This window comes from Nicotiana tabacum, chromosome 16, assembly GCF_000715075.1.
Source record: "Nicotiana tabacum cultivar K326 chromosome 16, ASM71507v2, whole genome shotgun sequence".
NCBI classification, from domain to species: domain Eukaryota; kingdom Viridiplantae; phylum Streptophyta; class Magnoliopsida; order Solanales; family Solanaceae; genus Nicotiana; species Nicotiana tabacum.
In genome coordinates this window covers 85,962,955-86,035,043 of record NC_134095.1, presented here as the reverse complement: position 1 = coordinate 86,035,043, position 72,089 = coordinate 85,962,955, and the positions used below count along the sequence as shown (strand labels likewise).

The 72,089-nt window shown below is 36.3% G+C and overlaps 2 protein-coding genes, 2 long non-coding RNA genes and 1 pseudogene across 27 annotated transcripts; 2 read left to right on the top strand and 3 right to left on the bottom strand.

The window, feature by feature from the left end:
• The first annotated feature begins 7,946 nt into the window (after positions 1-7,946).
• LOC107786823 (uncharacterized) lies at positions 7,947-15,084 on the top strand. The gene is made up of 3 exons (XR_001648235.2): positions 7,947-8,340; positions 10,285-10,338; positions 14,742-15,084. It is a non-coding gene; the product is annotated as an uncharacterized LOC107786823 (long non-coding RNA).
• Positions 15,085-17,282: 2,198 nt separating this feature from the next.
• On the bottom strand, positions 17,283-19,228 carry LOC107786822 (actin-related protein 6-like). The gene has a single exon (XM_016608325.2). It carries the CDS (start codon positions 18,799-18,801, stop codon positions 17,581-17,583), a length of 1,221 nt encoding a protein of 406 aa, XP_016463811.1. The 5' UTR covers positions 18,802-19,228; the 3' UTR covers positions 17,283-17,580.
• A 2,727-nt stretch (positions 19,229-21,955) lies between these two features.
• On the bottom strand, positions 21,956-23,922 carry LOC107786821 (actin-11-like; annotated as a pseudogene).
• An 8,909-nt stretch (positions 23,923-32,831) lies between these two features.
• On the bottom strand, positions 32,832-64,547 carry LOC107806652 (uncharacterized). 23 transcript variants are annotated; one of them, XM_075233028.1, is made up of 15 exons: positions 63,894-64,517; positions 62,591-62,725; positions 60,438-60,739; positions 60,272-60,352; positions 60,131-60,193; positions 56,352-59,294; positions 55,084-55,192; positions 52,127-54,666; positions 51,886-51,977; positions 49,780-50,896; positions 48,933-49,008; positions 48,434-48,595; positions 48,268-48,340; positions 39,168-39,229; positions 35,036-38,145 (listed from the first exon to the last, which is right to left on the bottom strand). In XM_075233028.1, the coding sequence occupies exon 15, from the start codon at positions 38,116-38,118 to the stop codon at positions 36,712-36,714; it is 1,407 nt and encodes a 468-aa protein (XP_075089129.1). In that variant the 5' UTR covers positions 38,119-38,145; positions 39,168-39,229; positions 48,268-48,340; positions 48,434-48,595; positions 48,933-49,008; positions 49,780-50,896; positions 51,886-51,977; positions 52,127-54,666; positions 55,084-55,192; positions 56,352-59,294; positions 60,131-60,193; positions 60,272-60,352; positions 60,438-60,739; positions 62,591-62,725; positions 63,894-64,517; the 3' UTR covers positions 35,036-36,711. The 23 variants fall into 23 exon arrangements, 16 of the variants coding, with proteins under 16 accessions (XP_075089129.1, XP_075089128.1, XP_075089131.1 ...); XM_075233027.1 differs by lacking the exon at positions 60,272-60,352; XM_075233030.1 differs by lacking the exon at positions 60,272-60,352 and having other exon boundaries at positions 58,968-59,294.
• On the top strand, positions 62,831-66,965 carry LOC107806653 (uncharacterized). Of its 2 annotated transcripts, XR_001652739.2 has the most exons (4): positions 62,831-63,139; positions 64,561-64,671; positions 64,867-64,962; positions 66,731-66,965. It is a non-coding gene; the product is annotated as an uncharacterized LOC107806653 (long non-coding RNA). The 2 variants fall into 2 exon arrangements; XR_001652738.2 differs by lacking the exon at positions 64,561-64,671 and having other exon boundaries at positions 62,898-63,139.
• Positions 66,966-72,089: the final 5,124 nt, after the last annotated feature.

Here is a 72,089-nt window from a genome sequence, read left to right as displayed (position 1 = left end):
TTAGTGGTGAGAAATTTGGGAAAAATGGGTAATTAGGGCTTGAGTTTAAGAGACCTTTAAATGAGGATTTGAGGGGTCATTTGGACTCCGATTTCAGTGTTCTTGTTATGTATAGACTCGTGAGAGTACGAGGTTTCGGAAAATGTAAATCTCACTCGATTCCGAGAGGTGGGCCCAAGGGGTATTTTGTTTATTTTACATAATTTCGCGTATTAGCTTAGACTTTAATTATAGAAATAGTTACTTGAAGTGTTATTTACATTAATTGAATTGAATAGATTTGTGTCATTTGGAGTCGAGTACTCATGGCAAAGATGTGGTTTCGGGCTGATTTTGAGCTAGTTCGAGGTAAGTGGCTTGTCTTACCTTGTGGGGGGGACCTTCCCCTTAGGATTAGTATATTTGGTAATTGAAATTCCTTGTAGGTGAGGTGACGGGTGCGTACTTGTGCAAATTATTGGAAAATCCGGTTTTCATTAAGTATTTATCATCATGTTTCCTTTCCTGCTTTTATTACTTGTACTGTTAAGCCTATTGTTAGCTTAGGAAAGAATGTCTAAGTGATTAAATTGCTTTGATTGTTCAATCTGTTTACCTAAACTTTGTGCAACATGCTAGGCTAGAATTATTTGTTGCCTTAATATGAAATTTCTCTTCTCTGAGTATTTTCTTGTTACTGCTGTGTATTTACATTGGAACTACGGATGTGGGATTTCGGTAGCTCCCCCTTATCTGTTAACTTTGGGACTACGGGTTAGATTCCCAGTAGATCCCCCTGCATAGTTATATGGAACTACGGGAATGCACCTGATAGATTCCCCCAGTACTGGGTATTTATATTTGGGATTACGGATCATGATTCCGGTAGATCCCCCGTGTATTCCTAGTTGGACTACGGGACGGGATCCCGGGAGATCCACTGGACAGTTGTAAAAGGGACTACAGGACGGTATCCTGGGAGATCCCTGATTTGTTACTATTGGTGTTGAGCTGTATTTCCTTCCGTGTTACCTCATTTTCCAAATAGTTGTTGATGTCCTGTATAATCTATTTTATCTTCACTGTTGTGCTTATTTATACTGTTCTATCTTATATTTTTGAAACTTATTATTTTGTTTAACCTTAGTAGGGACCTAACCTTCCTCGTCACTACCCGATCGAGGTTAGGCTTGGCACTTACTAAGCACCGTTGTGGTGTACTCATGCCCTTTCTACGCATGTTTTTCATGTGCAAATCCAGGTACCTCTACTCAGGCTTACCATTCTTGAGGTGAGGCGATTCTACGGGATTTTGAGGTATATCTGTCGCATCCGCAGACCGAGGAGTCTCTCTCTATTCATGCATTGAGTATTTAGCCCTTTCGTACTTTTCTGTTCTTGTTAGACATTCCGGAAATTAGAACTATGTAGTGCTTTCTCAGCTTGTGTTCCCATGAGTTTCTGAGTTTTGGGATGGTATTGTAAAATTCTGAGATGTTGTGTTGTATATGCCAAGCGGCATTCTATATACTATTTTTCATTTGGTTATTCTTGGTTTTTAATTTATATTTCCACAAGTTTCCTTTTATTTCCGTACTTGTTAGGCTTACCTAGTTGTAGAGACTAGGTGCAGTCACGATAGTTCACAGAGGATGAACTGGGGTCGTGACAAGTTGGTATCAGAACTCTAGGTTCATAGGAGTCACGGATCACAAGCCGGTTTATTAGAGTCTCGTTGATCGGTACAGAGACGTCTGTACTTATCTACGAGAGGTTATGTAACTGTTAGGAAAGTTTCCACTTCATTTGATTTCCTTGTCGTGCGATATTTTGACATCACAATTCTAAACTTCTATCTTCTATTCTCTCAAAGATGGTGAGGACACGTGCTACTCGAGATGATCAGGCACCCGCACCCCTACTACAGCCGTCAGAGGCCAGGGCCGGGGTAGAGGCCAAGGATGTGCATGCGGTGCAGCTAGAGCACTTGTGCGAGCTACCGCCGAGGTACCACCAGTGGATCCAGCCGGAGTCTAGGCACCTGACACGCCTACTGATACTACTACTCCAGTCCTTCAGGAGACTTTGGCACAGTTCATGAGCATGTACACCACTTTGGCTCAGGCAGGGTTGTTTCCCCTTACTGCAGCCAGATCCTAGGCCGGGGGAGGAGCACAGACTACCGTCACCCGAAATCCTGAGCAGTGAGTGCATGTTAAGCAGGTTCTTGAGATTATTCCTATGCCACCTGCAGTGCCAGTTCAGCCCGAGGACAGGGCAACGGCTTCCGAGGATGAGCAGCTGAGGCTTGAGAGGTTCAAGAAGTACAAGCCTCCTGTGTTTAGTGGTCTAGCATCGAAGGATGCTCTGGGATTTCTTGATGAGTGTTACCGCATTCTCCGTACCATGGGTATCTTAGGATCGAGCGAGGTTTCTTTCACTACCTTCCTGCTTCGAGGAGCCACCTATGAGTGGTGGCCCACCTATGAGTTAGACAATCCAGATGAGGCTGCTTCACTGACTTGGGCTCAGTTTTTAGATCTGTTCCTGAGGAAGTATGTTCCTTTGAGCCTTAGGGAGATATGGCGTGCAGAGTTTGAGCATTTGCGCCAGGGTGCTATGACTATTTCAGAGTATGCTGTCCGTTATACCAGTTTTGCTAGGCATGCACTAGCCTTGGTTTCTACTGTCCGCGAGAGGTTTCACCGGTTTATTGAGGGGCTTATTCCCAGTATCAGATCTAGTATGGCTCGTGAGTTGGAGATGGACATTTCTTATCAGCAGGTGGTGAGCATTGCTAGGAGGATTGAGGGTATGCATGCTAGGGAGAGAGAGGAGAGGGGGGCCAAGAGGTCTCGAGAGTCGGGCCATTATTCGAGTGCTCGTACCCCAGCTGTAGGTCATCATGGTAGGGGTTATATGAGTCACCTTGTTCATTCAGCTCTTCCAACAGCCAGTAGTGCTCCAGCTCCTCCTAGGCCTCAGGAGCCTTATTATGTACCTCCGGTTACTAGTGCGCCTCCTACGTGGGGTGCTTTCAAAGGTCAGTCCAGCAGACCTGGCCCTAGCCAATCACAGCCACCACATCCTCCCAAAGCTTGTTTTGAGTGTGGTGACACACTCCATATGGTGAGGGATTGCCCCAGACTTGGGAAGGGTGTAGCTCCGCAGACTTCTCAGCCACAGCGTGCCCCGCAGACTTCTCAGGCTATGGTTACAGCTCCAGTTGCTACCCCACCTGCTCAGCCAGCTAGAGGTGGAGTTCGGGGAGGTAGAGGTCGCCCTAGAGGGGGAGGCTAGGCCAGATACTATGCCCTTCCTGCCCGTACCGAGGATGTTGCCTCCGATTCTGTTATCATAGGTATTATACTGGTTTGTCATAGAGATGCATCGGTTCTATTCAATCCAGGCTCCACTTACTCTTATGTGTCTTCTTATTTTGCTCCGCATTTAGGTGTACCTCAGGATTCTTTGAGTTCCCCTATTTAAATTTTTACTCCTGTGGGAGATTCTCTTGTGGTGGACCGCGTTTATCGGTCGTGTTTGGTTGCTCTTAGTGGTTTTGAGACTAGAGCTGATCTATTATTACTCAGCGTGGTTGATTTTGATATTATCTTGGGCATAGACTGGTTGTCGCCCCATTATGCTATTCTTGATTGTCATGCCAAAACCGTGATGATGGCTATGCCAGGTGTACCGCGTGTTAAATAGAGGGGTACTTTAAATCACACTCCTAGTAGAGTTATTTCTTTCCGTAAGGCTTAGTGTATGGTTGAGAAGGGGTGTGACGCGTATTTAGCTTATGTGAGAGATGTCAGTATTGATACCCCTTCAGTTGATTCAGTCCCAGTAGTACAGGATTTTCCCGATATGTTTCCAACTGATCTTCCAAGCATGTCGCCTGATAGAGATATTGATTTTGGCATTGATCTGTTGCCGGGCACTCAGCCTATTTCTATTCCTCCGTATCGTATGGCTTCTCTTAAGTTGAAAGAGCTGAAGAATCAGTTATAGGAATTGCTTAATAAGGGTTTTATTCGACCCAGTATTTCACCTTGGGGTGCTCCTATCTTGTTTGTGAAGAAAAAGGATGGTTCTATGCGCATATGTATTGATTATCGCCAGTTGAACAAGGTTACAATGAAGAACTGTTATCTTTTACCTCGTATTGATGATCTGTTTGACCAACTTCAGGGCGCACGAGTGTTTTCTAAGATTGATTTGCACTCAGGTTACCATCAGTTGAAGATTCGAGAGCCAGATATCCCGAAGACTGCTTTCAGGACTCGGTATGGTCATTACGAGTTCATTGTTATGTCATTTGGGCTAACCAATGCGTCAACAGCCTTTATGCATTTGATGCACAGTCTGTTCCGGCCGTATCTTGACTCGTTCATCATTGTCTTTATTGATGATATTTTGGTGTATTCCCGGAGTTAGCAAGATAATGAGCAGCACTTGAGGACTGTGCTTCGGACTCTGAGAGAGAAGAAGTTATATGCTAAGTTCTCGAAATGTGAGTTTTGGTTGGATTCAATGGCATTCTTAGGTCACGTGGTATCGAGTGAAGGTATCCAGGTGGATCCGAAGAAGATAGTGGTCATGCAGAGTTGGCCCAAATCATCCTCAGCTATAGAGATCCACAGTTTTCTTGGCTTGGCGGGCTATTACCATCGTTTTGTGGAGGGGTTTTCATAGATTGTAGCCCCTATGACTAGATTGACCCAGAAGGGTGCTCTATTTCAGTGGATGGAGGAGTGTGAGGCGATCTTTCAGAAGTTCAAGATAGCTTTGACTGCAGCCCCAGTTTTGGTATTACCTTCAGGTTCTGGATCTTATACGGTCTATTATGATTCCTCGAGGATTGGCCTCGGAGCAGTGTTGATGCAGGACGGTAGGGTGATTGCCTACGCGTCCAGATAGTTGAAGATTCATGAGAAGAACTACCCCGTTCACGACCTTAAGTTAGCTGCCATTGTTCACGCCTTGAAAATTTGGTGCCATTATTTATACGGGGTTCCCTGTGAGATTTATACTAACCATCAAAACTTGCAGCATTTGTTCAAGCAAAAGGATCTAAATTTGCGCCAGATGAGGTGCTTGGAGTTGCTGAAGGATTATGACATCACTATTTTATATCACCCGGGCAAGGCCAATGTAGTGGCTGATGCCTTGAGTCGCCAGGCGGAGAGTTTGGGGAGTTTGGCATATTTACCAGCATCAGAGAGGCCTATAGCGATGGATGTTCAGGTCTTAGCTAGCCAGTTTGTGAGATTGGATCTTTCGGAGCCCAGTCAGGTTCTAGCCTGTATGGTTTCTCGGTCTTCCTTATTTGATCGTATCAGGGAGTGGTAGTATGATGACCCTCATTTGCTTGTCCTCAAGGACAAGGTTCAGCACGATGATGCCAGAGATGTGACTATTAGTGACGATGGGGTATTGAGGATGCAGGGTCGAATTTGTGTACCCAATGTTGATGGGCTGCGAGAGTTAATTCTAGAGAAGACCCATAGTTCGTGGTATTCCATCCATCCAGGTGCCGCGAAGATGTATCAGGACTTGAGGCAGCACTATTGGTGGAGGCGGATGAAGAACGATATAGTTAGATTTGTAGCTCGGTGCCTCAATTGTAAGCAGGTGAAGTATGAGCACCAGAGGCCGGTTGGGTTGCTTTAGCAGATAAAGATTTCGGAGTGGAAGTGGGAGCGGATCACCATGGACTTTGTAGTTTGACTCCTACGGGCTTTGAAGAAGTTTGATGCTATTTGGGTGATTGTGGATCGGCTGACCAAGTCCGCTCATTTTATTCCTATGTGTCCTACTTATTCTTCGGAGCGGTTGGCGGAAATTTATATCCGGGAGATTATTCATCTGCATGGTATTCTAGTTTCCATCATTTCGGATAGAGGTACTCAGTTCACATCACGGTTTTGGAGGGTCGTTCAGCATGAGTTGGGTACTCGGGTAGAGTTGAGTATAGCATTTCACCCTCAGATGGACGGACAGTCCGAGCGCACTATTCAGATTCTTGAGGATATGCTCTGTGCGTGTGTGATGGAGTTTGAAGGGTCTTGGGATCAGTTTTTTCCATTGGCGGAGTTTGCTTACAAAAACAGTTATCAATCCAGCATTTAGATGGCACCGTATGAGGCTTTATATGGTAGGCGATGTAGATCTCCGGTGGGTTGGTTTGAGCCGGGTGAAGCTAGACTATTGGGCACAGATTTGGTTCAGGATGCTTTGGAGAAGGTTAAGGTGATTCAGGATAGACTCTGTACAACCCAGTCCAGACAGAAGAGTTACGTGGACCGGAAGGTTCATAATGTTTCCTATATGGTTGGAGAGCGGGTTTTACTTCGAGTTTCGCCTATGAAAGGCGTTATGAGATTTGGGAAGAAAGGGAAGTTGAGTTCGAGGTTTATTGGCCCTTTTGAGATATTGAGGCGTGTTAGGAAGGTTATTTATGAGATTGCCTTACCTCCCAGCTTGGCAGGAGTTCATCCGATTTTTCATGTTTCGATGCTCCGGAGGTATCACGGTGATCTGTTGCACGTGTTGGATTTCAATTCAGTCCAGTTGGACAAGGATCTATCTTATGTTGAGGAGACAGTGGCAATATTGTACAGGCAGGCCAGAATGTTGAGGTCAAAGAACATTGCATCAGTGAAGGTTCAGTGGCGGGGTCAGTCGGTCGAAGAGGCGACCTGGGAGACCAAGCAGGATATGCGCAGTCGTTACCCTCATCTTTTCACTACTTCAGGTATGTCTCTATGCTCGTTCGAGGACGAACGAATGTTTAAGTGTAGGAGGATATGACGACCCGGCCGGTCGTCTTAAGAATTAACGCCTCGATCCCCTATTAACTTATTTCCCCAAGTTTGTTTCTGCTAATGTGATTTGCGGGATGTTCGGTTTTGAATTTCGGAGAGTTTTGGGACACTTAGTCCCTAAATGAAAGCTTAAGTGTTGGAAAGTTGATTGTAGTCGAAACAGTGTGAAGACGGCCTCGGAATGGAAATCTGATGGTTCCATTAGCTCCTTTGGATGATTTTGGGGTTAGTTGCGTGTTCGGATTGTGTTTTGGAGGTCCGTAGTTAATTTAGGCTTGAAATGCCGAAGGTTGAATTTTTGAAGTTTCCGGTTCGATAGCGAGATTTTGATCCGAGGGTCGGAATGGAATTTCTAGAGTTGCAGTAATTCTGTTGTGTCATTTGGGATGTGTGTACAAAATTTCAGGTCATTCAGACGTGGTTTGGTTGGGTTTTTTATCAAAAGCGGAATTTAGAAGATTTTTGAAACTTAGGCTTGAATTCGATGTGTTTTGGTTTTTTTTGATGTTGTTTGAAGTGTTTTGAAGATTGGTACAAGTTTGAATTAGGTTTTAGGATATGTTGATGCCTTTGGTTGAGGTCCCGGGGGCCTCGGGGTGATTTCAGATGGTTAATGAGAAATTGAGAAGATGTTGCAGCTGCTGTATTTTTTATGCTTCTAGTATTTTCGCATCTGCGATTTGGAGACCGCAGATGCAGCTTTGGGTCAACTCCTTAGGAACCGCAGATGCGGTGAAGGGCTCGCAGAAGTGGAACCGCTCCTACGGTAAATGCTCCGCAAATGCGAAAATTGGGTTTTAAGTGACACTACTAGAAATTTGACCTATTGCAACGGTTTCTATAGTAACGGTTGCAAAACCGTTGCAGTAGCATATTTATGGGAACAGTTTTAACCGTTGCATATATCTCATAGACCTATCGAGACAGTTATGAATGTAAACCGTTGCTCTAGGTTAATAACCGTTGCACCAGAAAACTCTATTGTGACGGTTACATCAACCGTTGCAATAGAGTTATCTATGGCGACGGTTTTTAAGAAAAAAGGCTATTGCTACGGTTTTGTTTTCCCTCTCTAATTTTATTAAGCCTGCCACCTCTTTTTGTATTGTGTTTTAATTCTAAAAAGGTTCCTCTTTCAGTAGCATCGAACATAATGAAAACATATCGTAAAACTCCAACGAGGGAAGGTTTCACATGCGCATAGCTACGGATCCTACCGGCGAACCTCAATCCTTTGTCGAATCCCGCACCTACAGTGAATCTCAAACAGCGAAAACTTCACCAGCACACTTCTCCAGCAAACCCCCAATCCCTCCAGCGATGGCCTAACCTGCACAAAACTCCGGCAAACCTCATACATACTTCGATTTGGCTAACCCTGCAATTATTTGCTCATCACAATCTTTACCATAGGACAGATCTGACTTCTAAAATTGGTGAGCGCCTCAGAAACAAGGAAGACCCAGTAGCAATCGCTTCATAGATCATTGGCGTCTGGCAAAGCCTTCGTCACTAGGGTTCGGGTACCAAGGTATCTTTGTTCTTTCCCCTTATGTTCACTGCTTTGTTTTTGCCTTTATAAATCTTTTGATTAGCGCCTATTGTTTTATTTTTTTCATATGTTTAAAGAGGTTATGTTCAAATACATGTATAATTAATTTTAAACGATATAGTTAAATTTTATTCTAATATTATAATTTTCAGGGGCGTTGTCGGGTTTACTACTAGCCATTTAAGAGGACTGTGTAATCTATCTATTATCTAAGGAGACAATTTTTTTTGTCAACAGTTTTGTTAGTTGGGGTATTCATCAGATGATGTTTGGTACCCACAAAGGTTCTATGTACTTCTAGGTTGTTGATTAACAATATATTCAGGTTGAATTCCATGATAGCAAGCTAAAAGGCTTGTGTCACAACTTATTTCAGTTTAATCCCTAATTTCGAGCAAGATAGGATCACGCAAATGACACTTTTTTAACTATTCGGGTAAAATATCAATGCTCTCTTTTATTCGTATAATTTTTCAGTACTCGTTAATCAATTAATTCAATACCTTTTTTGGTTAAGATTTACAAATTACTTATCCTATTTTGAGAAAGTCCCTTTTTGACAATGACACACTTTCTGTGAATGAAACTTCTTGGTTATGGATAACTTCAATTGATTATTGGTTTCCAATGTAATTACAATCTTCAAAATTTATTGTAGTAATCCGCTCTCCCTTGATAAGGAAAAAATAGAAAACTTTAATCTCTGGCTACCAACGTCCGTACTCATGAACACAATGTTTATCCTATATATAATTTAGCATAGATCACAGGTCTGTGAAGTCTCTGTTATTTGCTTTAAGTTCTTCATCTTTTTGCCTTGTTAATATTTTTCTTTATTTCATTCTATTAAGATAAGTTGATCTTTTTTTGGGAACTCCTGACTTGAAAGTGTTAAAATTTCCATGTTCTTCAAGGTTTTGTTGGTATTATCCACTGTCAGTCTTCTAAAGTATGGGTTGTTTCCTTTGATGTTGCAATTGAAGCTATATTGATCTTTCAAATTTTGCAACTGTTGTAACTTGTCATTTTACTTATTTATTTTATTTGTTAATAACATAAACCTAGTTAATTCATAATGGATACATTCTCTTGTTGCTAGCTGAAAACATTAATAGGGTAATGACTAAAAAAAGCTACTATTTATTCAACTTGTGATAAGCCTTGTTAGTTCATAATGGCGAATTGGCAGTGCACTATGTCACCCTCACTTCAAGGTTTTGGGTTAGAAGCTCTCAGATTCACTCTAATTAATCTTTATTGAGGGTACTGAATGTGTATATTAATATTGAAACCAAAGACTAATTTTTAGTGGGTTGTATAAATTAGACTTTCAAGTATTATTGCTTGTTGTATATCCTCATTCAACATTAATCTCTTCAGATTTAATGTTTGATACAAAAATTGACATGTCCATTCTGTTGGGACAGCAGACCAGGTATATTGCTTATTAAGTTATGACTGAAGAGAGATGGTGATTAGCAGTTTAAGATATGATGCATTAAGAATAATCTAAAAATAAAAAAATTATATGTAAATGTTTAACTTCTGGATTTCTTTAGCTGGATATTGTATAGTCTGCAATAGTTATTTGTAACCCTTTATTCTTTTTGGTTAGTCATCTGCCCGAAAACGTAAAATAATGATTAGATTTGAATAGATATTTTGAGTTTGTTTAGCTATCACCATCAGTAGGTTAATTCAATTCCAAAATATTGTTACTGTCAAACCAATTTTATACCATGTATCTTATTGATACAATAATGTTATATTAAGATACTATGTTCATTTCATGTGCAACTTTAGAAAAGTAATATAAGGAGTAGGACATGCGGGACCGCAGATGCGGGACCGCAAATCACTGTGCAGAACATATAAATAGTTGCCTTCGCGAATTTGAGGGATTCTTTCATCATTTTCATCCAGGTTTGAAGCTTTTAAGAGAGATTTTTGAGGAAAACAAAGGAGAATCACTTGGAGGTAACATCTTTGACTTCATGATAGGATCATTTACATTTGTATTTCCATTTTCTTTCCTTTGCTATGTATTATTATTTATTCAGCATATTTAGATTCTTTTTTATTTACTGTGCTTTTATTTTTCTCTCTAATTTTTCTCTTTCTCTTTCTATGCAATTCTCTGTCTTCTTCCCTTACCCTGTAATCTGCCGCCTCCTCCTCCCCATTCTTTTTCGATCATCATAGCACAATCTATCCTATACTCTGAAAAAAAAAAAAAAGCAATGAATATCACCTAGGCTTATAGGATCCTCCACTAAACCATCCCATTTAAGACTCCAAAAATCAAGCAGGTGAGTTAAAATGTAAATATAAATAGATATAGTTTTCAAAAATTTGTCAATAAAAGCAAATATGTAAATAACTTATTTCATTAGATGAATTAAATCGCCATTGGATAATGAACATCAGCAAGATCATATTACTTATCCGCAAGTCATGTTACTTTTGGCTTCTGAAAAGGTTTTGTCAACGCTATTAGAGCAACAGGTGCATCCTATTACAAACTCATAACTGGTCACAATAGTGAAAGTTTTAATAACTAAGAAGACTTATTGCAAATCAAACACACTCCATAAAGTTACTAAATATAAAAGTAGTAGGAGGAAAAAATGGAGGAAGATGCAATTTATAATACATTAAGCAAATGGGGGTTATGGATTCGAAAAGTTATAATCCAAAATGCAATTTATAACATATTAAACAATTGGGGGTTATGGACTTGAAATGTCATAACCCTCAGTCAAAAGATGTGAGTTATGGATGTGAATTTTTAAAATAAGATAGATGGTTAAAATAAAAAATAAAATGCCAAAAGATAAGAAAAAAATAAATAGAATTCCTACACTATGGACATGCCATGTCATCTTGCCAATTCCCTCCTTGGATAAGATCCATTCCTACTGTTTTCTTCTCAAAATTAAACTCCACTGCAATGTTCGAATGTTGCTGATATAAAGTTTCATTCTCAGGTCCCAAAACAGATTGAAACCAAAAAAAAGAGTAACATCAATTGAAAATGATAATTATCAGCCAAAAATAACACATAAATAAATCTCCGGGAAATAAAAAAAAAGGATAAATGAAACTACATCCACCAAATCAAAGAAATATAAAGAATATATTAATGGAATTAGAAGAAGAAAGAAAAAAAGGATCAATAAAATTACATACAAAGAAACAATGTTGTAGACAAAAAACTCTAAGAAGATAAAGAACATGGTAAATAGAATGAAGCCAAAGTGAGAATATTTTAGGTAATAAAACTGTAAAAAGCTACGAAACTGATAAATAAAATTACATTCAAAATAACAATTCTCTATGAAACTGGTAAATAAAATTATATTTAAAGTAACAATTCTCTAGGCAAAAAGGAAAACTGGAAAAACATATAGAACGAAAAACGGAAAAAATGATTACAAAAGGATGTTATATTCTCCATATTAGAACGGTGGTGGTATGAATAATAGAAGGGTAGGCTGTATGGATAGAAAGGGAAATAACATGTGATAACGGGCATGTGTGAGGCAGAAAGGGAAGGGGGGAGGTTAATTAAGTTAAATGACTCTTAAAGAGGAAGAGAAAGAGAAGTGAATTAAGAAGATTAAAAGACATAACTTTTGGTTTTCTCTTAGCACATAACAGGAAAAAAATGAGTTATGGTGTGAATTTTTAAAATAAGATAAATGGTTAAAATGAAAGAAAAATGTCAAAAAATAAGGAAAAAGATAAATAAGATTCCTACACTATGAAAGATGCCACATCATCTTGTCAAGTCCCTCCTTTATATAGATACTAGTGAATTTTATCGCGCAATGCGTGATCATAAAAGATATCATTAGATATGTTGTAAAATTTAAACTTCTTTATTTTTCTTTTATATGATAAACTAAAAAAATTCATAAATACAAGTATAAAACTGATATGAATTTTGGTGAAACTTAAATTTTGGAAAACCAAACTAAAAGTCAAATATCACCTACATATTTAGTGAAAACTAAAGAGAAGTTATCGTAACTACAAAAAGCCTAAAATGAAATTGTCAAAATATTTCTAGGGTCAAAAGCAAGTTATGGTTCCTGAGGCAATAATAGGAAGCAACTATGTGTCAACAAAATACGTATATTGAATGATCAATTTATACTCGTTTTGTTTACTGGCGTATCTAACTAATCAAAATAATATAATTGACTAATCAAATGAATCAGTTATAAAATGTATATCAATTCATCAAGATGTGATTCTCTCTTAATTAAAAATGCTCAGTTCTTATTACAAAAAATATCGGTCGTTCTTTAAATATAGTATCGAGTATTGCAGTCGTGGAAAGTTTTCAATACCCTGTTGTGACTATTGCTCTTCTTCTTCTTTTTTTCACTTATCTTCATATGCCAAAATTTTAATTGGATTATATAATAATGTGAAATAGGTTATAGCATAATGATTCAAATATTTCTTAAATGATTTATAATCCATTTTATAATCTTTTTGTTATATTTAAAGAAATAGTTGTCATATTCCAATTTTTTACTGAATAAAATTTACTTATACTTTCTATAAATATGTTTATACCTACCCTAATATCTGATATTTTTTTACACATTTATTTCGTTTATTTAACCTAATATCTATTTACTGTAAAGCATCAAGTGGTAAAAGAAAAAAGGGCAAATTAAGTAACTCAAAACTTCCAATGCTTTGAAAATATAGATCAGACTGCATTTGAATCATATTTAATTATTTACCAATGCTTCAATCTCGGTCTGACTTTGTAAATGGAGCTTTCCTTTTTATATTTCGTTGTTCCTTTTACTCTTTGTTTGTTTTCATTTTCCTTTTCTATACCGATATATATTCCTCCTAATTTTGTGCAAAATCCCCAAAAATCAAAATTTTCCTAGAAAACTCTTATAAGTTGTATCATTTTAGCCTATAAAGTGGAATTGTTCCTTTTTAATATATAAACGATCAGTGCTTCAATGAAAAAATGGGAGAGGGGACAGTTGAAATTGAAAGAGAAAAAAAACTACATTCACACAAGTCCATGCAAAAAAAAAAAAAAAAAAAAAAGTATATCAAAGTGGTTGTTGCTTGAATGAAGAATTTCTACAATGCTTCTGACCCCTGTTTCCTTTCTACTTCGCTTGCTTCTACCCATGATATTCGTAAGAGCTATTTCTATATAGTATGATATAGTGCGCTGATCCAAGAGGAGTGCCAGATAGCAGTGGTGTTGATGCCGTACGTGAAATTAGAAAATGACCTTGGATTGCTAATGGCTTGGTCCCTTGACCTCATTCATCTTAACAATAAACCTATTTTTGCTAAATTTTACTGCACAATGTGTGCTTATATAGTGGTTTCTAAAATATAATGGTGAAGATTCCATTCAAATTCTGTAATTAAGGGATGCATCTATAAAGGTGTAACTGAAAGAATTTGGAGAAATCCAGGATCACAAAAGCTGTAACCGAAAGAAAAATCAATTTTATAACTGAAACCTTTTATTAAGGCTTTAACATCACAATGGAAAATGAATAGAAGATCGGGAAAACAGAAAATAATTGTAAATATCTGAGAAAAAAGATAAATAAGAATGATGGCTTAGGAGGCATGTCATATAAGCTTCTTGATTGCCCACATTTATATTAATATATAGATAGATATAGATATACACAGAGTACTCTTTCTAGTTGGGCTTCGACTGTGAAACCAAGCGAAAAGAGCTTGTTTTCCAGGAAGGCCAAGCAAATCTCCATATCACAAAAAACTCAGAATGCCTTTGCTGGTGAAAAAAATATGAAATTTTTACCTCCTATAGCAAAGGTTAACACCTTATTTATTTTAAATAAATATCATTTAAAAAAATTATATTCTATAGATACATTTTAATGTTTATAGCAAAATATCTAATTTTGGTTACCTCCTACCCCTAAGCCACTAAATACGCTATTCAGTTACACTATTTTCTTTCTCTCTATTTTGATATATGTCATTCTCTTCCCCCATTCTCTGAAAATACGATGCTCAATCTCAAAATTCCTCTCACCCACATCACCTATCATTACTCACAAACGGTGATTTTCAATTTGACTTTTAATTGCGAGCAATCTACACCCAACTGCCCGACCTTCATTTCCTTCAACCCGCAATACCCTTTCGTAAACTTGAATCAAACCTCTTGTGCTCTAGAAACTTCCACTACCTCCTCAACTTCTTTGTTGTTATTATAGCTTATCCCTATTTTCTTATCTATATTTGAGTCACCAGTGATGTTTATAACCTGTTCATGGCAATTTGGTAAAGGATCTTCGAACCGAATTTTGCATCCGGTTTGAGTTTCGAGGTTATTAATTACACTGCAGGTAATTAAACCACAAATAAATTTGCAAATTCTGCTACAATGGTAATGCGTGGGAACAGTGAGATTCAGGGTTTTTGCTCGACGACGGATTCGCCGGAAATTAGGGTTTGTTCTTGAACAAAGACGACGGAGTTTGGGGCTGAGCAATTTGATTTTCTGTTAATATATTTCAATGTATTTTCAACATATCACGCTATATTTTCATGTATTTCATTGTATTCATTATCTTTTTTTTCATTGTAATTCAATGTATCTCGTTGTATTTCATGTATTTCATTGTATTCACTATCTTTTTTTTTATTGTATTTCAATGTATCCCGTTGTATTCTATGTATTTCATTGTATTCACCGTCTCGCTATATGTCATGAATGTATTCATATTTTTTTTAATTAATATAATTTATGTATTCAGATGTATTATATAATTTTTCTGAAGATTGCTTATTTTTGGGGTATTTTTCGGTTGAGAATCTTTTTTATAACTGGAAATATAAAATTTGTTTGTTATAATTGAGTTTGTTGATTATATTAGGAGTCTATTATATTAATTGATTCACTTTCCGTTTAAAAACAGTGTAATCCCCTATTTCATGCCGTGAATACAGTCGAATACAATAATCTGTCCAGCTGTAATCCCATGTTACACGCCATGAATACAGTCGAATACAACAATTGATTAGCTGGACTTCCCTGATTCATGCCTATTTTTGCTACTGTATTCATGAATACAGTAGCTTAAATACATCTAATACATCTTATAATGACAGAAAACGTATCTACAATCCGTAATATAGCAAATGGTATCTATAAATAGCTAGTTACCACGAAAAGATAGTGTTTTATGAAAATTTCTCAAAAAATATATAACCAAATGTGCCTAACCTGAAAAGCAATAGAACAGACATTAGTCACAGACGATCCATCATTTTCATGGCTTACTAGCCAAATCACTTGAAATAAAAATATAAACCCGAGCCAGCAAAATTAGCATGATAACGGAACAACCAGAAAATAAAATATCACAGTGCTCACAAGATTGGGTATAACTTGAAATAGAAACTGATCTCTAATTGAAATAGAAATCGAAACTGATCTCTCATTGAAATAGAAACCATTAGATGGAACTTGAGAAGAGAGGATTTAAGAGCTCACCAAGCTTAGAGACACTTCATGTGGACAATTGAGGGACCAAATCATCATACTTGCCCTTTGTTATACATATCTGCATGGGACGTAGGTGTTAGCTACTAAATCCCTTGAGCTTAAAAGAGTTGAAAATTGATCGATTGACTTATCAGTGAAGTAAAGCGAAAAGAAACTAACTTGTTTGAAACTACAGAGGCAAGCGCTTTGATCCCCCAATCCAGGCGCTGTACTTCCTCTCAGGTGGTACAACCACACCGATCTTTATGCTGCTTGGAGCAAGAGCAGTGATTTCCTTGCTCATACATTCTGTTGTACCACCACCAATCACAATATTTGAAAATAAATCTTTCCTAATATCAACATCACATCTCATGATTGAGTTGTAGGCTTTTTCATGAATTCCTGTTGCTTCCATTCCAACCAATGATGGCTGGAAGAGGACCTCAGGACAACGACACCTCTCAGCCCCAATTTTAATGACTTTTCCTAATTTTGTGGTTACTGTTGGCAGGCAAAAGTGGTTCTGTTCCCAACATATGCGATGTGGCAAAAAGACTAACTCAATGGGGTATGGAAGGTTCCGTCAGTATGATCATTCGGGAAGTCCAACGTAGGACGTAAGTGGCAGGGAGATGTTCACACTAATCAATTGTCTTATAGAGCAGGGAGAAAATTTTATCTTATAAATCCTTTTAGCTTGATGACTTCCCCTTAAAATCTAATGAATAACTCTCCCAGCAATCAATTATGTCAGCAGTATTTGACTTTTCCCTTGTAAAATCACTTGTGAGCCAGTACACAAACAAAAATTTAATGTTCTTTTGGTGAGACACTTACACAGATAATCAGGGCCAATTATCAATTCAGGTACACCGCAAAGCATTCCGTATTGTCAAAAGGTCCCATCTTCCTTCACTTCGTGAGGCAATTAAACAGTGCCGTGAAACAAACAATGCACGTTCTTAGTTTTTAACCACTTTCATGGTCAACAAAATTTTAGACCAGAACCACATGAAATCATCATACCAAGTGTCAAACTGGATCTAGAATAAAGACTAGTTAACCACTTACACAACAAATAGTTGAGCAACCAATAACAAAAGCCAAGCACATAACCAATATGATCAACAGAGTGCAAGTGAAACAGAGGCAAATTGAAGCTTACCTTATGAAATCGCAACCACTTCTTATTGCTAGTTCAGTGTTGAGAGTGTTGAGAGAAACGTACACTTTTCCTGGTAAACAGAAAGTGCCAGAAAAGGGGGACAAAGAAATGCTAACCAATAGATTTTGGATCTATTATTTTCGGCATTGCATACAGACAAACACATATATGGTTGGGTATGAAAGCGGAATAATAAAGGGAGAGAAGTGGAAATCCAAACTCATGATTGTAGCTCTTGGAATTTTTTATTATTTTTTGGTATTTGAAGATGCCATTAACATTTCATTTCAGATAGGTTAGGCTTCAACAAATTTGGCCTGAAATACAAAAAAGAAATTGATAACAAAAAGAGACATTTCAGAACACATCCATATTTAGCTCAATTGCAACTGTAGAGGCCGGTGATCCTCCTAATTTCTCCCTCCATTTCACCAAAGATGAGCATAGAAGTTAGTGGAAGAATCTCTTTCGACATCTAGCTGATCCCAGCTCCTCATATTCAGCTTTGATGACGCACATTGCATCAAAATCAGGACTTGATGCCAAAGAGTGATCCTCCACGCCAAACACCTAGTATAGGATCTTCTTGAGTCGTAATCTTTAAACGGTATTTATCTGGGACAAGAGGCCGAAGGTCCATTTCTAGTCTTTGAGCAAAATGAGGGAATAGAGTAGTGCCTCCCGTCAAAATGATGCTCTCATAGAGAAGAGGTTGAAGATGAGAATGGCAGAAACTGATAGCTCTAACAATGCTCTCTGCAAGTCCAGCCTGATTCAGCCCCAAGTCAGCTGGACGAAACATCATCTCTGGGACGAGGAACCGCTCATTTGTCAACCCAAATTCATTTTTTGTCAAATCAATTCTTCTTGATCCATCGTTGCTCCACAGCTTACCCGTTTGTTCTCCTGCTGCTACTTGCTGCTTTGGAGCTGCTTCATCATTATACAAAGACAGGTATCTCTTTGCTTCTTCCGAATCTTTTAGGAACCCCTTAGTATGTGTAATGCCATCAGGAAGCACATACGTGCACCTAAACAAATTGTCATTTCCCGGTTCCCTAGCAATCTGCAAGTCCCTGGCAACATCCAAAGACACAAAGCAGAGTTTCTCTTTGACATCATCCATAAGGAAATTCTCGTCCATCAAATTAACGCTCCTGTAGCTCACCAACTCCTTCAAGAAATTGCTCAAAGCTTTCCCACCAAGATCAAGCCTTTTCACTCCATAATTCAATGTGAAATTCTGAAACACGGGTGAGGCATGAGTAAACGAAAATCCACAGTCCACAACTAAGCTGCATTGGGCTTTAGACACAATCCCATAAGGGCGACGAGATGCCTCATAGAGATGGACCAAAGAGGGTGAATCCGAAACATAGAGAGCCTTAAAATTGAAATCTTCAAAGACGATTTCATCAAGGGAACGTTGTATTGAAGGAATATTGAAAAGGGGTTCAGTGAGGAGGAGAGAGGATTGGGAAGGAGTGATGTTGAGGAGGTTGGAGTTGGAGAAGATATGGGACCAAAGGGAGGACTGGAGGTCCGGGTTGATACGGCGATCGAAAGGGCGGCGGACGGTGGCGGAAGTGAGGTCAACGTCAGGGGAAAGGAGCTGATCCGCCATAAGCCATTTCTTGGAAGAAAGTGGACGCCCCATGCTGTTTGGGACAATAGCTGTTGGGTCTCTTTCGCCGCCGATTCCAGCCTTGATTAGGCCCGCCCCATTGTCCAATACTACAACGTTATTCATTTTGGCTCTAAAATTATCCCTTATCTACGGGAGTAGGTCAATTTTTCCCCCAATTCATCAATCTCCATTGATGTAGTCTTCATGTATGACAACTTTCTCTCTCAGGCTCGGTACATTCACTATCGGCAGCTTCATAGACTTCCAATTTGTCTTGAAGTTCAGTTATTCTAGCCAGTAACTTAAGTCTATTTGTGTTGAAGCTGAGTTATTCTAGGCAGTAACGTTCTTGGAACTATGTATGCCATATATAGAACCTGAGACGAAAGAGTAAAGTGGAAACCATAACCATAAGCAATCTGATAGACATATTTGATCATCAAAACCATGCTCAACGTTTAGTCTCAAATAATTATTTCTTGGGTTATTGATTAGAATGGTCCCGCAAGGTACTGGTTTTAGCCAAATATCCTTAAAATTGGCGGTATTTAAAAAATGGCTCTCGAATCCGCACATAATTATTGCTCTTCAAAAATTTTCTTCCGGATTGATGGAGTTTGTATTGTATTTACTCTTGAATTAGAGTTTGTATTGTATTTACTCTTGAATTGTTCATCAAAATCTACCTAATTTGCATGATTTTGCTCTTCAAGAATTTCTCTCTCGGATTAGTAGAGGTTGTGCTATTATTGCTTTACCTATCCGTTAAATTGTTTATTAGAGTCTACCAGGTTGGCATAATTTTGCTCTTCACGGATTTCTCTACTGGATTGGTTGAGTTTATGCTATATTTACTCTACCTATATGTTTTAGTCAAACAACATCATATCAAAAAGACTCACTTTGTCTTCCTCAACACTTTCTAAGATCCAATAATTAAATCTTGAGTTATTTACCGTAAATCACAAAATCGATATTTGAACTAAAATTTAAGCATAAATTATCAATATTCAAACGATTTTAACTATAATGGATCACTAACCTTCTACTTTTCACCACCAAACAAAAATTTAAAGCTTTAAATATTGAAGAACTATGGCGCACAAGTAAAAGATAGAAATGTTTCAGTAAGACCAATAATACAGGGACATCCCGCCAAAACTAGTCCCATTGGGGAATATGCCATGTAATTTTTTTTCTTCTTGGGGAGAATTGACTTTATTAATGTATACACACATACATATATATATATATATATATATATATATATATATATATATAATATGATAGGGACTATTTTTTTAGTCACTCAGCTAAAAAAGGTTGCGGACTATTTATTTTTATGATAGATAGCTATTTAAGTTAATTTCTCATGAAAATACAACAAAAAAAATGTTTCTTGAGTTATTTTCTTTTATTCAAATTATAAAGAGTCATGTCGAATCATTTCCACTTTCAAGAAAATTTGTGCAGTCAAAATGATCTTAAATTGCCAAAGAGGGATAACTAATTCGGCAGGGCAGCCCAACCAATTTCGTGTTTTACGAGGGGCCTTAACTTTTTTATTAATAAAAAATATTTCATTTTTATTTAAAGTCTATTTTTTAAAATTTTTTTATATGCAAAGTTATTATTAATTTTTTATAATCAATTTCTCCTAACAAGTCTTTCTCAATTGACAATATAACTAATTCATTTAATATTAACAAGTCCTTCTCAATTGACAATATAGCTAATTCATTTAATATCTTTGAGATATTGTTGATCTTAGGTAAGGTTTTATCAATTTTAATTTTGAAACAATTTTTTCCACTTAAGCAATGTTAATAGGAGTTATTAACATTATTCTATAAGTAATATAGGCCTTTGGAAAATAATCAAATCTTTTTATTTGATTGAGTATATAAGTTATATTGTTATCAATTGTACTATTTTTCTTAATATTTTTAATTCAGAAAATAAATCTAAACTATCAATATCGGGTTGATTATTATGATTTAAGGAGCATTCAAGATGAAGGCAATATTTTTTTTTTCAAATTTCCATCATCTAGTGATCTCAGTTTTTACCGCTAAATAGAAAACCAAAAATATTTTCATATGCCTCTAATTGTTCAAATCTATTTTAAAGTGAAAAAATAACCTTGTCTACTACTCTCTCCGGTCCATAATAAGTGACTTTTTTGGCTTTTATTCTGGTCCAAAATAAGTATCCTTTTATATAATCAAGAAGGAATTAACTTTATTATTTCAAAATTTGCCTTTATTTACATATCTCAATGTGTCAAGTTAACAACATATAAATTTTAATTAAGGATAATTCAGTCAAAATATTTTTTTTTTCTAGGAGTCAGTATTTTCTTAAGGGGTACATCAAAGGTTAAAAAGTCATTTATTATGGACCAAAGAGAGTATGTATAAAAAGTAATCAACTCTAAAGGACTCTTGGAGAGATTTTGAGATTTCACTATTAACATTCTCCTCAAATTGTTTCTTCCTATATATTACACGTTTCTTATAAAATTCGGGTTCAATATTAATTTCAAATGCAATTTCCTTGGCAGAAATCAATTCAGTTAAAAATCCTTACTAAAATTTTTTAACTTCACATAAAAAAATTAGAATTTATATATTGCCTATGAGAAAAAAAAAATGGGGCCTAAAGCAATGGTTTTACCTGCTTTATGGACGGGCCGCCCTGTTAATCGGAGATGCACCTTCTATTTTACCTTAAAACTTGTCTTTCTTGAGGTGTTTTTGACATTCTAAATTGTGTACTGATTTTGTAAATACATAAATAATGATACATCAAACGAGTTGATTTTTTTTTTCTTTCAAAAGAAAAGAAAATGAAAAGTCTGCGATCTTTGTCATTAATGTTAATTACATGTATCTAAATGTTCTAGTGTTTTTCAATTCATAGCTTTGCTTATCAGTTTATCTGTTGATAATATTCTCTGTCATTTGACTATTTAATCTCAGTGAAAAAGTTAGAAGTAACAACTCAATGTTTCGCTTTGATTCCATTTTTTATTTCAAAAATGGAAGGTAGAAAATCAACTTTCAATTTTTTTGTCTTTGTACTTTCCCTTCTTATCTAATAAAGAGGTCAATAGATTGAACAACCTTGTGTATAGTACCACAAACAGAATATCTGGAAATTGGAGTACGCATTCATTCATATCAACTACAGGCTACATGCTACAACAATAGAAAGGTATGAACATAAATATTTGCTTGCAAACTGTTAACACAAAAACAAGCATAACATCGCCAAAGCTAACTTACAAAGCATAAAACATATAGATCTACTTTTCTGCAATTACACAACCTCTTATCGATATATTTTCTGGTAAATATTGTTGAATAAAGGAAAGCTAATCCAAATTCGACACATCTGAAAAGGTCTACTTATATGATAAAAATATAACCAACTTCTCGTAATGGACGATCCACCAATTTCCTGCATACTAGCTAACTTAAAAGGACACCATCGTTCGTTAGGGATGGTTTATAGATCATCAAATTCCCACAAATGGAATGAAAGTGGATCCATGCATGTAAATGATTCAAGACCTCGAAAGCATCAACACTCTTTCCCCATATGGAGTTCGGAACCCAAAGGCAAGGCAAGCCAAGGAAGAATAACACATTAAAGCAGACGGCTCACAGGATTGGTATCACTTAACTAGAAAACAGGTAATTGTGAAATGAAGCATTCATTTGAAGGAGTTTTTAACCAAAGAGGATTTTTTTTAAGTTCTCACCAAGCTTAGAAACACTTTCCTGTGGACAATAGAGGGACCAATTTCATCATACTCCCCTTTGTTATCCACATCTGCATGGGACATAGATATAAATGATGTATCACTTGAGCTTAAAAGAGTTAACAAGAAGATTGATTGATCAGTGAGATAAAGCAAAAAAGAAACTAACTTGGTCGAAAGTACAGAGGGAAGCTAGAATTGATCCTCCTATCCAGGCACCGTACTTCCTCTCAGGGGGTGCAACAACCTTGATCTTCATGCCGCTTGGATCAAGAGCAGTGATTTCCTTGACCATACGTTCTGCTATGCCTGAAAACATAGTTGAGCCACCACTAAGCACAATGTTTGAAAATAAATCTTTCCTAATATCAACATCGCATCTCATAATTGAGTTGTAGGGTTTTTTCATGAATTCCCGTCGCTTGCATTCCAACCAATGATGGTTGGAAAAGGACTTCAGGGCAACAGAATCTCTCAGCACCAATATTAATGACTCCTCCATTAGGAAGCTCATAGCCCTTCTCTACTGATTTTGAGCAATTTTTTACCTTCTCAATCTCCTGCTCAAAATCCAGTGCAATATAAGCAATCTTCTTCTTCATATGACAAATAGTATCTGTATGAACGTTAAATCTACCATTATAATCACTCTCCCGGAAAAGCTTATACAAATAATCTATAAGATCACGACCAGTAAGATCTAACCACGAGATAGCATGGGGAAGCGCATGTCCCTCGTAAATAGGGACAGTGTGGGTCAGATCATCACCAGATTCAACCACAATACCTTGTTGAAAAATAACAAACGAAATTAGTGACTAATTAAAACAGTAGAGAATTTGCTGGTATTCAATCTTGCGGAAGACACCACTCTAACGATTGGAAAAATTCTTAATATCATAAAAGAAAGGTTTACCAGTTGTACGACCACTAGTAAAGAGAGAAAGAACAGCCTGGACTGCAACATAGATAGCTGGAGTATTGAATCCCTCAAACATGATTTGAGTCATTTTCTTTCTGTTGTGCTTGGGGTTAAGTGGTGGCTCAGTCAGAAGAACGGGATGCTCCTCGGGTGCAACACGGAGCACATTGTAAAATGCGTGATGCAAAAGTTTCTCCATATCACCCCAATTTGTTACTATGCCCTGTTCAATGGGATATCTCAGAGTCAAAATACCTCTTTTACAATGAGCTTCCTGACCTACATAGGCATCCTTTTGTCCCATCACAACCGTGACGCCAGTGTGACGAGGACGACCAACTATACTTTCGAAAACAGCCTTTGGAGAATCATCCCCAGCAAACCCGGCCTAAAGAAACAAACGATACACTAATGATTCACTAGTAGGTCACATAAGGGGCAAAACAGTTAGCACCACGCATTGAGCTGAAATTGCAGGCAGTTTTTTCTAACTAACCTTGCTCATTTTAGCTCCATTGTCAATGACAAGTGGTCGAATATCGTGCCCATCAACCATCTTGTAAGGAAATCAAACGTTTATTTTGCAGATTCAATTTAGGTGTGAGATCACTGGTACAAATATAGAGTCAAAGTGAAAACTGTTCACAAAATCAAGAGTCTGAGAAATTTCTTCTTTTATATATTGTTTGATTCTCTTTTTTTTATCTCCCTTCAAACTCAAAGTGAGATAGATTTTCATATTTCCAGTAAAACTCCAATAAGAACAACAAGAACAATAGAAACAACATAGTGCAAACAAGTGCGGGCTTCATGCAACCAAAACAAAATCCCGCAAAGGGAAGGAATAACAAAAATCAAGTGCAGTGGGAGTTCATTCGAGCAATTTTAAGATATCTCACTCATGCTAAAAGTCCAAAACATGGATTTCCAATATCTTAATTCTCCTCCCAGCCCATAAAGAAGGAGCAAAGCTGAAAAATAGCTAGCTAGTGGTATTTCCAGAATAACATGTCCTCACTCTAGACCAAGATATATTACTGCACTTTTCTCAATTATACAAGTTAGCATTACCAATACTCTAAAGCTGTAGAAAATTCGCATTCATACATAATGGTTGTATAAGAATCACTAAACGTAAGAAAATATAAAAAACGGTTGTATAAGAACTAAACTTAAGAAAACATGAATAACACAGAGTGGATGGTAACATGAAAATTGAAAAATGCTATAAATAGTATTACTAAAGAATATTTTGCAATCTTTGAAACATCATTTCAGAAATGAGTTACAAAAAAGTTGGAAGTATTTGTTTTTACAAGAAAAACGATTATATTAGGTTTCACGCAAACTAAATGTTACTATCAGGCTGTTTAATTACTTCCCTAACTCACTTTCAACTCTCACTCTTCTTTTATTCAACTTGTGTTCAAGTTGCCCACTTTTACATGCTGATCAATCAAGAACTAAAACAATTAACACAAAAAGTCACTTTGTGCAAATATATCACATATGTAAATCCGTTGATCACTTAATTTACACGAGCAAAGCTCCGCTTAAAGAAAATTATATATCTTTATTTCCCAATTTTGGTGTCACGGTTGGCGGGCAAAGGGTGGTTCCGTTCCCATTACATGCGAATTCGCCCCACCTAGGTTGGAGGAGGCAACAAATTTACACCAAAATTAAAGAAACTGATTTTACAGTACAGGGGTTATAAGTGTAATTTGATTTTAAAATACTTACAAGAGATGCTTAGTGCAGTGATCACGCCCAACTCTAGTCCTAAAAAGGATAAGCGGTCGCTGTAAATATAATCCGGTCTAAAAGTCCGTAGTCGAATCCCATAGAGAACTAAGACTTAGTTATAGTTGTTTAATATCACTAAAAAGACAAGTTTGAACAAGTTTCTAAATTATAAAGATTGAGCTTTATATTTCTAACTAATTAACTTGCAAATATTAGAAAGCGGTAAAATTATCAACTAACGAGACAAAGGGTTGGAGACTAAATTAAGGAGGCCTAGAGTTATGATTTTCCCAATTTTCGGAATCCTTCCCGCTATGTTCCCTACAATTTCGCCTATGTATTCTTTACTGATCGTGAGCACTTTAGGTGTCGTAATTCTCTCTCGAGCAACTACAACAATTTACTAGACATATTTTCTCGAACTACGCTAGTTGGCTTTATCTAACCGCTCATTATGACCACGTCAAGGCTTTGTTATTTTTAAACCTACCTTTAAACCCGCTGTATTGATTTCTCACATACGTTAGGAGTGACATTGTTCAACAACCACCTAAATATGTATCCTTTCTCAAGCAACACATAATAAATAGGCACAGTCAATCGATGGTCATTCAATCAACAACAATAAACACGTGGTTGAACAAGTAGAGAAATCCAACGGCTCAATTATATAAAAACATAACAAGAATTTATCCTACAAAAGGTTCTATTAAAACCCTAGATAATAAATTAGTTATTCATAATAGTATGTAAAAATACAATACTAAAAGTCATAACCAACAATGAAAAATAGGAAGAGGAAGGAAAAACTCGTAGAAGAATTCTCCGTCTTGTTCCTATTGTGTCTCTGTCTCCTTAAGTCGAATCTGTGTCAAAAATTGGTCTCCTCCCCTCAAAATACCGTTTTTCCATGTATATATACCAAGTAGGGTCGGGCCCAAACTATTATACCTTCTCCTACGCGAAAAAAGACAAGTTTCCAGGCCTGGACGTCCGCGACCGCGGCCCGGGCGCGGTATTTGGCAAGTCTACTGCCTCAGCCCGCCTCAGGTCCGCGGTCGCAGTTTCGACCGCATTTTTTCACCCTGTTCCGTTTGGAATTTGGAAAAACGTAAAACATGAAAGTTGTAACTCTTTGAGTTAGCTTTCCAACCATATATTGTGAAGCTCAAATGGATATCTGAAAAAAAGGTTATGTGCATTTTACTAAACAGTGTGCAATATGCCTACTCGATTCTTCGTTTTGTTGCTCTATCATCCGTTGATCTCCGAATACGATCCCGGCTTAATTCTTTGGGCTTTTACTCATACTTCAAAGCTCCAAATCACTTGAATTCATTCCATAACATCTACATAGCTCGGAATCACTCCTACAAGGCATAAAACACACAATTAGTGCAAGACACTAGCGATTAAATCTCAAACTCAATTAAAGTGCAGTAAATTTGAGTGTAATAAATGACTAAAATACGTAATTATAGCCTAACATCATGCATTTAATCCAAAATTTAATGTGTGCTTAGTGAAGGCACTTACACATCTAATCTGAACAAATTAGTACTATCATATTATCGGAATGGTCTCGTCTTCCTTCATTTGGTTCTTATATTTTTTTAACCACTTTGACGATCAAGATGATATACATAATTACATGATAGAATACTAAACAAGAGATTGTTGAAGTTTGGCAAAATGCCAAAGTCCCACATTGGTTGGGAGTTAAGTTTGGGGGGGATTTTTCCCCTATAAAAGAAGGCCTAATGTTTAGGATTGAGACACACCTCTCATTTGCCTTCTCATCTGTTTAAGGCATTTGTATCTTCTCTCTTTAGTATTATTTCACTTGTATTTTTGGAGTGAAATAAAATATTGGTTGTGTCCGAGGAGTAGGCAAAATTAGCCGAACCTCGTAAATTCTGGTGTTCCCTTTATTATTGTTTTATTGTCTTATTTATTATTTGGTGGCTGTCATAATTTTTGGTATAGTAGTTGTGACTTATTCACACTATATACATTTGGCTTCCGCAACAATTGGTATCAGAGCCAAGGTACTGTCTAAGTATGCTCTGTGGTTGCAGCATAGTCTGATCTTCCACATCAGAAAAGATTTATCTTGGTAACTGAGTCAAGGTTCTGTCTGAGTATGCTCTGTAGTTGCAGCTTAGTCTGATCTTCTACATCAGAAAGGAAATAATCTTGATTTGTGTCGTCAGCTATTAAATAATATTTGTGTCAAATATGGGGGACAATAAACAAGAAGAATCTACATCAAGTGTCAACAATACGTCATCATTGGCATCTTCGCTTATGACAAGAATTGTGTCAAATGCGAAATTTGCGGTAGAAATTTTTGACGGGTCCGGACATTTTGGGATGTGGCAAGGCGAGGTTCTAGATGTCCTTTTTCAACAAGGGCTAGATCTGGCCATTGAAGAAAAGAAACCAGATGTTATTGGAGAAGAAGATTGGAGAATTATCAACCGTGTTGCTTGCGGTACCATTCGATCCTACCTTGCTAGAGAGCAGAAATATCCATACACAAAGGAAACTTCTGCAAGTAAATTATGGAAAGCACTGGAGGATAAATTTTTGAAGAAAAACAGTCAAAATAAATTGTACATGAAGAAGAGACTGTTTCACTTCACCTATGTTCCTGATACCACGATGAATGAACATATCACCAGTTTCAATAAGTTGGTCACAGATTTGCAAAATATGGATACAACTTATGATGATGGTGACTTGGCCTTAATGTTGTTGGCGTCACTTCCTGATGAGTACGAGCACCTTGAAACTACTCTACTCCATGGAAATGACGAAATTTCTCTCAGAGAAGTTTGTTCAGCTTTGTACAGCTATGAACAAAGAAAGCGAGAAAAACAGAAGGGCGGAGAAGGAGAAGCACTGTTTGTGAGGGGTCGTCCTCAAAATCAAACGAGGACAAAGAAGGGAAGATCCAAGTCAAGATCCAGACCCAGTAAAGATGAATGTGCCTTTTGTCGAGAAAAAGGGCACTGGAAGAAAGACTGTCCGAAGTTGAAGAATAAGGCCAAACATAACAATGGAAAGGCTATTATGGATTCAAATGTAGCTGATTGTGATGATTCAGACTTCTCATTAGTTACAACAGAGTCATCAACATCATCAGACATATGGTTGATGGACTCGGCTTGTAGCTATCATATGTGTCCCAACAGGGACTGGTTCATGGAATTTCAAGAAGGAGAATATGGAGTCATCCACACAGCGGATAACAGCCCTCTTACCTCATATGGCATTGGTTCAATACGATTAAGGAACCATGATGGAATGATCAGAACATTGATAGATGTTCGATATGTACCGGATTTGAAGAAGAATCTCATCTCTGTGGGAGCCCTAGAATCAAAAGGGTTCAAAATCATTGCAGAAAATGGAGTGATGAAAGTATGCTCCGGTGCACTAGTGGTAATGAAGGCTAATCGGAAGAATAATAATATGTACCGCTATCGTGGCAGTACAGTTATTGGGACAGCGACAGTAACATCCAGTGACGACAAAGAGGCAGAAGAAACCAAGCTATGGCACATGCGCTTGGGACATGCTGGAGGAAAATCCTTGAAAACTCTATCAGATCAAGGATTGTTAAAAGGAGTAAAGGCTTGCAACTTGGAGTTTTGTGAGCATTGTGTTAAAGGGAAACAGACAAGGGTTAAATTTGGTACAGCGATCCATAATACTAAAGGCATTTTGGATTATGTACACTCTGATGTTTGGGGTCCTTCCAAAACACCTTCATTGGGTGGGAAGCACTATTTTGTAACCTTTGTTGATGATTTTTCCCGAAGAGTATGGGTGTATACAATGAAGAGCAAAGATGAAGTGTTGGGAATTTTTCTCAAATGGAAGACGATGGTGGAGAATCAGACAGGCAGGAGAATCAAGTGTATTCGCACAGACAATGGAGGTGAATACAAAAATGATCATTTCAATAAGGTCTGTGAAAATGATGGCATCATCCGACACTTCACTGTTAGACATACACCACAACAGAATGGAGTGGCAGAACGTATGAACCGGACCTTGCTGGAGAAGGTACGGTGTATGTTGTCCAATGCTGGCTTGGGCAAAGAATTTTGGGCTGAGGCAATTACATATGCATGCCACCTCATTAATCGTCTACCATCTGCTGCTATTGATGGCAAAACACCATTTGAAAAATGGTACGGAAAACCTGCTGTAGATTATAACTCTTTGCACGTGTTTGGCTCAACTGCATATTATCATGTGACAGAGTCAAAATTGGATCCAAGGGCAAAGAAGGCTATTTTTATGGGAATTACTTCTGGAGTCAAAGGATATCGCTTATGGTGTCCTATGACAAAGAAAGTAATATTCAGCAGAGATGTTACCTTTGATGAATTTGCTATGGTAAATAAGGTAACAGAAGATACCAAACAAAATGAAGGTGCTTCTAAGCAGGTGGAGTTTGAGGGAAAATTTATTTTTCCTACACAAGAAGCAGAGGAGGAAACAAATGAAGATTACCCTCTGGAAGGAGAGCTAGTAGAGGAGATTCCAACTCAGGAATCTCAACAACAACTTGAATCAATAGCAACCAGCAGGCCAAAAAGAACAATAACGAAACTTGTTCGTCTCATAGAGACGGTTGCTTGTGCAACCTCAATTGTAGCTGATGATGTTCCTACTACTTATAAAGACGCTGTCCAAAGTTCAGAAGAAGATAAGTGGAGGATTGCCATGAATGATGAAATACAGTCCCTTCATCAGAATCATACATGGAGATTGGCCAATCTCCCGAAGGGAAAGAAAGCAATTGGGTGCAAATGGGTATTTGCAAAGAAGGAAGGATTTCCTAACCAAGTAGATGTTCGCTACAAAGCAAGATTGGTGGCCAAAGGATATGCTCAAAAGGAGGGAATTGATTACAATGAAGTGTTTTCTCCAGTTGTAAAACATTCCTCCATTAGAATTATGTTGGCTTTGGTAGCACAATTGGATTTGGAACTAGTTCAGATGGATGTAAAAACTGCGTTTTTACATGGAAACTTGGAGGAGGAAATCTACATGACTCAGCCAGAAGGATTCAAAGTTGCTGGAAAAGAAAATATGGTGTGCAAACTTGAAAAATCGTTGTACGGATTGAAACAATCTTCTAGACAATGGTACAAGCGATTTGACGAGTTTATGTTGCGGCAAGGGTACAAGAGAAGCAAATACGATCATTGTGTGTATTTGCACAAGCTTAAAGATGGTTCCTTTGTATATCTTCTCCTATATGTTGATGATATGTTGATAGCTTCCAAGAATTTGGAAGAAATTGATAAGTTGAAGATTCAACTGAAGAAGGAGTTCGAGATGAAGGATTTGGGTGAGGCAAAGAAAATTCTTGGCATGGAGATAATTAGAGATAGACGTTCAAAGAAACTCTGTTTATCTCAAAAGGAATATTTGAAGAGAGTACTTCAACGTTTTGGCATAGATGACAAGACTAAGCCAGTTAGTACTCCACTTGCTTCCCATTTTAAGCTAAGTACTACTATGTCGCCAATGGATGAAGTTGAACGAAAGTATATGTCAAAGGTACCATACGCAAATGTTGTTGGTAGCTTGATGTATGCAATGGTTTGCACAAGGCCTGACATTTCACAAGCTGTTGGAGTTATTAGCAGATATATGCACAATCCAGGGAAGGAGCATTGGCAAGCTGTGAAGTGGATTCTACGGTATATTCATAATACTGTAGATGTCGGGTTAGTTTTTGAGCAGGAAGACAATCAGTCTGTAGTTGGATATTGTGACTCAGATTTTGCGGGTGATATGGACAAACGAAGATCAACTACTGGTTATGTGTTTACTTTTGCAAAGGCACCAGTTAGTTGGAAGTCTACTTTGCAGTCAACAGTTGCTTTGTCTACAACAGAGGCAGAATACATGGCTATTACAGATGTTGTGAAAGAGGCAATTTGGCTTCAAGGATTGCTAAAGGAGCTTGGTGTTGAACAAAAAGGTATCACAATTTTTTGTGATAGTCAAAGTGCTATTCAATTAGCGAAGAACCAAGTTTATCATGCAAGGACGAAGCACATTGATGTTCGGTATCATTTCGTACGCGAAATCATAGAAGAAGGTGGAGTCACGGTGAAGAAAATTCATACTACAGAGAATCCTGCTGATATGCTGACAAAGGTGGTGACTGCGGTCAAGTTTCAACATTGTTTGGATTTGATCAACATTGTTGAACACTGAAGATTGAAGATGAAGACACAACCAAAATTTGTTATTGAGAGAGAATTGAAAATGTGGAATTTTGCCAAGGTGGAGATTTGTTGAAGTTTGGCAAAATGCCAAAGTCCCACATTGGTTGGGAGTTAAGTTTGGGGGGATTTTTCCCCTATAAAAGAAGGCCTAATGTTTAGGATTGAGACACACCTCTCATTTGCCTTCTCATCTGTTTAAGGCATTTGTATCTTCTCTCTTTAGTATTATTTCACTTGTATTTTTGGAGTGGAATAAAATATTGGTTGTGTCCGAGGAGTAGGCAAAATTAGCCGAACCTCGTAAATTCTGGTGTTCCCTTTATTATTGTTTTATTGTCTTATTTATTATTTGGTGGCTGTCATAATTTTTGGTATAGTAGTTGTGACTTATTCACACTATATACATTTGGCTTCCGCAACAATTGGTATCAACATGAAATCATCCTACCTAATGTCAAATTTAACCTTAAAATTGCATTTAGACCAATAAATCATTTAGCAACCAATTAATAATAAATGCAAGTGAAACAGAGATCGACTACACTGAAAATGATCGATTATCAAACAGAATTGAAGCTTACCTTTATGAAATCGCACCCAACTTATTTCTAATTCGGTATTGGGAGTGTGAGAGAAACAGAGACTTTACCTGGTAAACAGAAAGAGCTAGAAAATGGGGAGGAAAACTAACCAAGGGATGGATTTAGGATTTAAGTAATACGAGTGCAATATACAAGGCTGTATTTTTATAATTATGGGTTAAAAACTACTACTACTATTTAATTTAATGTATCCGCCTTTGGAGGATCTATATTTTCGGTAATCCGACAGATAAATTTATATAGTTGGGTATAAAAGCTGAATGACAGAATAATTAGAAGAGAGAAGTGGAAATCCCAAACTCCTACATTCTATTGTATAGGCTAAAATAACGATAAATGCAAATAAAAATGAAATTTTGAATCAAATCATTGTTGCCAATTCTTTTGTTCTTTTCGCCTTTTCTTTTGAGAGCTAATTATAGGGATAATCATTTAACAACCCAACAAAATTTTTCGTTGTGCCCTTGTAAAGAAGAAATATTCAAACATTTCTAGTATAATACTTTTTGAGCTAGTATATTAGACTTAACCCTATGTTGGTTTGAATTAAATTAACTGATTATCACAACAATTAAATCAATTTAATAATCAATATCAATGTTCGGCCAAGGTACAAAAAATTATATTTAACATTTAACAGTACATACATGTTACTAGTACTTCAAATCGATCAAATAATTTAACATTTATAAAAACATTACTATATATTAGAACTAGGTATTGATAGCCCGTGCCAATAGGGGCCCAATGGCCTAGAAACTAAAACTCTCTGTTTTCACATAAAATTGCAGATATAAAAATTGACGCATGGAAATGACCACCAAATCGGATAAAGAGGACAGCATATATTAATTGTTGGATATTATTTACATACGTAAATGAACAAAATGTCGACTCTTGAATGTTGCGCGATTCCGCGGTTGTAAAGTGATACATTCTCTACCTCCATGAGGGTACTATTCCTATATTGTAGGCATATTTATTTTTTTGTTCTTATAATAACGGTATCGGGTGAATATCTATCGCTCCCAGTCCATCAAGCATCAAGCAGCATATGGAAGTTTGAAACTATGCGGCCTTCTTGCTACCTTTCTTTTATTTTGTACTTCTCTTTTTCCAAGTTGGCATCTTCCTATAAAGTTACAGTCTGTTAAGCTCTTGGCTTCTAGACATGCAAAATGTCTCTCATATTGTGAAAATAAGAAAATATGAACAGATGGAATCTTACTAAATCTTCATCATGATGCATTCTCACACTCTGATAAGCATCAGATTATATTTAATAATCTCAATTCAATGGTGATCAAATGGATAACAGTTTAGAAAGCAATATAAATAGTGTTACAGACTTACAGTAACTATATATTTAGGAAATAGTATACTCAATTTCTTTTTTCTTATTTTGGTCCTTCTCATAGCAGATTTTTCTATGTGCATTTGGCATAAAATTATCTTGCAGAGGTATAAAAGTGCAAAGAGCTAAATTCAGATCTCACATTTGCACACAAATAAACATCTAGATTGAAGAGAGATTCTCATTTAAAGCTCTGTCATCATTGATAAGTTTTCGGTTGTGGTCCTCACGGCCATTAAAAGATGTTAAAAACTGAGGGTCAATGTTTTATCTTGGTTATTTTCTCTGTTTCCCCTATGTTTTCTTTCAAAAATTGATCTTTACTAAAGGGAAAAAGGAAGAAGAAAAGCGGAAACTGGGCCAGCTAAATGCTACAAACTGATGCAGAAACAACTGAAGCCTCAAATAAAGTTAGATAAACGGGTATATTTACTTTTATGCATGTGTGGTTTTACTTTAAAACTCTCATCGCTCCGCTACCATTTTATATGTCCTCCAACCAAATGTGGCGACTAAGATCGTTACTTGTTGTAACATCCTCTTGAATCACTAAAAGAAAATACTTATTTTTCGTCGTTAGAGAGAATAAACAGATGCACAGATTCAGGCACACTATAACTCTACAATTTTCCATCTATTCACTCTGATTCTCTCTTTGGCTGCTCTCTTCATTTTTTTCTTGCTTCAGTACTTCCAGTGAGTTTTTAAATTCTTGTGGTTTTTGTTTTCTCCACTTTCTATGCTCAGAATTCTTTCATAAATTTTGTTTTTCCTATATTTGAATTATTTTCAGCTCCTTGAACAGTGTATATTTAATTACAGAGAGTACCAAAAGCTACAACAACGACGACATATCCAGTGAGGGAGGGTAGTGTATACACAGATATTACCTCTACCTAGTGAATGTAAAAAGGCTATTTCCTACTGATACCTGCAATGCAAATATGATTTGTTTAACACTAGAAATTAAAGCACTTGCAAACATATATAAATTGAGACGTCATTGTGTAATAAGTACGTTAAAATCATCATGTAAATTTCACATGATTAGTGTAAACACAATGTGCAAATGTGTGTGCAAGTATTTACTAACATTATCAACAACCTATGAGACACAACAGAGATATTAAGTTTTAGATTCACTTTCAACTAAATCAAAATTTGGGTAGAATTTTTTAAACAAAAGCCAGTTAAGAGTTTGGAATGTTTCTGAGTTTTTAACTTAATCATAATATGTCCACTTCCTCTTCTAAATGACATCGCAAATACGAAATAGCAAAGTAGAGGCGTATCATTAAATAATCAGAATTTGAAAATACATACCAAAATTTGCTAAAATGCTCTGAAGCCACATGGATTCAAGCTGTTCACATTAGAAGTCGGCAGGATCATCTAAACTAAATTAGAATATTTGCAGTAACTTCTCTAGCGAGAGGATCAAAACACAGTTATCAAGTGATCAACTGAACTTATACACCTAATCTGAAAAAATCATGAAGTTTTTTTATGATTCAAAATGGACAGCCTCAAATGACTGAGTTTATACACTATAACAATTAACAATCTATCGAAGTCATGCTAAAATGGCTAAAATTCTTCTTTCAAGTGTCTATTTAAAGAAAAAATTAGGAACTAATCTTGTATCATTTTTTTTTTTGGCAATCCGTTAGGCAAGCGCCTAGGGCTAGTTTTTTATTAACAAGAGAAAAGAAAAATACAACAATTAGGAAAAATACAAATAAGGGGGACAATAGCACCGGTATTGTTACCCATATGCCTTGGCTATATAATCACTCCTCTGCGCCTCACATTGCCTTATGATGGCAGCCTCATGTAGAGGATTCATGGGGTAGCTGCCGGCAAAGTCTCACGAGGGCATATAATCTCATAGCCTTGAGGGTATTTTCCAAAGGCATAGGACCAAGGCAACACTAACCGGGCTAAACCTTACCTTACTATTCCTATTGAGGCTTTAAGTAGCCTCACCTACTAGCATGCATGTAAAAAATAAGAGCTGGAAATTACCAAATATTCAATGATCATCACAGAGTTTATAACATACTCTGTGAAGATATTACAAATGAGAATACTAATATAATGGTAGAATAAAATGATGAAGGAATTAAAATGTTGTCCCTTCTTGTCCGAACTTGTAATTTCTTCAATTTGTAACTCGTTTTCATCACAATCCCAATTCTTCAAGATGTATTCAAAATTCATGATTTCGTTTTTGAACGATTGAACTTTGTAGATGTAGTTGGGGCGGCCTTCTTTTGTTTGACAACTCTCATTGGGAGTCGCCTAACATTTAAAAAATCACTAACCTTGTCGTCCCAACTATTTTTCCTTGTATGAGATTTCCTATTTTTTCCGTTATGCATAGGTGACAAATCACCTTTTCTTGCTGCCTCTGCCCTGCATTGATTTAGAATATCATCTTCTTCACCTTCTTCATATGTATCTCTGCCCACAAGCACCTGATTTTGCAAGTCTTGAACATGTTCTTGAATTACCACACTGTTTCCATCCTGTTTATTAACCAACGCTGCCTTGTTTTTGTGTTGTAATATGCTTTGCATTTTGTTCCTGCTATAATTCACTCGACCAGTGCTTAAAGCAGTAAGATTTAATGAGCTAGCAGGCTTTGAGCTTACCATTGCATCCAATAGCTTTCTTTCCGCTGGTGTAATAGTAGGAGTGGTTGTCATAATTTGTTGTTTCCCAGAAATTGTTGTTACTGTTGATGTGCAATCAGCAGTAGGTTTAATAACTGGATCATTTTGATTAAGCTGCTGCTCCATTGCATCGAAGATTGGATTATCTGTTACAATATGCTGCTGCCCAGATTTTATTGTAGCAGCTATTTGATCAGTTTCAGCTGGGACTAACTGCTTTGTATGTGTTGTTGCAGTTCGCTTCAAGCTTCCATTTGGAGAATTTCTGGGCAAAAATATTGGAGCGTTGATGTTCAATTTGCTCCTATGACTTGCTGCTGGTCCCTCATCATATTTTTCCATTGCTAGACAGTCAAGATCTTCACCTGCACTCTCTTGATCGACCTCCTGATCAGCTTCTTCAGATGAAAACCCTGCATGACCATCACCCCAACCCTCGTATTCGTCATCCTCTTCACGTTGTTGTAACCAAAATTTAGATTTGATCACTTTTGCTTGGATAAATTCATCATTGTTTCCAGTTGACAGAAAAATCTGCCCAGCTTCACCTTCAAAGTCGTCGTAGGTTTCAACTGATTGTGATGGAACATCAAATACAGAGGTATTTAATGTGACCAAAGAACCATTAGTTGCATGGTTCTTGGCATTGGTTGCTCGAGCATTAGCTGCAGCTTGCAAAGCACCAGTACCAACCTTGTCCTTGCCAAATTATGCAGATACCTCACCTCGATCAACAGCATCCTTTGGGCCTGATACTTGCGGAACATTAGACTGTTTCTGCTGTGTATTAACCTGTCCAGTAACTGAAGGGGACTTAGAAGCGGTCCTGAATTGACCAAAACCTTCAACACATTCTATTGCTGCTTTGTCCACTGGTTTAACAGGTGCAACAGCAGTTCCCTGAGCCAGAGTCCCCTGCTCAAATCCCTGCTCCCTTTCAGCTTGAGCATTTGGAAATTTAGCCTCTACATTGACAATCTGCTTTTCATGATCAGTAGCATCTTGCAATGCCCCTGTCACAGTTTCCATTACGTTAGCTTGACCATTAACAACCTTTGATCCTGTTCGATTATCATCAGAAATTCCTTCAGCAGATTTCTGTTGGCCAGCATTAGCCTTATTTAATTCTCCATTAGCTGTTTCAGTCACATTACAGTTGCCAACTTCTTTTGCAACATCGTCCACCGACTGGCCAGATCTTTTGGCATTAAGGAAGTCCCTGGCATCTCTTTTTAATTTATCAACACTGGACATGTCATCGACCAAATTTTCGGCGTCGTCGATCTTATTCTTTAAAAGCAGTCGACACATTTCCTCTATGTGGCCTTGTCGTTTACAATAGATACAATAACCCGGGAGGTTATCATATATTACTTCTTGAAACACCTCGACAATCTTTCCAGATGCATTATCAACATACTGCAAACGTATACGCGTTGGCAGTTTGTCTAAGAGATCGAGAATAACCTTAACTCTAGCAGTGCTAGGTCGAGATTTCACCTGTGTTGCTTTGTCGATAGCGATTGGTTTACCCACTGCATTAGCTATTGACAACAGTGATTGTCGAGCAAATAATTCTGGAGACAAGTTTGGTAATGAAATCCAAACTGCAGCCTTTGATGTTTCTTCCTTAGGATTGTATCCAACTGTCCAAGGGAAGACCCTATACTGATGTTGTTCGCCACTGTGCGAAAAAGAATTTACTGCTCGGGCTAGTGCGTTGACAAAATCCTCTGGTTGATCCAATCTTAACAGTAGTTGACGTGGGGCAAGATGACCAATCAAGCAATGGCCTTTTATGCTTAGTATTTTTGGCAGTAAGCTTCTTAGAACCTGCAAATCTGGCGCTCTTGGAGATAACTTCAGCACAACTGCTTGATGCAATCCTTCTTCAACAGCAAAAGTTTGTCTTTCCTCCATTGTGAATTGAATTGTAGGTTCCCCATGAACAATTTGGACAGGTTTTAAGACCAGTTTTGTGGAGATTGAAGCAGAATTATTTGTAAGTAATTGAGAGGCGTAAGTTTGTTGAATCTTGTTGTTGGGGATATGCTCACTACGATTTGGATTGGGCTCTCCCATAGCTGGAAGCTGGGGAGAGACGATGGCAGCCATGGCTGCTCAAAACACAAATCCTGCGATCTACAGTAAACTTCACATTAATTCATGAAGATTTTCAAGGCTCCATTGGCGTGAAGAAGCAGATGAATTTAATAAAATTTCTGCGCGCTACAGTAATCGCGAAATGAAAATTAAGATATGGAAAAACTGGCTATTGATTTGAGGATGAAACCAACTGGGGATTGTTCGCAAAGAGAAGGGGGTTCTTTTGAGACCAATTTGGTGAATTTCCACTGCCGGAATATGGATTTATGGCCGGTGAACTGTTGCGTCGCTACTGTTCATCGCAGCTAGAGAGAGAAAGAAATTCAATGCTTTGTACAGAACGGTTTTTTTCATGTTCCTTGAGCCAATCTTGTATCATTCAAGAGGGCAACCACATCTTCATTATAAACTTGAATTTAATGCATTTAGCACATTCATATGAGGAATATGCGAACTGATTTCTCCAAGGCAATGAACATAATCATACTCACAATTAATTAAATCACTCTTTCTAAATCAGTAGCGGAAAATAATCATTAAACACATCACATAATCGAACTCTCAAGAAGCTGGAACTGTATAGAATACTTAGAGCCCAATTGACTATACTATCCACTTAATGATTTCTAACATGAATTAAACTACTTCAAGGGTAGAATTTGTATTAATGCAAGCCTTTGATTTTAGCGGTCCTTAAATATCGTATTATCAATCAAAATATGGTCCAAAGATAAAATCACTATTTGATAGGGTTTCTTCCTAAACCTATGAATTTTATAGGACCTTGACCCCAAGAACAAAAGACTTAGAGGCAGAGTTAAAACTTATAGCAGCAAGAAGAGAGAGTAAAATCTAAGTACAAAAGAGAAAAATTTTATCACAACGTTGAAGTTTTGTATCTGATGAAATAAAGACAGTGAATGCTTACACACTACAGCAAACAGTAATCCTCCTTTCATAATCCTATGAAAGGAACGAAGACCAGGAATGAGAAATTGATGACAAGGGTAGAGTTACTGCAGAAAAAGAATAACGGGAATCAAACTGAAGAAGATTACCTGAGCTAAAACCCAATAATTGAAGCCTTTATGTAGATGGTGCAAAAACTCGAATCTCGTTCCTGTTATTCAGACACAGATAAACAAAATCAGCAGTAGTTTACCGTGACAAAGCCATGAAAGAGCAGAACAGAGGAGATGAAATTGAAGAAAAGGAACACTGGAAGAGAACCGAAGAAGATAAAGAACTCCAAACTTTATTAAGCAATGTAAGGCTATACCCAAAATTTTCTTCTTCTTAAGTAGGCTTATCAGCCAGATCGGTGCTAGTATCGGGCTGAGATAGAGAAGCATTTAGGCTCTAAAAAAGAGAAGATCAACAATGGAAACTATTAAGCTTCTGGTAAAAGGGAAAAAAGAGAGATAAAGGGAGATACAAAAGATGAAATTTGAGGTTGAAAATGAATGGATTCTACAACCATTGAATAGCAAAACTAAAATGGATGGAGAGAACTCAAAAGGAAAAGAATTAAGGAAAAAGAACATATGTGCAAAATTAATTGCAGAAAGAACAAAAACAACAGATCTTGAGAGCAAGAAGAAGACGGTAGAAACATAAGGTATACTCTTTGAATTGAAAAAAGCAAGTTGTCAGACAGCTGTAATGAAATCAAATTCACACGTAGGGTTTGTGGAAACTTCTAGCGACACGTATATAAGGAGATACTTTTTTTTGATAAGGTGAAGATTTTATTAAAAACAGTATCAAGCTGATACCGTAAAAATACAAGGATACTGCTGGCTTAAAAACATTAAAATCCTAAGCGTTCTAGCATGTCCAGCATATCATGAAAATTCATAACATTTCCATCTTTCCAATAGTACAAATAATGTAAACAACTGTATTTTACATATTGCAGCTGCTCCTTCTTGCCTTCAAAACACCTATTATTTCTTTCTTTCCATATCGTCCAAGCTATGCTAAGAGGAATATCTCTCCAAAACTTCTTTAAGGATGCTTCTGGACATGCAGGTTCCCAACACTCTAATATATTCCTGAATTTCTTAGGACTTGCCCAAAGGATGCCAAAGTTAGCCGTGAACATGGACCACACCTGCCAAGTAAATTCACAATGCAAAAAAAGATGGCCCACGGATTCACAAGCTTTCTCACACAAGTAACACCTGCTGCACATTATCCAACCCCTTCTCATCAAATTTTCTTGAGTCAGACATGCTTCATGTGCTACTAGCCAACCAAAACATGCTACTTTTGTTGGGACTGTAGTCTTCCAAACCATCTTCCAAGGCCACTTTTGTGCTTGCACCGGCTGGGTAGCATTTAGTATTTTGTAGAGTGAACTAACAGTAAAAAAACCTTTTTACTAGCTTTCCAGAGTAGGCTGTCTTCTTTTTCTGGCGATAACACCACTGATTGTATCTTCTCAATAAATATATCAACCTCATGCATTTCTCTGTCGAAGAGATTCCTTCTAAACTGGAAGTCCCAACCTGTATCAGTAAATATATCAACTAAGAGGATTTTTGGATTATTGGCCAATCTGTACAGGTTGGGAAATTGAATTTTCAGCAGACCAGAACCATCCCAATTATCTTCCCAAAGTCTGATTTTTTCCCGTTGCCCACCCTCAAGCCAACATACATGTTAAATTTCTCCCATAGGTTACAAATCTGTCTCCAAACAGCTACCCCATACGGAGTTTTTACTTTTTTAGGTGCAAAGAAACCCTCTTTTCCATATATCACCTCCACCACTGCTTTCCAGGGAGCTTTTATCCCATCGTTTAACCTCCATAGCCATTTGCATAGCAAGTTTTGATTGTGAGCTCTAAGATTTCTAACTCCCAGACCCCCTTCTTTCTTATGTTTTGTCACAATGCTCCACTTTACTAAATGATATTTTCTCCTTTCTGTATCACCTTCCCACAAAAATTTCTTCCTAATTTTATCAATTTTCTTCTCCCCACTAGCTGGTATAGGAATTAGAGACATTAGATAGGTTGGTATTCCATTAAGAACACTGTTTACTATTGTCAATCTGCCCCCAAGTGATAAGTATTGCTGCTTCCAAGGAGCCAACTTTTTTTCACACTTGTCAATTACACCATTCCACACTGATTTGTCCTTGAATTTGCACCAAAAGGCAATCCCAAATAGGTAGTAGGAAACTTTTCAACCTTGCAACCCATGATATCAGTTAACGTATTAATATCACTGTCAACATTCAAAGAAAACATTGAACTCTTGGCCAGGTTTATTTTTAATCCCGTCACAGCTTCAAATGCCAGCAGAACCACCCTCAAGTGCAACACTTGATTTCTATCAGCCTCACACATCAACAAGGTATCATCAGCATAAAGACTATGAGAAATTTCTATACTATTTCTTGAATGACCCTTCATTTTAAAGCCTTTTATCCATCCACTTCTCACAGCAGTTTTAATCATCTGACTCAACACCTCCATTACTAGAAGAAACAAGTAGGAAGACAGAGGGTCTCCTTGCCTTAAACCTCTTCGAGAACTAAAATAACCTACTGGACTACCATTGATTAGTATTGAGAACTTTGTAGTGGAGACACAAAATTTTATCCATTGAATCCACTTACCCCCAAAATTCATCTTTTCCAGCAACTTCAGCAGACAAGGCCAATTGACATGATCATAGGCTTTTTCTAAGTCCAATTTGAACACCACACCAGGCAATTTTCTTTTCCAGTAGTAGTCTATACATTCATTTGCCAACAGTGATGCATCTGCAATTTGTCTACCTTTCAAAAAGGCATTCTGATTCTCAGAGACCAACTTGTTAATCACCAACTTCATTCTCTCAGTAAGGACTTTAGCTATCAACTTGTATATACTCCCAAGCAAACTAATAGGTCTGAATTCCTTGATGTTGGCAGCCCCTTTCTTCTTTGGCATCAAAGCAATGAAGGTTGAGTTAAAATTTCTGACAAATTCTCCTTCTCTGTGAAACACCTCAAATGTCTTCAGAACATCTTCTTTCACAATATGCCAGCATCTTTTGAAGAAACACATATTAAAGCCATCTGGACCAGGAGCCTTATCCCCTTCTACCATTTTAACTACTCTTGTTAACTCTATTTCATCAAAAGGTCTCTCCAACCACTCTTTCTCTTGGTCACTGATGCTAGCAAGTTCCGAACAATTCCATGAAGGTCTCCGGCTCTCTTTTTCTGAAAAAAGATCTTTATAGAACTCAAGTATGTGGTTTCTAATCAAATTTTTGTCATCTGTGAAGTCCCCATCTATTTCTAGCTTATCAATCCAATTATATCTCCTATTTGAATTTGCTATTTTGTGAAAAAATTTGGTGTTCTTATCCCCTTGCTTAATCCATAAAAATCTGGATTTTTGCCTCCACTGTATCTCTTCTACCTTAGCTATGTGATGCAACTCATTTATTCATGCATTTTTAGCAGGTTCTTCTACCTCTGTGTTACTATCATGATTATCATTTTGTTGCTCCATCTCCAATTGATGCAAGATCTGGTCTTTTCTTGTTCCCAGGTGCCCAAAAGTTTCTTTGTTCCACTTCTTTAAATCTTCTTTTAACTTTCTAAGCTTTTTTGCTAGAACCACATCTGGTCTTCCTTGAAAATCATACGAATTCCACCATTTCTCCACCGTGCTTATAAAATTAACATGTTCAAACCACATATTTTCGAACTTGAAATACCCTTTACTTCTCTCCCATTCCCCACACTCCAATAGTATTGGACAATGGTCTGATTCCACCCTAGGTAGCACGCTTTGTTTAATAGCTTTGAGGAATTATCCCATTGAGTTGAAATTAAAAATCTATCTATTCTTGAGGCTGAATGTTCATTATTGCCTCTGAACCATGTGTACTGCCCACCATGTAAAGGAAGATCAATTAGCTCCATATCATCAATGAACCTTGAGAAATCTCTCATAGCCCTAGTATTTTTTGCCCTTCCAGTTCTTTCATCCTCAAACCTTGTGATATTAAAATCGCCTCCAACTACCCAAGGCCAATCTTCTAAACCTGCAACTGCCCCAAGTTCTTTCCATAGTTCTTTCCTCCTCTTTCTATCACAAGGCCCATATACCCCAGAGAAAGAAAATTTAAAATCAGAATTTTATCTTCCAAAAAAACACTTGCTGAATACTCCCCCACCAATTTCTCATTACAACTCCATCTCCTTTTATCCCACATAAGTAAGATTCCACCACTATTTCCTCTTGCTTTAAGCTCTAACCAGTCTGTCCATCTACCTCCCCCAGCCTGCCTCATCAAAGAACAATTGCACTGCTTTAGTTTTGTCTCGCTCAAACAAACAATATCAGTGTTCCACTTTTTTATCAGTGACTTCACTAGCATCCTTTTTTCTGCCTCGTTCAACCCTCTGACATTCCAGCATAAGATTTTAATCTTCATCTTCTATTTGTAATGGCCTTCCTTCCTCGATCTCTGCTTTCTGGCTCATCCCCATAATTAACCCCAAAATTCTTCAAACCCTCTATTTCCCGTTGATTCCTCTTATGTGGAGATGGGCTTTTGTTTTGTGGCTTAGGTCTTGCTAATCTACTCCTTTCAATTCTCATGAGAAGGTTCAGCAAGTCATTCTCCTGAACATCCGCCTTGACACCCAATTGACGACATAACTTTAGCATGTTCGATTTCACCCAGCGAGAAGCATCAATGAAGTTTAGTCTCTCCTGGATATTGCATGGGCCATTTTCGTACCATGGAAGCATTAATATCTGAGAAGGAGAATCAACTGCATGTATATTTTCCACTTCATTATATGGAATTTTACCCTCATCAAAAAAATTAATTACAGGACTAGAAGACTCTTGAACAATCATCTCCAAGTTTGGCTCTATTGGATGTACATTTGTTGTTGCACTCCCCTCTATGTTTTCTGTCATCTCTTCAAAAAATTCTTGACAACTGCTGCACTCTGCTGGTACAATTGCAAATTGTACATATATTCACTTTATAAGACATATATTCACTTTTCCTCAAGAGCGGGGATCAGGAAGACATATATTCACTTTATAAGAGCAACTGGGTCGGGTCTCCTGTTCTTTCTGATTAATAATCAGTCCTGTCTGAACACTTGGACTTAGTACACTCAATGGGCTTGTATTAATAGGGCCCACAGATAATTCAGATGCACCACCTATTTTAACTGGACCCTCCTTTTGTCCAACATCTCCTATTTTATGATCATTTCCAGGATTGGGCTTCTCAATGGGCCTGTAAATCTGAGCAACTTTTTTGGGCCTCTGTATTTTATCAATATATGAGCCTTTTCCTTAAAAATCCTTTTTCATATTATGACTTAGAACAACATGTTCGCTATCAGACTTCTTCATATTTATTCGAGGGTTTGCTCTACGAGGATCTCCATTTATTCTTTGGTCCCTTTGCAAATTTCCAACATCTCGCTTATTATGCCAGCTGTCACGTTTGCCACGCGTGCCTACTATTAATGAAAATTCTCCATTGGGAACCTGCGGCTTCTTCTGCTGCCATAATTGCGCTGCCTGTTCATATTCCCAGTCTCGCCGACGATCTCCAACAATTTTCCGATCAATTTTTTCAACCCAAGCACACTAAATCATCCACTACTAATTCTATATTTGCTGGTACTCTGACATCTGAATATCGAACACAGATTCTGGCCCATCTCATGTGCTTTCTTTCTCTGATATCTTCATCCATTTCAATGAATCCACCCAGCTTCTCCCCTATAGTTCAAAAGATATTATCTGACCATAGATGGGTTGGGAAGCCCAGAACTTTAATCCAGATGTAATTGGGGCACCAATTTTTTCGATGACACAGACTCACCGGCGACCACCATTCCAAATGTAGTTTGCAGTGATTAAGAGACCATCCACCCATTTTAATTTTTTCAGCTTCCTTTCTTGAAGGAAATTCAAATAAAAAGAGGACTCTATTTAACTCTTTAACTTTAACCCCTGCCGAAATCTTCCATGATTTTTCAGCCCACCTTAAGACCTCACTCTTACTGGGAATGGTCGAGTTTACACTCCCAAAATACCCAACCACGCATCTTTGCAGATACTCCACCCTAGACTTCGAGGAACTTTTGTCAATGACGATCACATTCTGTTCTTTTCTGACACATTCTACTACTTTAACTCCATCCTTGGGCCAGCTTTTGATTTCAGCAATCTCTGCATAGCTTTCATTCTTTTGCGGCACCTGATTGCAATTTTTGTTTTGGCTTACTTCTTTCTCCAAAAACTTTATCATCTTCTCAGCAACATCAGCCCATCCTGCATCAACGTCAATTTCTGGAATGATTATGGTTGACTTCTTCTTTCCTTTTTGTGAAACTATTCTGATATATATTCCATACACATTAAAATTTTGAAAGATAGAGTACAAATACAACTGATCCTCAATCTTCCACTTTCTAACAATATTTCCTTTCCCAATTGAAGCAAGTTTAAGGTATTTGCAAACCTCCAGAAGATTGATCCTATCAACAGTTAATCTGTTAACAAAATTCCTCCTTCTCTCAATAATCTCGTACCAATTGTCTCCATTTCCCCTAATTTCAAAAGATTTACCTCCCACAAAAAAGAAAGCATTCCTTGCCATGACGACTCAATCAGCTTTATAACAATCACCTTTCTCGTCGCCGTATAGCTAGGCTTAAGTTACTCAGTGATTGCAATAAGACTGAAAAAAGGGAAAGAAACTAATGGCAAGAGAAAAGTAGAAAAGAAAGAAAGAATGTATAAGGAGATACTTAAAAAGACTAAAACGCCCTAAAATAAAAGTTAATGACTTTAAACAACCATGTCAAAAAACTTGCTCTTCTATAATCTACTAGGTAGTGATAGCCCGTGCCAGCACGGGCCCAATATTGTAAAAGCCGAAATAGTTATTTCTATTTGTATTGCTTGAATGCATGATTCAATAAAATCGTAAAAAGAATAAGTACATGCGTTGAAGACAACATTACATATATGTTGCTTCATTTATCTACGTGCGTTTAGGAACAAAATATTTGCTCATATTGTATGGTTACCAAATGAATATTTTATTCACACCCATGGTAATACTGTCTACACATGCTATGTTGACAAACGGTCATGATGTTGGTAAGCACCTTTCTTGTATTGCCTGAAGAAACTCTGGTACCTAAATAGATAAGATGTGAGCAACTAAGCAAAGAGTAAGAGAATTGAAGTAGTTGATTGCAATTGACATGCCATTTTAGAAAATTATTTGTTATATACATCCATGTTTGTGCTTCATTACAGGTTCCAACAATGCAGTAGACTCGGCTTCACCATGCTTCAAAAAGATTAACTTCAGCTTGCCTTGGAAAGGCCTAAAATTCTGCTTGCTTAGGAAAGGCCTAAAATTCTGCTTGCTTAGGAAAGGCTAGCATTTGTACTTTTAGCCCTAATTGATTGCATTAAGAGAAACAAAAACTAACAGAACATTTTCCAACTTAAAAGAAGAAGAGAAAAGCATGGAGTACCAGAAAATTTCTTAGAGGGCAAGCATGACAGAACTAAAAGTGTTGCCTTTGAAAGGTAACCTCAGTCTTGATTACTAATATCACTTAGGCTATTGACAAATCTATACCAATTTATCCTAGTATTATAAGCAGAAAATAGTGCACATTTGGTGAGCTAGCAAATGGAGACGCCTTAAGAAGCTAAGCCCCAACAGATAGTCTAACGGCTAGAGGTACCAAAATGGCATCTTGAAAATTTATACTTATACCCTTTTGAATAATTTTGCATAAATGATAATAAGTTACTTACTATTGCTAACTTGGTGTTCATATTTTCGTTCATTTGTAAGTGCCTTAACTTTTAAAACTGACTAACACATATCAACACCTAGTGGTAAACATAAAAAAAAAAAAAACTTCTTCTACTCTTAAGTCACTAATCATATACTCTAAGTAAAAGGCATGCTTCCTAAATTCCATCCCACAAAGTGCCTTGATGGAACTATAATTTTGACAACATAAACATTTGAAATGATGCACAATCCGTAGGAATGAATGTCCTATATGGAGATTTTAACATCTTCACCGCCTTCTACTATTATCTCAATTACTTTGGTTAGAATAGGATGGATATTTCAAGAAAGCATCTCTTCACAAACTAAATTCTTACGATATAATGTGTTAAGAAGAAATATGAGAGAATGAGGCCATGAAAAGTTGACAATGTTATATCAATCACATCTCTTTGTCTCTTTGTTTGTGTTCTGTGGACAATAATCTACCTTGGCATCACTAAGTCTATCGGATGTCACTGAATGGTGGAAAGAAAGAACACAAAGAAGCAAAATTTAGTTGCAGTGATACTTACTTGTCACTAGTGTCTAACAACTACATCAAACAATTTATCCTCGTCAGTTGTCCACTACTTGTAATATAAATAATAGGAGGAGGTTTGTATCAAACGTTAAACTACAAAGAATTTAATGGCGCGAAATAAGACCCAGTGCCCTCTAGTATACCTGGCTTTGGTAACTTTCTATTTTAGCAACAAGGGGATATGCGAATGAGAGGGTCATCTTACTGACTGAAGTACATGGCTCCACTCACCAAACCAATAGTTTTTTTCAGCTCTATCTGAAGCAAGTATTTCCGGCTACGAACTTAGACATTTAAGCCAAATAAGTAACATGAAAAAAGAAGGCATATCATCACTCATCAGACATCATAGGTACATAGTTCATACCTCAGACTTTTTGTATGACAGTTTAATTCTGTACTAATTAGTAGGCATCTGCTTGCTTAATTTGTGTACCATTTATTCTAGACCGAACTCACCTTTTTTTGAAGAGCTGTAGAAGAGATGGAGCAAGATCTCCAAGTTCTGGACCGGAGAATCTAACCAGATCGAAAGAGAATACTCTTCAAAAAATGAGTTTAAAACAACTGAAATTACTACCATTATCTGTACCTTAATCCTATCTGCTTTCAATCACACTCGTATATTTAACACACAATAATCGTTGAATTGCGAAATTAATAAGTATGAAGAGAACCCAAACTTTCATATTGTTAAACCAGCTAGTCAAGCATTATTTGAAATAATTCATACATAAAAGAACAATCTACAATAGCAATTTTTACCTTTTTTTGTTTGAGGGGCTATTTCTCTGTCTTTCTTCTCCACCTTAAGAGTTCTCTTTCATCAAAGGAACTTCTGTATGTATGGATATGGTGAAATAAGAGGGAAAAATGAAGTATTGAGAATGAAGAGGGAGAACAGCAGCTTCCATGAGTGAGAGAATCCGACCTTCTAGTATGTAATGGAGTAGCACATAGCCAGGAAATAAATCAATAGAGAAGCATCCAAGAGGAGTGCAACCGATGCAGTGACGTTTCAGCAGTTGAGGTTTGCATTTGATGGACACGTTGCATTAGGAAGGTGTAAAGTCCAAAATGCCCTTCGCTACAACTGTAATACCAATAAGCTAACAGCTCGAAACTCAAAAATGGTGACTCTAGTAAAGGATTTGAAATTTTCTCATCTTAACATGAAGATGCATCTGATGGTAAAAGTTTGAGCTTTTTTCAGTTTTTTCCTCTCAATTGTCCTGCACAAGTTGTTTATCATTTTATAGTACTATTTTTTGGTTTAAAGATCATATAGGTGGCCAGGAATAGGTGCTAGGACATACTGCTACAGGATATGATGAAATCAGGTAATATGCACTTAAAGAGGTGATTAACCATGGTTGATATTTTTTTTCTTTTCATATTTGCAGGAAAAAAAAAAGGAAAAGAATTTTTACCTGCTAGAAGTAGAGGAAACAAAGTTGAAATGAGCTTTAATTCCAAATGTTATATGCTTCCAATGGAAGCAAAAATCTGCAAAAACAAATTTAAGAGTAGGAGTTGTTATTTCCATAAAACAATTCAAGAATAATAAGTTGGTATGTGTTGGATAAATTGTAATAGTAGATATAGATTGAAAAGTATAATTAGGCATATTTTGAGTGTTGCAAGCAGGATGATGGTATTTGCTAATGGTATTTTTCTGTTGCAAAGATATAAAAGAAGAGCAGATGAATGAGATATCACGGATTTACGTCCCTCTCAAATACATTAAGGGAGGATCATCCTCCAATGAGTATGTTCAAGATTTTTGTAGTTGGCACGAATTGGATGCTTAGGATCTTTCATATGCAGCAAGATACCTATTTTACGTATTCAACTAAAGAGCAGTTGCACTTTGCACGGAAAGCGATATTACCAACCATGTTTTTCATACATGTTTTTTACTATTGACATAGCTATTGTCAAATTTTAAACTATAACTCTCAATAGTTACATTCCGACTTAAATAATAGATACATGTATTTGGAATCTTATAGTTGTTGCCAAATTTCAAAGCTGCAATTCATGAGAATTACTGGACAACTAAAGAAACCAAAAATCTGTAACCAAAACTTGAGTGAACGTGACAGCGCAACCAACAAATTAACCAAATAAGAGAGCAGCTCTAAATTCAAAGCTTTAAGTGAGAATCAAACTTGAGTAAAGAAAAAAAAGGACGGTGGTGAATAAATTTCTGATTTCACAACCAATATTCTACAGTTTTATACACATTCCTAAGTAAAATAAAATAAGAAATCCAACCTGCTAATCCAAGCCAGCGATAGCGGAGAAAGCATCTAAGCACTCAGCATAACATCAAGCTTCAGTATTCATCTTTCGACTCAAGTTAACAGAAATAATATTCTGAACACAATAAAAAGAATACATATGGGGATAATAAAAAGAGAATACTTCCGTTTTACTATCTGATAATTTACTAACACCACCATAGATAGAATTTTACCATAAATTGCAAGAAAATACACTTAACTCTCTAAATTGAATTACAGAGGAATTAAGCACAGTAACAGAAAGTTGATAAACCAACTGAGACGACGAACATGAAAATAGTGCACTTACCTTAGGAGATAGACTTCTTACACCTCTGCTGTTATGATCTGTATGAGCAACTTGCACTCGGTCCATTTCAAAAGTAAAACATGACTTAATTTTCACAAAAGAAAAAATTCTTTGCTTATTCAAAGATCCTTCAATTGAAGTCTTCAGAAAGAAAATTGATAATTTAGAAGCCATATGAAAAATATCACCAAACATATATTGGAACTATGATCAGGAATTAACTTCGATGATTCCTTAAATAGGAAGAAGGACAAACAAAATGAAGAACCCATGTACCTTCCAGGATCAATGCTATATTCCTAATAGAACTCATTTTGCTTCTTCACTTCCACCAGTGTGCTTTGGTGCAGCAAATTTTTTAAGCAATAGACAGTGAAGAAGAAACTCACTTGTGAATACATGAAAGTTCCTATGAAGATAATGGCAGCTCCAAGTGCATTGATGAGTCGAAGAGGTATTTGGAAGATTATGATGCAGGTAACAATGAAAGATATCCGCTTCATTGTATTTCTATGCTAAACAACAGGTGAGAAATCTCATCCAATGACATATAAAACAACTGGTTATATAAGTGATAGCATATGTCATATGTTGATACTCTATACGAAACCCAAAGACAAAAACTGTTATTAGGATAGTCATAAAATGTTTCGTGAAAAAACTTTTAATATAAACATCCAAGTAGGAAAACTGAATTTTAAGTAATTGAATTACTACGAACAATGAAACTAACCTGAATGAAATGTAGTCTGACTGGTTAGCAAAGACTATTTAGGATGTCAACTGTCCTATCACGAAGCTGCATGGTAAAAATACTCCTAGTTAATATAGAACATTATATAAGATGCTGCACTATATATACAAAGACAACTTTGAGGACATCAATCTTTGAATGGGTAGTAAAGATATACCATAAAAATACTAATTGTTCTGCAAAGGCATTCAGGAATTCTTTTGTTTCTTCTAGCAGTTGTACCCATTCATAGCAATGTAAAAGAAAGACAACGACTATCATATTAAACAGACACTGGAAAAGTAAATACACTAATTGCAACAGCGACAAAATGAGCTGAAGAACATCCTGAACAAATTTAAGCACATGCCGTAAGATTTCAACCATAAGAAGTTCTGTCGTTGGAATTTTTTTGTTGTTGAAGGTTAGTGGAAGAGGCAAACATGATAAAACGAACTGAAATCACATGAGTTTTTGGTTAATAAGCTAAGTAAAAAGGAAAAAGTCTACAAATAACTATAAATTGGAAAATATAACCACAAACCCTACGTGTGAAAGAATATAAGTTTGTATTAGAAAGGCAAAGAAGGTTAAGCATCGGAGCTGAGTAATGGATCTTTCTCTTGCCACTATTGACATAGCTGTTTTGAGCCCTAAGAGAAGAGCACTGATACATTGTCGTTGACAACCAGGTAATCAGGTTGTTACAACTGGCTCTTTTTTTCAAATCTCAGTACATGCACACTTTAGCCTTTGTTATCCAACTTTCACTTGCTTGCGGCAGAGTTTCAACCTGCCTTCCACCGAATATAAAAAATCTTAGAGCTCACACGCTCGTCTATCTGGTAGTTAAGTTGTCTCATGGCCCTTAAAAGTATATTGCATAGAGTGTGTAGCAGCATCTCATAATTGAGTAGGCATATTAAACAAAGGCAGCTTAATATAACTGCAATCTGAAGGTGGAGCATTTAGTAATAGCATATTAGAACATATTGCACAGTTATCCATATCGTGAACGTAGCAGTGTGAGAATTTTTTTAAACTCATATACTTACCTTGACAGAGTGAAAGCGCAGTTGGCAGAAGACGACGTTACCAATATTGCACAAAAATGACCAAATGAGTCCACCTAAACCTTGTTGTTCATCTGAATAGTGAAGAAATTCAACAAATATTTATATTAGACAGATAAATATGATTATAATCATAGCTAGCAAACCTTGGTCGTAAGATAATTTAAGAAATTAATTTACTTTCTTAGCAAATCTGAGATAAAGGCAATCTATTGGACATTACCTTGACTCCATCATAAGTTATCATAAGATGCGTTGAAGCTCTTTAGCTTTTAGCTTCCGTCTGAAAATGTAGCTTTGACAAACACACAAATATTATACAAATAACAAACTGAGGTAACTAAATCCCAAGGAAAAATGACCGCTTGTCTCACTTGTTAATTTGCACTTCTAATGTAGTGTAGCTGGTTGTTGCCCATGTATAGCCCGCGTACAATGATGTAGTTTATATAACATAAACTTTAAAGTGTTTAGTGATGTTCGATAATAAATACTTCATCTAAGAAATAAAATCTTGTTTATCAATATTTTAGTGGCAGTAAATTGTTAAACACGGCCACACACTTTTATAACTGAGCTAAAATTAAAATTATATAAATGATATATGTGTAATTCTTTTATTAAAGAGTAAGCGTTGACATCAATAGTATAAAGGAAAACATCATGCGGAAAACGTTGTAAACTTTTGAAAATGTACATGCACTCTAAGAATAAGATGTTGTTGCAAAACATTTGGAGGCCGCTCCAATATCCAAAAATTAATACTAATTGCCTTCACAAACATAGTCACACACTACTTACAACTATTTATGCAAAAAATGTGGAACAATTTGTTAAGGCAACAAACTATCTAAACCTTGTTAAAAGACCAGTCTCCTTGTTGAAATAGATTTTGGATCTTAGAATGCACAAAGCATTATCTCATTGCTGCTAATAGCAGCAAAGTACATGTCACCTAACTGAACAGCAAATCATGGATAGAACATAACATCATAGTCAACTATAGATGTTAGCAAAGAGGAAAGTTAGTAAGTTGGAAATCTAGAGGAGTATCTATACATAGTTAGCCTCTTCTTTCTATAACCACCCTATACCAATACTTTACTCAGTTCTCTAAGGCATCTGGTTTACAAGCTAATATGGGTAAAAATGCAGTATATTTTGGGGGAGTGAAACAAGATGTGAAATAACAAATTTTGAATTATCTTGGATTTGTATAAGGGGAGTTTCCTTTTAAATACTTAGGCATTCCTTTGTCCTTCAAGAAAATTGCATTGATCCAATGGCAACCCTTAATTGATAGAATCACAAGAAAGATATCTTCTTGGACTGCAAAAAAGCTTTCTTATGCCGGTCGTATACAGTTAGTCAAATCTGTTATCTTTGGGATTCAAGCATATTGGGCTCAGCTGTTTATTCTGCCTTCCAAAGTGTTAAAGATGATAGATGCTATGTGTAGAAGCTACATATGGTCTGGTACTAATACTATTACCAGAAAGAGCTATGTGGCATGGGACAGAATGTGTACTCCAAAGTCGACTAGAGGTATGAATATCATTAACTTGCTGATCTGGAACAAAGCTGCAATTGCTAAGGTATGCTGGGATTTAGCTCATAAAGAAGACAAGTTGTGGATTAGGTGGATCAATGCCTACTACATCAAACATCAACAGATTCAGACTATGCCTATCCCAAAACAAGCTTGTTGGATAGTTCGAAGAATAATTGTTGCCAGAGATGTCCTACAACAAACTCAGTGCTCAAGAGGTGACAAAGAGACTATCAAACATATATATCTGCAACTACTGGGAAACTTACCAAGAATGAGTTGGAAGAGCTTAGTATTTCGGAATTCTACTAGACCAAAGGCTATCTTCAGCCTATGGTTAATGTTACATGGAAGATTGCCTACAGAGATAGAATAGTAAACTAGGGAGTGACCACTGATCAATGTTGTGTCTTATGTCAGGGACAACTAGAAACAAGAGATCATCTGTTTCTGCATTGTCCTTATACAACAGAGCTATGGAGTAGAATATGGAAATGGATTCAGGAGGATCAAGGAAGCTACAACAATTGGCAACATCATCTGCAATGGATCATGAAGAAAGCAAAAGGGAAATCCAAACAGGCCAGTATTTGTATATTGATATTCATAGAAACATCCTATGCAATATGGCTGGAAAGAAATAATCGTATCTTTGAAAAAAGATATCGTCAATGTGATAGTATAGTTCGAGAGATAGCCTATATTTGTGATGTTAGAGTGGAACCTAAAGCTTGAAGTCAATTACAGAATTACTTATTAGTATAGAGAGTAGCAGCTTGTATAGTCCTTTGAAGTAGATTAAGGATACTATGTTTTAGTTGAGATAATCAGCAGAGTTTGATGCTCATTATAGTTTGTAATGATCTCACTTTGGTGATTAATATAAAGGAAATTAATTACCAAAAAAAATCTATACATAGTTAGCCATATTTTTCAGGAAAAATAATCTTTCATATAGAAAGGGTTTCAATTGGGTAGAAACTGAAAAAATAATAAGATATAATATCTTAAATTTAATTTATGCATGCACATACTTTAAGTCCAATAAAAAAACCTTGAATTTATCACAGAAGTACTTACTATTTGGCATGCTAAACGTGTGACTTCTTGAGGCTCTGCACCCAGATCAAGAATTATAAATGGTTGCGACAAAGTAGAAAGCAGACCAAGCAATGAACTGTTATGATCTTTGTTATGGTTGTGGGCCAATTTTCCTGCAATATGTTTATACAAGTAGAGAATTTAGACCATAAAATTGTCAAGAAAACTAAACAATTAGAGTAGAATACTATTTGATTATCTGGTTATGGTTTCCAAGTACCAAAAATAGTATATTTTGTTTTATCTTTTTTAGTATTGAACTCTTCTTTTATGTCTATACTGAATGACGCCCAAACCTAAAGCTAGCAGAATTATTGCAACCAATAATGGCAAGAAGCTGCGAGAATAACAGTTCTTTTTTCAAATATGTCTTCAGGACGTACTGAAGTATTCAACAAAAGAAATTATACAGTTAAGGAAAATTGAAAAGGTAAAATGAAAATATAAAGATATCATTCTTTTCTAAAGAACTCAAACAATTTAGAAAATTTGATGAAATAACATGTTAAAACTAAGAAAGAGAAACTTACCTTGGAATCATCAAGTAGTTTTGTGGAATATTATCTGAAGTAAGCTGATATTGAACGAATTCATTTTAGATCTCCATTGCAGAAACTAAGCCAAGCTCTTTCATTCATTCTGGAGAAGATAAGAAGATATCATATTTCCAATAGCCAAAGAAGAAGAAGAATTTTATTTGGTATACAATTGGAATCTGTCCAGAAACAGGCAAACATGTAAACATATATAGATGCACACGCAAAATTATTAATCAAAGCAAGGTTTCAAGTATTAGATGTATATTCAAGAAAAAAATTACTTACCAGATAGTTAGTGCAATATTCAAGTAGTATTCCACCTTTAGGATCTTTAGTGAAGCAAGGATTCAAGATGCAGAGACATCTCAGTTAACATCTATGTGATATCAATCCAATTTATAGGTGCTGAGGATCAATCTTTTGCAGGATATCAGTCAGATGTATGTCAAATCTCAAATAAGTGACTGCTCATAGTTTTACTGTTAATTCACAAGAGAGATGCTTGAATGATTTCATAATATACTACATTGTGTGTTGTATGATCATCGTTGCTATTAGTTGTTGGCGGTCGGATCAATAATTTTACAGAACTTGAGCTTTTTCTCGCAATAAAGCAACATAAAGCTGACCGTGGGAAAAAACAAGCTCTCGTAAATAAATTCCAACAAAATGTAATGTCTGACCTTGAGCTTTGTTTATTGTCATAGCAAAACATAATCTAACAGGAAATTGTGTTTTTTGAAAGGAATAGGCAGGTTTTCATCTTGAGAAGACAACAAAGGTATTTTGGGAATAAATACATGTATGTTTTTCAAGTCACCACTTGCAATTTTAGCACTTATCACATGTCTTTCGAAATTACAGCATATAAGTCTTGTACCATTACATAAACCTTCACATGGATTTAAATTACGCAGTAAAATAATGGGACAATTCTTTTTCACAGTTAATTTATACGGAGGCAAGCCAGTTGGGTGTAAAGTATGCAAGAAATCTTCATATTGACTTTGATAGGTAGTTTCAATAGTTTCGTCAAACGCTACATATGTCCTAGATTCACCAAAAAATTGACTTATTAGCATATAATTTATTTCGTCAACGAAATTATTTTTTGTTGTCAAAATGACACGAGAAGTTGTAGAAGACACATCACAAACAGATGTATATAAATCTAGATAAATTATTCTAAAATAAAAGATTCAACGATTCTTTTTCGCTTATAAAAGGAACAATGAAATAATTAGGAATTTCAATCTTACCTTGGCAATTTGTTTTTTCTTTTTCGCTCCCTATTCGCATCAAATATTCGCAAAAAGCAGGATCTGTTCTCGGTCGTATATTTACTGATAATCGCAATTTTTCAAATTGGTTCCAGATTTCAGAATACAATAAACTTTCTTGTATGAAATCCTCTTTTTTTCCGCTCCGAACAACTGGAAGAGTTTGTCTGAAATCACCGCAAAAAACGACAACTTTTCCACCAAAGAGTGTCTTTGTATCCATTAGATCTTTCAGTAGTAAATCAAAAACTTCTATCAATTGTTTTTTGGCCATTAATACTTCATCCCACACAATTAGTTTGGCATCTCGTATAAATGATGCAAGCGAACTCTGCTTACTAATATTACAGAAGAATTGTTCATCAATATCAATAGGAAATTTAAAACGGGAGTGAGCAGTCCGTCCTCCGGAAAGAATTGAAGCTGCAACACCAGAGGTTGTTGTTGCTAAAGATACGAATCCTTTTGATCTTAAATAAGAGCATCTAGCCGAGTAGCAGTCAGTAGGCAGAGAAGAAGTCAAAGGCAAATATCTCTTTGCCCCCTCTTTAGTCAATGTTTTAGCCTTCGTCTCTTTTGCCCTTTTAATTAGTTTTTTTACATGTGTAGGGGCACTTTTTTAACCTAATCAATAGTTATTAGGATGAATCACATGTGGGAGAGATATGAAATCTCTGAGCAGATTTAAATCCCTTACAGCAGCCAATAATGCACGATACAAAAAAGTTTTGCCTGTTCCTCCGGGACCATCGATAAAAAAAGCTCCAGATTTATTCCTAAATATTCTATCAAGGATTACATCATATGTTTTTCGCTGTTCATTGTTCAATTTTGTTTCTAGTAATAAATCTTCTTCTCTAACAATTATATTTCTTTCAAAATGAGAATCTTGAGCCTCCCTAGCAGCAGATGAAGCTAAGATTCTTTCTGGTACAAGTGCAAATTCATTTATATCACGACCCATTGAATGCAAAATGGTGTTAATATGATCTAAAGCCATACGACGAATTTGTTTCTCATTCAAATGTGGCAAAATCTTGAAGTCTTCAGACATAGAATCTTCAAATCGGTTCCAAAGTTCTTTTGGGTTAGCAGAATTACAATATACCAAAAGTGTAGCAAATAAACGTCTTAGACTATAAGGCATTTGATATCTTATAGCTTCTGACATACAGTCAACGAAGTTATTATCACATTGTAATAATCCTTGTTTTTCTGCGTCTTCTCTAAATGTACTACAACATATTTAATTTACAGTTAGCAAATGTTGGTATGATTTGGTCCTCTAATATTCATTAATAATAATCTAAGATAATATCTTTCCCCCTCTGTTGGATGACATGTCATAATACGTCCAATAACAGTGTCCTGTTGTCGACGTGTCCACATTTTATATTGTTTGGACCATACAAAATATTCTAGAAATTCTTTTCAGAGTAAATTTAGTTTCTTGGCATCTTTATTTTCTCTGTTCATCAAAAAGAATTCCGTCAACATTGTTTTTCTAATCATGGGATTATTTATAATTGCATTTACGGTCTGTGTGGTTTGAAAAGAGACAAATTATTGTCCTTCAAGATGTAGCTGAAGATGATAAACAGATGGAGTCATTTCACTAATGGAAAAACCAAATAAACACCAAGTTGCCTCTGATGGAGATACCCATCAAGCAGATTGATATTCTTTGATCTCATCTATTTCAATATTTGGATCATCAACATGTATGAAAAAGGCAATTTTATCATGTCCCTTGCAGATATATTTATAAAGGTATTTGACAACTTTAATATCAGAACAAACTTCAACATTAATATGACAGTTAAATTTGCTCAATAGATATGGATTGTAAGGAACTACCCACGAATTGTCAAGAAATTGTCCTCTAATATTTACACGTTTACCATTATTTCGCCTTTTGTAAATTGGGTATCCATTTTTTCCCTTTGATGTATGATCAGCAAAATCTTTTAGATATTTGAACTACAGTATTCTCGGTTCTTCATACAAGGACATTTAGGATTTAAACTACCACAAGGTCCGTGCATCATATGTTTATTAACAACTGAATACAAGCAATCATTCTTATCAGAATTGGGTATTTCAGCACAAACAACTCTATCATAAGCTTTCGGAGTTAACAATTTATATTCGTCTTTGAGTATGATAAGAAAATGAGCATGTGGAAGACCACGATTTTGAAATTCAATAGTGTACATAAAAGCAACAACTTTTCCAAATATATTACTCTTTAGAATATCTGTTTTCATCTCTTCTACCTTTGCTCTAAACACACGACTAACTAAATCGGGCCTATTTTGTACCTCATCTGTTACCAATAAATGTTCTTCTATTTCTGGCCAAGATGGATTACATGTCATTGTCAAAAATATATCAGGTTTCCCAAAATTTTCCACTAACGCAATAGCGTCCATATATCGTCGGCGCATATCCCCAGGACCTCCTATGAAACTTGCAGGAAGAAAACTTTGTCTGCCAATGTTGCATGGCTCTCTCTCTTCGTGTCTTAGAACATCAAGAATCCCCGCTAACACATCAATTCTAAATAAATCTTGATTAAATGAACAGAAATCTAACCTTTGATTCTCAAGCTTGATGAATTCGTCAACTGAGTATTGTTGGAATACTCTTCCAGCATGTAAAACCCCATTTTCTTCATCGTCCCTCATTTGGAGCTTGTAACAATAATACTCACGGCATGACACAATATTTCTTTTTCTTTTCTTTTTTTTCCAGAAGTTCTGCTTCCATGTCAAGTAGCATGTCTACTGAACTCATATTTTCTACACTTGGTAGCTGTTCATTTTCACAATAAGTTCCATGGCTAATAGTATTATTCGTTCGAATAATCTTTTTAATACCACAATGCCATCCGTTTTGTCCATAAGAAAATGGTAATGGATACTGCAATGGATCGTAACAACCACAGTAGTAATTTACCAATTGGCTTTTACTATTATGTGTATAAATTCGAATATGTGGTAGAAAAATACTGGAACTACTTTCATCTTCTATCCATATTGCTGCTACTTCAGATGATGTCGGTAAGTTATATGTTCTTTGATCTAAACCAGAGTCGGACTTAAGCGCAATGTAGAAGTTTGATAATTCTGGAATATCTATTAAAGATTTCAAAAGAATAGAGTATGGATTAACTTTTAATGTGTCCATCAAAGTCCTGATAACCGATTCGTTAAGCTTGTCAGAGAATGCCATCCGATTTGTTAGTTCATTATCAGTATCATAGAAATACAACTGCAGATTTTTTGCTGGTTGACTTGAAGGCAGGAGGTCATTTATGAAATGATACATTTTCCCTTGAACTCTAAACATATAAATACCACAATTTCTTCTTGCTAAATCTCTATCATAATTCACTCCAAGAGAAGAAATGCAAACATATTGTTATGCAATTTAACATAAGTGCGAAAATGTTTGGACTCCTGAGAGTTTCCTAAATAAAGATTTAGCAATTTAGCAGGTAGTCCATAGTGAATCAATTTCACTGATCCATTATCACAACAAAATCCCGGTGATCCATATTGAAATCTTTTGGCTCTACAAAATTTGCAATTCGGCACAGTTTTCAGTCTATAAGGGCTATTGGGCAAATCATTAGTGTTCCAGAGAGACATTTTTTCAGATGTATGACCTATATATTTTAGATTTACCAGAATGAAAAAAGGTCAGTCCTGAAAAAGAAATGACTGAAATGACATTAAAGCTGGATGGAAACGAACCTTTGCTTGTAGCGTTACGCATGGTAATATTATATTGTTCACTACACGTTTCTGATGTAGACCCTAAGAGAAAATGAATTATCATATAAATTTGGGTCTTGAAAGATTGTACAACTTTGAACACTATACTTTCGCACTTACCAACTTCAAAAATGGGAGAGCGATCATGTAAATCTTTCCCATTATCAGAAAGAGTGGAATCATTAATTGTGAACACATTTACTAAAACATAAGAGCAAGTTACGAGCATACAAAATATGTATATCACATAATTTATTCAAGGATAACAATATCTTAGCGCACAAACCTGTTCTCAAGGTAGAAGATGAGGCTCCTATTAGAGCAGCTCTCTGCCTTGCTAATTCTCTATTAAATTGGTAGCAAGCTGATACTTCAGTGGAATCACTGGTTGGATTCTGCTTTCTAGAATGAAAGTATGTCGTTCGGCGCTCCAGTAAATTTAGTTCTCTTTTATCGGGCAACCTCGCCCTATACATTTCGCGACGTCTTTATTTAATTTGGATGCATCTTTCTTCAGAGCATTGACGTTTCCCTTTTTGTTTCCAGCATGTTGAATCCACAGGTTTTTTTAAATTTGACATCTTTGGCCTGCATAAGTTTCACATATACCAAATCAAAACATAGAAGTAAAATATATGCACTACAAACCAATGAATATCAACACTCGTTATGGTGGTATTAAACAGAACAGACCAAAACAGATAAAAACTTTGGATAAAACAAAGTAATTTAGCAGGCATCAAAAGTTAAAACATGGATATCTTAAGTAGAAGCAGAGCTGAGCAAATTTATTTTTTGCCGCATCGCTTGAACCCGAGGCATTTGACTAAGACTGAAAAACCCACATTTACGACTCAAACTCATAATATTTAATTAAGACTTGAGAGTAAAAATTCATAATCCTCCTATCACGATTCTCCGTGTTAATTAATTGTAGTATCGTATAGCATAATTGGATAGCTTATTTGTATCTACTGGACCAACCAATTATAATTCAAATAAAATCCTATGTAACTTACATATAACATATGACTTTTTTCAAATCTTTTTTCCAGTAATATAAACTATACTTTTCTTTCTTTTGTCTCCTTCAATCATCAAAGCCAAAATAATTTTTCATTACGGGAAAAAATCAAATCTTTAAAAAATGGGGTCATTGATGGATGAAAGTAAATGGAAAGGATAGGAGATGAGTCAAAGGAAGTAATTTTATATGTTAATGGACGTCATCGAGTTTTGCCTAATAGGTTAGCTCATTTGACTCTTCCTAAATATCTTAATCAATCAAACTGCAAAAATTGATCTGATGAATCACACAGTACTAAAGAAATAATCTTTTGCTGCTACCTTTGCAACTGGAATTAATCCCAAAGCAATTTTAGCCATCAAAAGCTAAAACATGGATCCTTCAATCCATTTTTGATGGACATTAATACAAATGACATTCCATATGACAAATGGACTACTATAGTGGGATGTGCAGTGATGCAAGAATAAATGTGATTATAAAACATAAAATACTTGGTCCTATTTGGGATGATATAAAATAATTTTCCTTTGAAATTCTTTGTATTTGGTTGTCTAGAACTGAAAATTATGTTTCTGTAAATCGAAGCATTCCCCGCCTCCACTCTCCATTATATTATATTGCACCAACTTTATATCCGCCGAAACAGTAAAGCTAAGCAAATTCTAAAATTGAAGAGACAAAACAATGGAGCAAATCAATTATATCTCAAAGTCAAACTACGAACATTTTGAAACACATAGCAAGTATAAACCAAGAAAGGCTTGTAGATCAGTTGGTGTAAAAAAGTACCGTCATTCAATACCAACAAAGAAACTTTTCACAAGTAAACCTAGGAAATGTGAAAATTTCATTTAGTTTCCCTTTCTCAGAGACATATTGCAGCATTATGGCCCATCAACACAAAGAAGTTGGTCTATAATAGACGGCAAAAGCTCATTTACAAAATTTCAAAGGAATCCAAAAGGGATGGCTAAAAATCAGTGAAATAAAGGAAGAAAAAGGGAAAAACTTACCAGAAATAACAAATGAAGTAAAGGCTAGAAACTACTGATACCCAGAACCCTCATACAAAACTACTGATTTTAGCCTCTATTGTTGCTTCATATAGAAAGCTTGAAGCTAAACATAAAAGAAGTTGATGCAATTTTGGCATTTACAATGAAAACAAGAAAAGAGAAAGAAAGGAATGCTGCAGTGGGAATTGGAATATGAAGCGAAGCTAGCTGTCCCACAAGAATCAAGCTTAAATTTGGGAAAACAAAAGAGGTGTTTGAGTTAGTTTTGAATTTTTTTCTTTTCTTAGTTTGGACCAGATAATATTAACAAATCAGGAAAATTCTCAAGATATTATAATTAATAAACATGATATCTCAAGCGATGAAGTCTGAACTTCAAAAAGGAACTTTTACCTGATTTCGATTTGATCTTGTGATGGATGTATCTCTGATGCCTTCTCTTGTGTGTGCTTTGCTAAAGAATATGTTTATGTTGAAAGAGAAGAAAAGCATACATTTGGGAGTAGCAGAAAACGTACACGTATATATCTGGGAAGAGCACAAAAGGGCACTTATATAACTGATAAGAAATGACTGTAATGCCCTCAAGCTTGTTAAAAAAGATTCAAAGCAGACATATTGAAAGTCTTGCTCTTCTAAAGTAGAGAAATAATAAATAATATAGAAAAGGCTAGTGGTTTCGACCTGTGTGCTTCAGAGTCTTTTGGAAAAAGCTCAGGGGTATTTATGTCATTGCACATCAAATCTACAAATAAATTATGTACGTGTCTTAATGTTTCTGCACAACCACTACGTGTACTTTTTAGATGAGCCCACACCTGTTTTGACGGAGCATATTAGGTTTTCTCCAATTGAGTAAAATATGCTTAAGGTTGTAATAAACTTTCAAGTTCTGAACTTCTCCGATTCTCTTCCTCTTACTCAAATTTCTTCTACTTGCAGGTACAATTTTAATCAATTTTGCCCATGATTTTTGCTAAACATCTGATAGAAAAAACAATCCCTTCCTCTTCAACTTCAATTTTGTAGTTTCGTCTTTGTATTTGTTTCTCCTTTTTTTGCCTTTTTAATTAGTTTCACCCAACATGCAATTTTTTTGGTTGAGATTTCTAGTCCATTGATGATACTGATATGAGTTTTAAGTCTAAACTGAAAGAAGAAATTTTTGGGTATAGTGTTACAGTGCTTACTCAAGTTTCAGCGCGGCTCAGTGCATACTTCTTTTGTGCCCTCTTCAACTTCAAGTTTTGTACTTCTGTATTTGTTTCTCCTTCTACTGCTCTTTCAATTTGTTTTAACCCACATGCAAATTTCAGTCCGTTGATGATACTGTTATAGGTATTAAGCTTAACTAAAAGAAAGAAAATTTTTGGTATTTGTTCATGGGTTAATTGAAAGAAAGAAAATTTTAAGTATTTGTTCATGGGTTCTGTTAAATCAGTTGAGTTAAGTTCATTTTCATAAATGTTAGGATCAAAGTTAGTAAGTGGATCCTTCCCATTACACTTAATAGCAGCTTTATCATAAGCCATGTTAAAGAAGAAAGAAAAGAGTGTGAACTTTAGCTCCCAACAGTGACAAATAATTAAAGCCCTCACCCTCTAATAAGTTAGTAGTTAGTAGTTTAATTTTAATGAAAAATACAACTAATTAATAGTAGAGAAACAAGAATAAATTAGGCACTGCAATTACACACCTGGCAACTTCAACTCCAGTGTCAAGGAGGCCCAAATAAACGTCCCTGTTGGAAAATAATTCAATAGTGAAAAGTCAATACAGCATTCTCTTCTTCTAATCTTTGCCCCATCTTTGGGGTTCTATTCATGAATTTTAATTTTGGAACTCCATGGTTGGTGTGTGTTAAATTGAATGATAAAAAAGCATTTTTAAACTCGAAGCGTGCTGAATTTAGATTTTTTTGGTTTTCTTGGTTCTTCCTATACTTCTTGCTTTGGATGGTTGGTGTGTGTTAAATCGAACGATAAAAAGGCATTTTTAAACTCGACGCATGCTAAGTTTTGGAATTTTTTGGTTTTGCGTTGCCACTAAACTCCTTATGCCGGATTTGAGAAAGCCGGCAGCTAATAAACTTGAGTTTAAAAGAGGTGGTTGACATGGTTCTGGAATTTGATGATCTTCACGTGTTAACATTTGTACGACTTGAATCATTGAGGGTCTTAAAGCGACAGAAGTTTGAATGCATAATAGCCTCACTTTTAGGACCTTTGATGTCTCCTCTGCTGGAAAATTTACAAAGTTACCGTATATGATCACTGAATTTTACTTATTATAACAAAGTCGCAAAACTGTAATTTGTGAAAAGTTCTTAATTTAAAGTTTTTACTTTTGAAATTATTTGCGAGGCGGCTTATCTTAAATATCGAAGTATCATTAATGGTCATACTGGAGAATTTGACCACGTTATTCCGTGCTGATGTCTAATCCAGAAACTGAATTTCTTTATGTCTGTATCTGTAAGTATCCAATAACGGCTATTCCTATTATTTAGTGAAAACTTCCTTATTCAAACCTCACTTTTTACTATACTTTTTTAGAGTGTCATCAGAAGTGGGTCTTTCAGTGATTTTTTTTTTTCTTCCAGTTTTCCATTTCCTCTTTGCTTTTTGACCTTTGTTGTCCATGTCAATTTATTTTTTCTATTGTTGCAGTTCTTGCGATCCATTGTGTGGTTGTGGTGCACTTCTGTTACTCAGTAGAGTTCCAACCGAAAGATAAATTTCTGAGCTCTCATCATTTACGTATAGGTATTGTGAGTTTTTGCCCAGGTTCTTTGAAAATATAAACATGCATGCATATTAGCCATGTTGAACATATATTCAGTTATGTCAACATGTATTTGACATTTCACGTTCAGGAAATAGGCGGCGGCTGAAATGTCGAATAAAAATCATAAAAATAAAAACTTTGAAAAATTACATGCCTACAAGAAGGCTAGGCGATGCGAACTGTATAGAATGATGCAATCCAATAAAAAAGAGGCCCTCCTAGCACGAGCAAGAGCAAACAAAGCTCAAACAAGCAGGCGACAACTTGCTGCCTCCTCACTAATTAATAGCTCTGCTAACACATTATCCTTTATGAGCGTTAATACTTCAAGCGAGCAGTGTGCTCCTTCCATAGCGAAAAGCTGCCACATATTCATGCGGGAGTGAATTTTTTAAACAAATTCACTTGATGAAAATAAATAACTATGTCATAACTTTGTTTTAGAAATGATGAATTTAGTGTGTCATATCAAATTAAAACTTAATAAAAGATGAGAATCGTTTATGCTACATTTACATCACTTCATGTTAGCAGAGACTGGAAAAGGTTAGAAATGGAACTGATGAAACTAGAATAGGTTTGTCTTTTACTGTACAAATTATTCTGACATCCTGTATTGGTATTGGTGTTTTTGAATGCAGTTAACTTCATTTTTGAGTAAATTCATTCGCTATAGACTTCTTCCTAGAAATTTTAATTTGGAAAAAGGAGGAATTTTGTCTATCAGTGTTGTTTGATGTTTTGATCTAGAATAAATAGTACATTGAGTAGTTAAGCTAACAAATACTTGATCTTATCCAACGTGGTGGAGATACTCATGAGTAACTTCGTAGTTTAGTGTTGTGGATCATTGAATAAACACGTTCACACTCAAAATTATATGTTATCGTGCTTTTACCGATATGAACGGTTGACCTTCAGTTCCCACCTTTCTAGCATGTGAATCTGTTATTGACTTCAATAATCCAGCATGATAGAAACTGTAAATGATGTGACATATTAAGTTAAACATGATACAAGAAAAAGTGCATTATAAGAAGAGTGGATGGTAACAGAGTAACTTGTGCAATTTTTATTCAATGATTCCAAACTAAGAGTATAGAAGCCTTGTGTACAATTCCATATTCTCGGTAATCTATTAATAGAAACCACCAACACATGGATACCGACTAACTTGCTTAAAGTTTCTGTATTCTGTTGTAGTAGTTGAAGCACAACTGGTTACCCTACTGGTTCGTTATTTATTTTTTGCTTTTTTTTTTTTTTTTTTTTTTTTTGTCTTAGTGTTTTAAGACATTTTAAAGTTGATTTTGGAATTGTCATATGCATTTGAGCATGATTTGGAAATGAAGTGAAATGAGCTGAATAGAATAGAATTGATACAAAGGACTCTTATAGTGGACTTCAAATACTTTGAAACTGAAGTCCATGTGACGTGTGATGTGTGAATTAGTCACGCAATAATCTTCTAAGAGCTCGCCAAGTATGGGCCTGTGTGTGAAGCACTCACATAAGAAGAAAGGCGAAGATATCTTTAGTAAATTTGTTCTAAGGGATTGTAGATTTGATTTATCTATTTTTAGTCTCTACTCTACTATGTATTTGTGATACTACCATAGTCTTTCTGATATAATTTCCTATCTTCACTGATTGGCTATTTATTACTAACTTAGCAACACATTATTTGCCTTGAACGTATGTTGGATTCTTTTGACTATGAAATATAACATATTTATTTTTTTGCAGGTATTTTTGGTCAAGAACTACTAAAAAGAAAACCAGAAAGAAGACCAAATATCGCATACACAACGCATTTCTTTTTCCTAATATGCAAATAGTTATGGCATACCTGTTGTAACTACTATGACACTTTAAGCATCCCTTCATATGATGCTTTCATGGATGCAAACATATATTTTGATCAAAATGTATGTAAATAGGCATCTACCAATTAGTATGCAATATTGACCACTTGCTTTCACACTTACAACATTAATTTACATTAGAACTACAACTAAAAATCATACAACATTAAATAATGTTGGGCCCATTTATTTTTCATTAGATTTGCAGTTAGAAATCATACAAAATTAAATAATGTTGCACGGGCCGAGCCAACCTTATTTGATAATCAAAACTATGCTCAACGGTTAGTCATAAACAATTAGGAAATAATATTTATATAGCGAACTGACCGGTCGTTTTGAGTACTAGCTTACCTTTCTGTGTGTCGGGACTTTTCCTAGCTCTATTTGATATTTCTTGATTTGCTTGCGTGGTTCGTGTCGTTTTCCGAAAAATTGTTACATAAATTTTTGACATCTCGCATTTGTGAGGTCTGGCTCGCATTTGTGATCAACTGATCGCATTTGCGATACTAGGCTGGTGGGATAAAATTTCGCTTTTGCGAAGAATAGTACGCATTTGCGGACTCTGTGTGTTCACTTTTGTGGCCTTTGAGTTGCGACTGGAGTTGGGGGCTGGCAGCTTCGCAAATGCGAAGCTTAGCTCACATTTGCTAGAATTTCGTCGTATTTGCAACTTCACTTGGCCTGATGTACTGATTGTATTTGCGGGCATCACATTTGCGAACAAGCGTTCGCAGTTACGATACCTGCAGCTGGGTAAAAAATAAAAAAATCGGGACTTAGCTAATTTTATACTATTTTCCAACCTTAAGCACTCTAGAGGCAATTTTTGAAGAACATTTTCTTCCCAAATTCATTGGTAATCATCTTTAACTAGTTTTCAATCAATTTCAATTGCTTTTCATGAGTTTTTAACATCAAATCTAAGAATTTTATGGTAGAAATTAGGGATTTTGGGTAGAATTTAGGGATTTTGTAAAATTAATATTAGGCATCAAATCGAGGTCAGATTTAGAATCAAATCACATAAACGAGCTCGGGGGCTGAATGAGTAATGGGTTTTAGTCTAAATCTTGGGTTTTGACCAAGCGAGCCCGGGGTTGACTTTTGTTGACTTTTTCAATTTAGTTAAAGATTGATCTTTTTTCATTCATGGGTAGTTTCTAAATCTTATTTTGAATTATTTGAATGATATTTTGCTAGATTCGATTGGTTGGAGACTTGTCTTAAAGGAAAATGTTGTGGTTGATTGTTGATTGTATTCCAGAATACGGTATGTGTCTTGCCTAACTTTGTTGGAGAAATTTTCCTACTAATTGATATTGTTTGCTACATGTAGGGGTGATGCATATACGAGGTGATGAGCGTATACGTATGTTCCAGGATTTTCATGCTCGAGAGTGCGAATTATATGCTTCTTTGTGCTTTGTTGAACTTAATGATCCCTTAACATATAGTTCATTTAATTCGATAATTAATAAGCTCAATTAATTGTGTCAGAAATCATGCTAGAGCATATATGACACCTCAAAAGAGATTTAATGTGTTGTTCTAAGATCCATTGCATACCTAACTTGATCTTGGTATCGCGAACCTATATTTATACCTGTTATTGTCATGTTACTTGAGCTTCGTTATTCGTACTAAGAGATGGTGATTAGGTCATTCGGGCTATGTTTGGCAGGATGAGTATTTTCATGCGGTTGATATGTGTCACAGCCTGAATTTTTCACCCTCAGGAGTCGTAATGGCGCATACTCGTGAAAGCTAGACAAGCCGAGTGATATAGATTTTTTTTTACCCTTTTTGCTTAACCTTTTAACAATTTCAAATTAACATGTGATAAACAGCGGAATAGTAATAATAATAAAAGAAATGCAGAAGACAAAATCTGATAATTTAACTGAATACTAGTACGAACATCCAAGATACAACTCTACCCAGAACTAGTGTCATAATATCACGGACCATCTACGAATACTACAAATAGTGGTATGAATATAAAGATACAAGTCTATCTATGAAGTAAATAAAAACAGAATGGAAAAGATAGAAGGGGACGTCAAGGCCTGCGAACGTCTGCAAGACTACCTCGGATCTCTACTGGACTGAAGGCAACAACCTCGCTATGGTCCAAAAGCTCCAGTACCGAGATCTGCACACAGTGCAGAGTGTAGTATCAGCACAACCGACCCCATGTGCTGGTAAATGTCGAGCCTAACCTCGGCGAAGTAGTGACGAGGCTAGGACAAGACTACCAAATAAACCTGTGCAATTAAAGCATATACGACAAATAATAATAACAAAAACTAGCAGTTAAAGATGGGAAGGGGGAACATACTGCGGGGAATATCAAGTACCAACAGAATTTCAGTAGAAAAGCATAAAGAACATCTTAAATTTTGTATCAGTAAGAATAATGAAAACAGTAATGAATCAAGATCCACTTTTATTCTTTATTGTTGCAGCGTGCAACCCGATCCCAATCATGTAATTCTGTTGCGGCGTGCAACCCGATCCCAATCATGTAATTCTGTTGTGGTGTGCAACCCGATACAAATCATATAATAATGTTGTGTCGTGTAACCTGACCCCACCTATCCTCTGTTATTACTCCTTGTTGCGTCGTGCAACCCGATCCTATATAATATTTTTGCGGCGCGCAACCCGATCCCAATATACAAATCAACACCAATCACAAAAGAATCTTGGCAAGGGGCCAATAATATAATAATAATATCCGGGCAAGGGAAAAATAATATAACAACAATATCCCGCCAAGGGAAACAATATCACAAGCAATGACATCCTGACAAGGGAAACAATATTATAGCAATAACATCCCGGTAAGGGAATCAACTACAACCAATCCAATCTCAACAGTTAATTCACAAAATAAACCTCAACCTGAGCCAATACTTGACAATTGCCAATTACGAAGAATTCATCATAAATCTTGTACCACAGTTGCTAACCATCAAGTTAAGCATGATCAATACATAATAAAATCACAACAAATCCGAATATAAGACTCACGGGCATGCTTGACATCAATCTATAGATACTCGTCACATCACCTATACTTCGTACTCGACACTAACACATAGCAAATAAGACACAACACCTATTCCCTCAAGCTAAGGTTAAGCCAAACACTTACCTCAACTTCCACGGCCAAACTCAAGCCTCAAGCACCACTTTTCCTTTAGATTTTGCTTCCAATTTACTTGTATCTAACCCAAATTAATTTACCAATATCAATAAATATTAAAGAATTCAACCCCAATGCTAAATTATAAGTTTTCTATCATTTTTTTTCCAAAAAGTCAAAAATTGACCTAGGGCCCGCTTGGTCAAAACTCGAGGTTTGGACCAAAACCCGATCACCCATTCACCCACGTGCCCGAATATGTAATTAATTTCAAAATCCGACCCCAATGAGGTCTAAATTTCAATTATTCAAAAAGTTCTAACTCTACCTAAATTCCCAATTTCTAACATAAAAATTCTTGATTTTTGATCTAAAAGTAATGAAAAACGTTGGATAATTGAAAGAGTAGAGTTTAAAATTAATTACCAACAATTTGAGGATGAATTTGTGTGAAGAAAATCGCCTCTAGGTCTTGGTAGTTCGAAAATATGAAGTAAATGGGTTCTGCCCGTTTTTAAATTTGTTTTAAAAAGACTGGGAAGGCCTTCATCGCGTTTGCATTGGATCTGCCGCGTTCACGATGGATCAGGCCCAATGGCCTTCGCGTTCGCATTGGATGGACCACGTTCGCGGAGCTTTAGCTCCTCAGGACTTCGCGTTCGCAGTCAAACAGACGCGTTCGCATAGAACAAATCGAGCTCCCTCCCCAGGCCCACTAACTCTATGCGTTCACGTGGGCCAGAACGCGTTCGTGAAGGTTAACCCACCAGAGCTTCGCGTTCGCGTCCTGAGCTCCGCGTTTGCGAAGAACAAAATGATCCATGTGGAAATTTACCTCACACGTTCGCGAGTGAAGCCACGTGAATGCGAAGAACAAATTCACTAGGTACCTGCAACAGCTATGACAACAAAAATTCTAAGTCTCAAACATCCCGAACCCCATCCGAAACTCACCCGAGCCCTCGGGGCTCCAAACCAAACATGTATACTAGCCTAAAAATATCATACAGACTTAATCATGAGATTAAATCGCCAAAATAATACCTAGAACTTCAAGTTTAGCATCAAAATCAAAGAAAAATCTCAAGAACTCTTAAGTTTCTAATTTCACAACCGAGGGTCCGATTCACATCATATGAATTCCGTTTCTTACCAAATTTTACAGGCTCAACTTAAATACCATATAAGACCTTTACCAGGCTGCTAAACCAAAATACGAGCCCGATACCATCAAATTCAAAAAAATTTTAATTTTCAAAAACTCTTATTATTTCAGTTAAACAATTTTCTTCAAAAATTCATTTCTCGGGCTTGGAACCTCAGAATTAAATTCCAGGCATACGCCCAAGTTCCATATTTTTCTACGGACTCTCCGAGACCGTCAAATCACGGGTCTGGGTTCGTTTACCCAAATTGTTGACCGAAGTCAACTTAAATTTAATTTTAAAGGCAAAAATAGTATTTTTATCAAATTTTCACATAAAAGCTTTCCGGATATACGCCTGGTCTGCGCATGCAAATCGAGGTGAGACAAAATGAGGTTTTTAAGGCCTTGGAACACAGAATGGACTTTTAAAACAAGTGATGACAAAATGTCATCACATTCTCCACCTCTAAAACAACCGTTCGTCCTCGAACAGACATAGAAAAGAAGTACCTAAGTCGGGAAAAAGATGGGGATATCGGCTCCGCATATCGGGCTCGGACTCCCAGGTTGCTGCCTTAATAGGCTGACCTCTCCACTACACACGAACTAAAAGGAAATTCTTCAATCTCAACTGACGAACCTGCCAATCTAGAATAGCTACCGGCTCCTCTTCATAGGTCAAGTCCTTGTCCAACTGGATAGTGCTGAAGTCTAACACGTGGGATGGATCACCGTGATACTTCCAAAGCATGGACACATGAAACACTAGGTGCACAGCTGATAAACTCGGCGGCAACGCGAGTCTTTAAGCCACCTGTCCCACTCGATCAAGAATATCAAAAGGACCAATGAGTCTAGGGCAACACCCGCTCTCCGACCATGAATGCCACATCACGAACCTTGCGGTCGGCGTAACTCTTTTGCCTGGACTAAGCTGTA

Coding starts and splice junctions, on each gene's coding strand:
- LOC107786822 (XM_016608325.2), bottom strand. CDS start 18,801: ATGAATAACGTTGTAGTATTGGACAATGGGGCGGGCCTAATCAAGGCT.
- LOC107806652 (XM_075233028.1), bottom strand. CDS start 38,118: ATGGCTGCCATCGTCTCTCCCCAGCTTCCAGCTATGGGAGAGCCCAAT.